The 72,089-nt window shown below is 38.3% G+C and overlaps 1 protein-coding gene and 1 long non-coding RNA gene across 2 annotated transcripts; one reads left to right on the top strand and one right to left on the bottom strand.

Moving 5' to 3' along the window:
• Positions 1–17,344: 17,344 nt before the first annotated feature.
• On the bottom strand, positions 17,345–64,526 carry LOC122026929. Its single transcript, XR_006124203.1, has 3 exons — positions 64,040–64,526; positions 28,868–28,951; positions 17,345–17,527 (listed from the first exon to the last, which is right to left on the bottom strand). It is a non-coding gene; the product is annotated as an uncharacterized LOC122026929 (long non-coding RNA).
• LOC122026928 (trihelix transcription factor ASIL2-like) lies at positions 26,390–27,869 on the top strand. The gene has a single exon (XM_042585681.1). It carries the CDS (start codon positions 26,592–26,594, stop codon positions 27,711–27,713), a length of 1,122 nt encoding a protein of 373 aa, XP_042441615.1. The 5' UTR covers positions 26,390–26,591; the 3' UTR covers positions 27,714–27,869.
• Positions 64,527–72,089: the final 7,563 nt, after the last annotated feature.

Genomic DNA, 72,089 nt, shown 5'->3' with positions numbered 1-72,089 from the left:
GGCTAGTGAATGGGTTATAATGAGTGGATCCTTTACAATAATATAAATATCCTTAACTAGCAAAAGTCGATCAAGCACATAGATTTATATACACTCGATAGACAAAGTTCGGTCGAACACAAAAAGTCGACCGAGCGCAAGCTCTTATATAAAATCCAGCCGAGCCTAAAAAGTCCGGTCGAACATAAGGGATATAGCCTTGTAGAGCTTATAATACTCGCTCGGACATATAAAGGCCGACCGAGTGTGAGTGTTTATAAATAAATCCTAAACGAGTCTAAAAAGACCGGTCGGGCATAAGGGATATAGCCTTATAGAATTTATAACACTCGCTAGGCCATAGAAAGGTCGACCGAGTGCGACTGTTCACACCTATTAGATTGAATATAAAGGGTCGCTTTAGCGCAATGATACTTAGCCTTGTGTAACATATGGTTGACCGAGAGAAGTCCGACCGAACAAGAATGTTCGTATATGCCTGATAAGTTAAGATCGGACGAGAGTAAGTGATCGGCCAAATATAAAAGCATTTAGTCTTATGCGTCCTTAAGCCTATTATCGACCGAGCAATGGTAGGTCGAATGAAAATATTTGTATATGCTTGGCAGGCAAAACTCGGCCGAGCATGAAGGACCAACCAAGCATAAAGGCATTCAGCCTTATATGATTTCTAACATATTACCAGTCGAATAGAGGTTGACCGAGTATAAGTGTTCATATACTCTCAGTAGATAAAGCCCGATCGAGCTTAAGGGATCGGCCGAGCACAAAGATATATAGCCTTATGGAATTCCATACTCACTTGGCTGTGTGAAGGTTGACTGAGCGTAAGTACTCATAAATGCTTAATGATAAAAGCCCGATCGAGTATGAAAAGCTGACCGAGTATAAAGACATTTAAACTTACTAGATCTCTTGAATATAGTCAGTCCAGATTAGTGCAATATAAAGTATTCCCGATACATATAGGATGGACTTAAGTGATTAACCAAATATATACTTGATATATGAATAATATAATATGATAGCTTGTCTAGTTTGGCAGGAAATAGTTTCTGGAAACTTCTACAGGTATGATAAACGACACAGAAGGTACATCTAGGGTACAAAGAAGATTCCTTAAACTATTATTGTAGGTTGTGCTCACGTCATCTCCTAACAAACTCTAACAAACTGGGGTCCACCTCATGACTGCGGAGGTTATATGAGGCGGTATAAAAAGGGGAATCCTCTCCGCTGGCCAGATACGAGGAACATCATCACTCAAACCCTAATTTCACTTCAGTTAGATAGTCCGTTTTCCTTTTCCTTCTTCCAACAAGATAACTGACTTGAGCGTCGGAGGGCCTAGCCAAGGATTCTCACTTCGGTCTTAGGTCACTAACGCTTTGTTGATTGATCTCATAGTGTCCAAAAAGATAGATCATCCAGTATTAGTATTGATCCCTAAGAGTGCACTTATGAGATGTTTTTCTTCTTTGGTTCTTCTTGGATCCATCATTAATCCAATCTTCTCAATCCACCTCATTAAGCGCCTTATCTAGCTTAATGGAGATTAATTGATATCATTATTAGAAGAATACCAAAAGGCAAAGACTCTTAGTATTCCTTGAAGAATATGAAAGGTCTTTTGAGCTCATTTTTCATGAGTGACTCTTGATCTTCTAGTCTTCTTCCTTCTCTTCCCATGGATAAATCTTCTTCTTGATCGAAACTTCCTTGAAGGGTTTCTAGCACAACCAAGGTTGTTTCTTCTCTAAGTCATGAGTTCGTGAGATGAACGGGAGAATGTGTTTGTGTGGATACTATAGAGGCACAAATACTTGATCGTGTTGAGATCTACATCCAAAGAAAAATTACTGTTGGGAGTTCATGTTTACGCAACAAAGGTAAAACTTTCAATTCAACTAGTATATGATTTCATTCACATGGATCTTTTGGAAAGAATCTTGTTATTTATTCCGCTACACTTGTATTATTTTGTGCTCAAGATCCTAACACTTTTCATTTTATTTTTTCTTTGGAATCATGGCCTATCAATCAAAAGAAGAAGGAGCAGTTCTCCGAACTAAAAGTATAGAAAGCATTAACAAGAAGATGTATGAATGCAACATGCTCATGATATATCACAAAACATATGCAAAATGGTACTAAAAAGTATGCATGAGTAACACTCATCACAGGGGTAGTCCCTCGAAGCGGACACTAGCTATGTCTCTTTGCAAAGAGGCATTGAGTTTAGGTAGACAAGCCGATATGATTCCTAAAGTCTATATTGGTATATCGAGTGAAGTCCACCTACATATGAATAAACATAGAGATAGGAAAGTAAGAAATACTTAAAATGTCAACAATTATCGTAGCGAAACCAAAATCCTAGAATCATTTCTCACAATCTAGATTTCTCACTCAACCATTCACTTGCTCTCGACCTCTCAATTACTCCAGACCCTCTCTCAACTCCCTCTCTCTCTCGCTCTCTCTCTCTCTCACTTTCTCTCTTGAACTAGAACAATCTAAATTCTCTAGATAACTAGCTTCACGAACTTAATTAGTACTTAATCAATAGTACTCATTGGATTGATATTTTATTACTTGATGACAACTGTACACTTGTGATTTGTACATAATAATGGCATTCTAGAGGGGGTGAATAGCGATTCACATTGTTCTTGTTCATCAATCGTGTGCCTATCTACAAAGTGTTAATGCAATGGAAAATAAATGAAATAAATACAAAAAATAAAACACAAGCACAACACCTCAATTTTACATGGTTCAGAACCCTTGATTTTTACTCCACGACCTAACATCCTAGTAGTAGCATCATTATATTTCCTCCTTCTTGGATATCTTTCAGAAGCTGAGAAATCTCTTACAATTTTTATTCTTGCAAGTAATAAAAGGAAAATACAAAGATAAGGATGAAAAACAAATGTTATGAAAATAAACTATTTACACAAATGCTCTTTGTTTTACTTGTTGTTTGTTGCTTTTGCATTGCTTCTTGAATGTCTGAAATGCAACAGCATTTCCTCTCAAAACCTCCAAAAATTGATGTCTTAAATCCCTCACAAAATCCTCCTTTATAGGCTTCATATTAGGATTGAAAATTGCCTAATCATGAATTGCTCTGGTTAAGACCCTAATGGTACTCTGCTCTGTAAGCCCAAGCACTCATTCTAGCTCAGTAACAATTGATTGATGATATCAATATGTTGGAGCAGCGGGGCCAGCAAGAGGTGATGAATTACCTATAAGAAAAAAAGATAACCCCTTCTCGTTCTTTTGATTTTATTAATAGCACAATTAAAATAACAATAATAATAGAAATAACAACTTAAAAAGAGTAGATAAAAGACCAGAGTTTTACTTAGTTACAACTTAGGTGGCTGTTAATCTAAGGAGTTGAAAAGTGCTAGAAGTTCTCCTTCGTTGAATGCGGAGAAGCCTTTTACACAAGTTGACAGCTCAAGAATGACTAGGAAAGTTAATACTAAAGTTCTTAATTATTTCCTAGGTCCAAGGATCTTTTTAAAACCCCTGAAAAACTCTATCCGTAACTTGAAGGCACCTCCAATGAGGTCTAAGGCACCTTCCATTAGATAAGTTTTATCCGCTAAGGATAAAACTCTATCCATGGTTAATGGATATCAGAAGGTGCTTTCAAAGGCTGGAAGGGGCCTTTGTATTGTTCATTGAAGCCGCCTTCCAGCCATGGAAGGCGCCTTCCATACGGCAGATCAACTCCTTCGCTAATCTCTTCACGTGGGTGATGCTCCAACTAACCGGAGTTGAGCTCACCCAAATCCAACTACAACCTTCTCCTCGAGCAACTTTCTTCCCCGGCTTCTTGTCCCTCGGACCGTCGCGCGTGTCCTTTTCACCTGTTGGTGTACTCTTCTACAGCATCTCGTCCTTCGGATGCACCAAGCTCGTCGACTCCCTTCCAATGCCATCCTTCTTGCTAGCTACGTCTTTCGCTCAAGTTCTTGTATTCCTAAGCTCCTGCACACTTAGACAAGGATCAAACACAACAGGATCTAATTGAACTTAATTGACCACATCAAAACTACCCCAAGGTACTGATAATCTCTCTCTTTTTGATGTGCATCAACCCAAGTTCAAGTTAGGGTTAAAAGTACAATAATATAGTAAAGCAATGAATTAAACAAGTTAATTACAAAAATAAATACAAGGATAGAAGTTATGGAAATTAAGCGAGTTAATAAAAATTATAAATATCCTTACTCCAAAAGAATGTCCTTACTCCCCCTTAACTTGTACCTATTTCTCCCCCTTTGATCACATAAAAAAAATGGCAATTTACCAAAAGGCGTACTAGGTTTAATATATTTACCAAAAGGCGTATCACCGTTTGGTATTTACCAAAAGGCGCAGGTAAGTGATGTGTATTACCGAATATAACCCTCCCGCCAACTCCTCTGATCAGTCATCATTTCCCAGGCATCCGAACCACATTTTTAAATAACTTTGATTTTAAAAAAATAAAATCGATCATTAGTGTACCTCCCTCCTTCGTGACATGCGAGTGCAGCTCCGTCTTGTGAAACCCTAGTTTAGTGACCTCGAGTTTTTCTCAAGCGGCATCAAGCATTTCAGTTCAATTAAAAACCAAGAGTGCTCGTGAGCCAACAGTGAAGGATTCTAGGGTTTACATTAATCAGCTAGTATCATAATGGCGCAAAGACGTCGATCGGGTGTATCATCATCCTCTCCACATCAATTAGCTGTAAAGGTTATCATTTTACAAACTCTGTGATATTGAGAAGCTGAACTAGTATGATTTAAATTTTTTTATTTTTATAAAGTATAGGGTTCAGTTGATGTTGGACAGAAACTGCATTGGAACAGTGTCCTCAGTCACTTTAAAAGTTTTTTTCATGCATCCACGAAGAAAGGAACGCATGAAGGGTCTGTTATTTTTCATGACCGACACATAGTGCTGATCAAACAGTCACCCTTTCGTATTTTTTTGGACATAGAAGATATGCAGCACATCCGTGAGATTTTGGTAAATATATTTCAAAATTGGGATTCAAGTAGTCAAACCTTTAGATTCTCAGGTACAATTTATAATTTTGTATTTTAATTACAAAGTAGTTGTATGGTAAAATTTAATATTTTACTAAACGTGGGCCTGATACGATGCCGTATCAGGCCCAACGTGGGCCTAATACGATGTCATATCAGTGCTTGATATAACATCGTATCATGTCCACGGTGTTCCTAATACTTTTGTATGTGTTGGTAGAAGTCTAATAATAATTTAACTTGGTCAGGTGTTCCGGTTTGCTTCACAAGAGGAGACGTTTCATTGCTGCTTAGTATTGCAGACCGAGGAGCTTCAATTCCGATGAATTCAGCTAAAGCATCCAGTGACCGCTTTCTAACTTACTTCTCAAACAAAAAAGAAGCTACTAGATCAAGAATTGAGGAGTTTCTTAAATTTTATGGCAATCGCGTTGAAGTCAAAGATGATGTTTTATTATTTTACAAATTCTATATTTTGTATATATTTGTTTGTATCTTATTTTCTTCTAGTACATATAAGGTCCCGTTAAGTCTTATAGATATAGTAGATGATTTTGAGAATCTTGATAGATTCAACTGGGTTGAAGCAATCCATGAATTTATGGCTCTACAATTACCTAAGATTGGGGACATATTTTCATCAATTGAGACAAAACATTCTAACACCAACCTCCCTTACCTAAAGGGATTTGCTGGTCTTTTGGCAGTAAGTGTATAATTTATGTGAAATTTTTTAATATTTTGCGGACAATTTTAAAATAGTTAACCCTTGTGATGGTGAATCAGGCATGATTTTTGGAGCATGTTCCAATCCAAAAACCATACAAAATAAAAGGTGCCAGAATAAATAAGTGGAGGAATATTTCTTCACATATTAGTAAGGTGAGAGAATTGATTGACCAAGTCTCATCTGAAGAGGTAAATTTTGAATACTTTGACTATAGTTTGGTTAAAAAGTCTTGTTTTAACATGTGATTTAATATTCTTACAGGTTGTGATTGACCTAATCCCTAACCAAGATGAAAGATCATTGGTTGAGAACCTTGCTAGCGTTGATGACAGTCCACATGCAATGGAGGCATCACAAATTGAAGTCACTGTAGGAGGAAGGCAGATTAATAAGGATTGTTGTAATTACATTATTCAAGCAAACAGAATTAAAGAGCTAACAATAGAGAACATGCAATTGAAGGAGAGGGTGAAAGAGTTACTTAAAATAGTTGAAAAAAAAGACATGGAATCTCAATATAGCGAGCCTATAGACGATCCTCAAATTGAACCTGTAGGTGTTACAACAAGAAGTAGGAGAGGGCGTGACAGAAGTCACTATGATTACAGGGATACTCCAATTGATAGTCCATTGTGGCTCAAAACTTTACCTAAGAGGCAGTGTAGAAATATACAAATAAGTGAGCCTGCGGAGAAAGTTACAAGTATAGGAGAAGGAAAAAAAGTTGTCAAAGAATATGTTGTTGTGGGCAAGGGGAAAGGGAAAATTGATTTGGATGAAATGGAAGAAGAAATTAATATTGTACAATTGATGGAAGACAAATCTGATGAAGAGGCAGACAAGGATGTAGATATGTTTGCCAAATATGACAAAATGAGCAAACAAGCCATTGCTGTAAGACGATATCTGCAAATTTCATTGTAATTTGTTAGATTTAATGGATTATCTAATTGCCTTTTTTGTTTGTATGAATAGTATGTGAAGAAGCAATTTAAGTCTTCCAAGAAAAAAAACAAGACGAAGAGGTGGCGTACTTGTTAAAAGCCTTGGAGGAAATAAAGTATGTAAATTACATAGTTGAATAGTCAAGAATATTATATGCTTCTCTAATTACATAGTTGAGCTAAGGTTATCAAAATTAAATTTGTAAAAATAATCTCTGATTTGTTTACTTTGTAGGTTTACAAATGGTATAGTTTGGGAGGAACCACCCTTTTGTTTAAATTTGTATTCCCTTTTATCTGGTGTGAATAGAGAAATGTTGACAAGAGGGGATGTAATCGACACGTATTGTAAAATTCTATTTAGGGGGGCATTCCCGTCTGGAAGCACATACAATAAGTCAATATATTGTTCAACATTCTTCACAGTAAGGAATTGATTTGATTATAGTAAAAAATAGAATTCTTTTTATTATGTGGTTATGTATGTATGACTTTGCATATTTGTAGTCATTAATGAAATCGTCAAGTAAGTTTGCCTTCCAACACATGATAAAGACGGATAGACGAGATGAAGAGGTAAGGTATATATTTATACCTTTGTGCAGTGATAATGCACACTTCCACTTGCTGGTGGTGGACACCAAATCAATGACGTTCAATCAGTACAATTCTCTAGCAAGTGGAAGTAAATACAAATATGAATTTGAAGCAGCGGTGAGCATCTAATAATAATGTGTATGGTTGTATTTTAATATAAATGCTAGTTGATGGAAAATGGAAATTTCCTCTTTAATCTTCAGGTATCAGATTTTAAATTATATAGTCGTGAGCGCGTTGCTGCTATTCATCCAAACTTGGAAAGACATTATCCGTTTGATAGATGGGTCTCTCGCACAATAGAATGTCCACAACAACAAGCAAGGTAAATCGAGCACAAAGTGTGAATATAAATTATTGATAAAAAAATATTGACCATAAAAATGTTGTTGTTCTTTACAGCGTTGACTGTGGCTTCTTTGTGATGCAATACATTCGATATCTCCTATATGATATGAAGATGGACTTCAAACAAGGAGACATGAAAAAGATTAGAATTGATGTAATGGTATCAATTTTGAGGGATAAGTATTTTAAAACATTGGATTAAATATCCAGTCTTGTAAGGCAAAAACTTGTATAGAATGTAAATGAACTTATTACGTAGTGTAGGTAGTTTAATATCTTTGTATGTAATCTTTGTTGTATAATATAGTGGTATGTAGTATATGAGAAGATTATAAACTGTCACTGGAATATTAATAATATTTCATAGTGATTAGTCAAATATAAGTCACAATATGCAAAATGCGATACTGGTGCTTATCAGTGGAAAGAGACAATGTATATAAGTTATAATGCACACCATTTCTATCTTCTCAAAACTAAAAACATGGTAACGGTTGGGATTGTTTAAAAAATCAAATAGGCTCAGACCAACAGTCGATTTCAAGAGCACAACATCACTAGGTTCCGTGCCAACTGCCACGGAGTAATACCTTATTAGAAATGGGGTATAAATACGTTTTGACATCAGATATACCATCTTCCCAGTTAGAACTTCACAGGGAACGTGATTTCAGGTAAATCCAAGTAGGGGAGGGCCATCAGTGGGTTTTGGTCAAAACCAACTGATGGACCTAGACACCTCTGATTGAACTCATTTCAGTTCTTGTGGTATTCTGGAGTTGCAAGGACTCCAAATCTGCTGGCAAATCATTATTTAAAACTCTATAGGTGCTGGGAAAAAAATAAAATATAATCAGGCCTAACGTGGGCCTGATATGAGTGCATATCAGGCCCAACATGGGCCTGATATTAGTATCATTTAATAAAGCATTATTCTATCTCCCCCTAATATAAACTCCAAACATTCTAACAGGGGCCTGATAAAAAAAATAAAATAAGATCAATTTTAAAAGTCACCTTCCATAGGGTAGAAAAGAAAAGCTGTGCATTGTTCCGTGCCAACTGACACGGAGCCATACCTTCTAATCCATAGTGTATAAATTATGTTTGACACCATATATACCATCTCCCCACCAATACCTTCACAGGGGACTTGATTCCATGTAAATCCAAGTAGGGGAGGGCCATCAGTGGGTTTTGGTCAAAACCCACTGATGGAGATAGACACCTCTGATTGGACCCATTTCAGCTCTAGTGGTATTCTGGAGTTGCAAGGACTCCAAATCTGTTGGCAAATCATTATTTAAATATCTATAGGTGCTGGGAAAAAACAAAATAAAATCAGCCTCCGTTGGGCCTGATATGCTTGGATATCAGGCCCAACGTGGGCCTGATATGAGTATCATTTAATAAAGCATTATTATATCTCCCCCTAATATAAACTCCAAACATTCTAACAGGGGCCTGATAAAAAAAATAAAATAAGATCAATTTTAAAAGTCACCTTCCATAGGGTAGAAAAGAAAAGTTGTGCACTAAATAAGATCAATTTTAAAAGTCACCTTCCATAGGGTAGAAAAGAAAAGTTGTGCACTGTTCCGTGCCAACTGGCATGGAGCCATACCTTCTAATCCATGGTGTATAAATTATGTTTGATACCATATATACCATCTCCCCACCAAGACCTTCATAGGGGACTTGATTTCATGTAAATCCAAGTAGGGGAGGGCCATCAGTGGGTTTTGGTCAAAACCCACTGATGGACCTAAACACCTCTGATTAGACTCATTTCAGCTCTAGTGATATTATAGAGTTGAAAGGACTCCAAATCTGCTGACAAATCATTATTTAAATATCTATAGGTACTGGGAAAAAATAATATAAAATTAGCCTCCGTTGGGCCTGATATGCTTGGATATCAGGCCCAACGTCGGCCTGATATAAGTGCATATCATACCCAACGTGGGCCTGATATGAGACCATATCAGGCCCAAAGTGGCCTTGGTATGGTATCCTTTCTTATAAATTTATATTATCTCTCCCTTTCTATAAACTCAAAATGTGCTACCATGCTCCTTATGAAAAAATAAAATAAAATAAAATTAGCAGGTGCTACCATAAGGTTTAAGTCTATAGCATGGCCATAAGTGGAATAAGTGGCAATTGGCACGGAGTCATACCTTCTAATCCATGGTGTATAAATTATGTTTGACACCATATATACCATCTCCCCACCAAGACCTTCACAGGGGACTTGATTTCATGTAAATCCAAGTAGGGGAGGGCCATCAGTGGATTTTGGTCGAAACCCACTGATGGACCTAGACACCTCTGATTGGACCCATTTCAGTTCTAGTGGTATTCTAGAGTTGCAAGGACTCTAAATCTGCTGGCAAATCATTATTTAAATATCTATAGGTACTAGGAAAAACAAAATAAAATCAATCAGCCTCCGTTGGGCCTGATATGCTTGGATATCAGGCCCAACGTGGGCCTGATATGAGTGCATATCAGGCCCAACGTGGGATGCCACCTCATGGGAGTTACCAAGAGTTGTGACTCTTGGCATTCCATGGAGGTTACAACTCCTCTTAATGTGGTCGGCCACATCAATTGCAAGATAAGTTTCATTTTGTGAGTAACTCTCATTTCATTCCATCATCTTCTTCCTCAAGCTCTCCCTCTCCTTTCTTGGCCGAACACCATAGGTGCTAGCACACCTTTGTTTGGTCCCCTCCACCTAATTTTGTTCGTGTGGATACTTCTAGAGGGTTGTCTACTTTGCCAATCTTGAGATCCAACAAACCGTTGGTAGCGGGTATGAGGCATCGAGGTCGAGATAACGCCTTATCTTTATCTAGTAGATATAGAGTTTATACTCTGTAATGTTTTCAAAGTTTTATTCTTCGGATCCTTCGCAGATCGTTCCATGAGCGGTGGCGGGTTCCGGATTTCAAAAAGCCCAAAACCCAACAATTATTCTTGTCTATATTTTCTATTCTGTGTTAACACAACTTATCCTGAGATGATGGAATATTTGTTCTGGATACTTCTCCTACATTATCTGCATGTCCAATGCTAGAATTTGCATCAAGAGTATTCCATATCTCAGATAGAATTTCATCAGTTATATGATCATCCTTGATAAATAAATTACAAACTATTTTAGTAAATTTGCAACTACATAATCTATTGCTGTAGTTAAATTATAATTTTGCTTAAACTAGGAAAGGTCTGATGTAAAATCAAAGTTTAAACCACATAACACGTTATCGATATCAGGCCCCTTTTGAAGCAGATACTTCTTGTAAACTAGGACCACCACTGACTAAACCCTAAACCATAAATAAATAATTTTTAGCTAAACTTAACTATCAACATCAAAAACTAACATGACTTAAATCGATTAAGTCTTCTATTACATCATAATTTAGGTGTTGTTGAATATTATTCCTCACACAACCAAAATTAACCATAAAAATACTTTTTGCTGCCACCCTTCCCACCAATAGTGTCATTTTTATTTACCATCACTACCCTAATTTACAGTAAAAAAATCAGTACATACATGTCTAAATCTTTAAATGTGTGCTTCTACTAATTTCCCTCTTGCAAGAAGTTTGTCCTTCTCGGCTGACGTTCTTAACTTAATTTGTCCTTGGTCTCCTCTAGCAACTCTTACGCAATTATGCCATAAACCTAACTGGTCTATTGCAATCCCGCCAACCACCACGAGCAGTAATGGCAAGTGCAGGGTTCATATTTATTTTTTCTTTCAAGTTTATAACACCACACAGAAGGATGGAGGGAGAGAGATGGTGAGAAGACGTGCATCCGAACCACAAATTATTTTTCAATTCTAATTTCGGCTTGGATGCTTGGAAAAATGTGTTTGAAAAAGGCGGTTGCCAGGTTAGCCAGAGGGGTAATCTGGGAATTGATTTTGGTAAACTGCGCCTTTTGGTAAATACAAAACCGTGATGCGCCTTTTGGTAAATACATTAAACCTAGTACGCCTTTTGGTAAATTACCGAAAAAAAGAAGGAAACATAAACAGATAGAAAATTTTGATATAAATTTCTAAGTGTACATAACAAGAAATCTTATTTTAATGGCAAAAAAGTAAAAAAATTTAAATTTCTACTTACTTTGAATTTTTAATTTCAAATTTCTAATTTCTTTTAACAGATAATATTATATTTTATAATAAAAAAAAGATTTTTTAATTTTAAGTCTGTAAAATAATTTTAAATTTCAAAGTATACTTTTCGTTAAAACAAATTACTCAACAAAAAAATTTTGACAAAAAAAATTTGTTTATAGATTAAATCATCGGATAGTATAAAAAAAATTTAGCTCGAAATACGACCAAAAAAAATATTTTTCTAATTGAGATAATTTCAAAAAAGATGAATTTTAATCTAAAAAAGATTTACCCAATATAGATTCCTACCTACTGGATTTATTAAAAAATTTAGAGGTATATAAATTCTAGGAATTCTCCTGATCTGTCTCTGGTGATTTCTAATGTACTAGTTAATTCTACCATAATCTCTAAATTTTGATTTTCGATAACTATTTGAATTCAAACATGCATAGTCATTTTCTAATTTTTCTATTTATGTTTTCAATTTATCATTTTCTATTCTTAGATTATCATACATTATTATGGGGCATGAATTAGCTAAGGTTAGTTTTATTTTAACATTTTATCTTTCTAGTTTTACTAAATCCTTGGAGAGTACCTTAATAAATTGAAATGACTTTTCAGGAGATAAGGCACATACCTTACTTACCTCATGTTCTGATGCTCCCCCTTCATCGTAGTTTTCTTTTAAAGATCCTCCCCATTCATCAATGCTCATCTCTGAACTACTTTCATCTTCTTCTTAGTGGTCGGCCAGTAAGGCTAGTCTGGTATAGGCCTCGACCTCAAACTGGGAGGACGAAGATTTATCCCATGTTGCCTTTAAATTCTTAAGCTTTGATCTTGTTGGTCTTTTGCCCTTGTCTTTCTCCTTTTTTAGTTTGGGGCGGTCGTCCTTGATGTGTCTTTCTTCTTTGTAATTGTAGCATCGAATCTTTCTTTTGCTCCAAAAGTCCTTTTTTGTCTGCTACTTGAATTTATTAGATTTAATAAATCTATTAAATTTCCTTACGAATAATGTTGCTTCCTCTGTGTCGATAGATGCTTTAGAATCTGAATCTGATCCGCCCTTTTGGGCTTGCAGTGCTAGGTTCTGACTTGGTTCTTTTCTTTGTCCTACACACCGAGACTCATGTAATTTGAAAGTTGAAAAAAGATTTTCTAATTTACTTATCTCGGGAGTATACTATAGATGTCCATTCTGGTGTTCTTGGGAATGCATTTAAGGCATACCTTTGTGCATCCCGATTAGTTGTCATTTCTCCGAGGTTCGTTAATCCAATGATTAACTCCTTGATTCTTCCATGCAGATAAGCAACCAATTCGCCTTCTACCATATGGAGGTTGCTTATTTGGTTCCAGAGCAGGTCCCGTCTCGCTAGCTTTGCTTCAGACGTTCCTTCATGTAGCTCCAGGAACTTCTCCTAAAGATCCTTTGCTGATTTGTAGGCACTGATTCTACTAACTTCCTGCGAAGGTAGCACGCTCAGCAGATGAAATTTGACTCATCCGTTAGCTACGAAGTTCGCTTGTTCTTTCTTTGTCCATGAATGCTCCTCTTTCTCAACTCCTTGTTGGTTTGTGGGGGCTACAAAATCATATTTCATAATTAAGAGAATTTCAAAATCTGTTTTAAAAAATACCTCCATCCGACATTTCCATTGCAGGAAGTCTCCTTTGAACTTCGATAGATAAATTGTCGGTCCGGTCATCGTCTTTGTACTTCAGTTGCCAGTTAGTCCTTCTGAAGTGGTTAGGCTCTGATACCACTTGTTGGAGCAATGGGGCCGGCAAGAAGGGGGTGAATTGCCTATAAGAGAAAAAATAACCCCTTCTCATTCTTTTGATTTTATTAATATTACAATAAAAATAACAATAATAACAGAAACACCAACTTAAAAAGAGTAGGTAAAAAGCCACAGTTTTACTTGGTTACAACCTAGATGGTTGTTAATCCAAGGCATTGAAAAAGCACTAGAAGATCTCCTTCGTTGAAGGCAGAGAAACCTTTTACACACGTTAACAGCTCAAGAATAACTAGGAAAGTTAATACTAAAGTTCTTAATTATTTCTTAGATTCAGGGCACTTTAGCCCCTGGAAAACTCTATCCACAACTTGAAGGCGCCTCCAATGAGTTCCAAGGCGTCTTCCATCGGATAAGTTTTATCTGCTGCAAATAAAACTCTATCTGCGACTAACGGCTATCGGAAGGCGTCTTCAAAGGCTGGAAGGCACCTTTGTACTGTTCATCAAAGGCGCCTTCCAGCCATCAAAGGCGCCTTCCAGCCATCAAAGGCGCCTTCCAGCCATCAAAGGCGCCTTTCATACGGCAGATCAACTCCTTTTCTGATCTCTTCTCGTGGGTGATGCTCCAACTAACCGGAGTTGAGCTCACTCAAACTCAACTCCGACCTTCTCCTCGAACAACCTTCCTCCCGGGCTTCTCATCCCTTGACCACCACGCGCGTCCTTCTCATCTACTGGTAAACTCTTCCGCAGCATCTCATCTTTCGGATGCACCAAACCCGTCAACTCCCTTCCCATATCATCCTTTTGGCTAACTACGTCTTCCACTAGATTTCTTGTATTCCTATGCTTTGCACACTTAAACACAAAAATCAAATATAACAAGGCCTAACTGAACTTAGTTGACTACATTAAAACTACCCCGGGGGTACTAACACAATAGAGTTTTAAAATCGGCTCAAAAAAAAAATTATTTGCTCCAACAATGGAGTGTCATTAGTCGAGTGCACCACTCTACCGATACAATCGGTGATTGCTCATACCCAATAGTCCATTGATCACACCTCAAACCTCTTGAAACCCGTTAAACCCCAAATTCGTTATTTAGGAGTTTATTAATCGACTGCTATTATGTATGAGTCAATTGATACCTCTATTCACTGATACATCTATGTCAGCCTTATTAAGGCTAAATTCTCACTTTGCCTAGTATCTGATTAAGCTCAACCTACTCAGACTTTCTTTGCCTAATATTCGATCAACTTTAACCTAATAAGACTTCACTATTGCCAAACATCTGTGACCTTTTTGAACTTCCCTTCTTATGTCTAACATCCAATCCTCCACGACTTGTCAAGACTTCACTTCTCATGTCTAATATCTGATCCTCCTTAACCTATTTGAATTTCTCATCTCACATCTAACATTTGATCCTCCACGACCTATTAGGACTTGACTTCTCATATCTAACATCTAATCCTCCCTGACATATTGGACTTCCATCCACATGTCTAATATATGGTCATCCATGATATGTTAAGCCTTCCATTATTTCCAAATGTATGATCAACCGTGATCCACTTAAACTTCAGCATATATGTCAACTCCCTGCTGGAGTTCTAATGGCTAAGTGTCCGATCAATCGTGACCCACTTAGACTTTACGCTTGCTAACTCTTCATTAAACTTTCAATCACCAAGTGTCTGCTTGGACTTGACCCTTATCAATTTTATATTAGACTTTCAACCGCCAAGTATCCAATTAATTGTGATTCATTTGGTCTTTTTCACTATTAAATATCTGGTCAATATTGATCTATTTGATCAACCATCGAAACCCAATCAATCTTAGTCGACCTTAACCTGAGGTCGATTGTATCAATAATCTCTCTCTCTAACAATCTCCCTTTTTACTTGATATCTCACTCAACCTTCAAATATATTGATCAAATATTAAAACCCAACTCGGACTTAGTCAATCTAACTAGAGATCGATTATACCAATAATTTCTCTAAGTCTTGCAGGACTCGATCAAAAATACATATCAAATATAATAATAAATACTAACTTAAACTTTTTATCTAAACATTAAATGAATCACTAAGAGTCGATTGTACCAGTAGATAGTAGGTAGAGATAACATTGAACTCTCTTTGCATTTCATCATTAAGAAATTTCTCTTAAAAAATCAAATGAAATTCAATAAATATGTAATAAATATGTAATAATATGTACTAACATGAGTTTTACTCGACCAAGTGTCTAGTAAATGAAACATGACAACATAGAAACTGTCATGCTAGTTGGATATAGAAAAGCTAACGTATAATTCTATTCATCTCCTTATTGTTACCAACGTTTACAATAAGTATCTCATGACTCAAGAAGAAGTCTGACTAGAATAAGAGACTGACACACATAAACATGAGGCAAATTTCAAAGATGGATAAAAAAGATTTGATGTAAACTCTGACAAGGTTATGATACAAAATAGATAGAATCTGTGATGTGTGTCAAGAAGGCAAGCAAGTTAGGACTACACATAAAGATAAAAGGAAACTTAGCACTTCATCTTCTTTAGAACTTTTACATCTAAAAAAATATTATTTTTACAAGATAGTAGATATTATTTAGTAATAATTGATAATTATATTAGATTTACATGGGTATTGTTTATGAAACATAAGGATGAAAAGATTCCATGAAGGATAGATGGAGATGAATAACTTTTAAAAAAATGTACAAAATTAAAATGAAGAGAACAATGCTAACTCAATTTTTTTATGTGGTTAAATAGCTCTAAGCTCCTACTACACATTCTATGACCTTTTGACAAATCACTCCATGGAATCCATTAATTTTCTCTACCTTTCAAAAATGAAAAGGAAAATTACAAGTATAAGAGAAAGAGAGCTCCATTTGAGATTTCACCAAAGTTTAGATTTTGTAAAATGTGTCTGATAGCCAATAGGTCTTATATTTATAGCCTTGCCTCGAACTCCCGACCGGTGCTGCTGAGTAATCATTCTAATTGTTAGTATTTTTCTCCATCAGTCAATTATCTTCTTAAAACAACTGCCATAACATACAAATTATTTTGTTATATCCAAAATCAATCAACTTACACCTTCTATCAGTCGACTACATTTTACTATAACTTCTAAAAATTACGATTACAATAAATTAACTATCCAATCTCAATAAATTAATTATTATTTCAATCACCTCAATTGATCATCAATTGATTACTTTTCAAAGGATAACTAAGATGTGAAGATGTCATTTTAATACAATTAAATAATTTTTAATTTATTTACACGAAAATATAGATTAGCGATCAAAATCTCAATCCCTAATCGATCGCTAACTATACTTAGCGATCAATTAATGATAAATTTATTATCACAATTATTTCAGTCACCAACAGCATTTAATAACGACATTAAAGATCTGTTACTAAATATAACGAACAGAATTTAATTTTTATCACTAATTTTTCATCTCTAAATTTGCATTTAGGGTTTACGAAAATAAATATTCTATCACTAAATTAGTGATGGAAAATATATTTCCTCACTAAATTACGATAATTTAACGATGAAATTAAATTTCGTCACTAATTTCTAATAAATTTGAATGAAACCTCCCTTATTTGAAGAGATTCATCATGTTTACATTCAATGATACATTCACAACAACAATACAACTAATGCATTCAACAACTATTATATTCACATTCACATTCAACAACTAATATTTCAATAGCAACATTCATATTCAACAATGATACATTCAATATCAACAACATTCACATTCATGTTTTACAAAAAAGCAAACTACATTCAACAAAGCACAATTACCCATCTTAACATCATACATGATTCAAAAATAATATAATTCAAATTCATTACATCCCCATCTCAAATCTCAAAAACTAATACATTCATCATCATCCCATCCTACAGTAAATATAATATAATGGGTTATTTAAAAAAAGTAAACACATGATTCAAACTACACTATATTTTCTATTTTAGAACAATCCAACTCATATATGAAGAAAAAGTTTAAACTACTTATCAGAAAATGCAAAAACTAATCAACACTAGTTTAACATGCTTTAAAAGAATTCATATCTTAATAATATAATATATCATCTATTTCTAGTTTTCATGTGCTAACCTTTTATTTACTTGTTCCTAAAAATATGTAATACAATTATAGTTGCATATATAATCATTTTCAATGTTTTATGAGTGATATATACAAAAATTAATTTGAAGGTCAACATACCTCAGAAGCTAATGAGCATTGGGTCTTGAGTCTCCTGTGAGTCAAAACAATACGACATTTGAAAAGTTAGAGTCCATCTATCTATGAATTCTTGCATGTGCTACTCTACTAATGTCTTGACTCGATCTTCTATCGACCACTCTATTGCTACCCGATCCTTTAATTCTTTATTTTCTTATTCCAACGTTTCCACTTGAGTAGATGAAGAACTGGGACGACCCCTGAACCAAGGAGTCATCGCACGATTATATACAACTTTTGCTTAGGAGTCAAGGCCATAGAGGTAGTTCTTTTTCCTTCCACCGACAATGTCATAATACATATCATCTAGTACATCATCTCATAGAATTTGTAACTCCTCTCCTCTATAGCAGTCGAGACGCCTGAGCAACTTGATCAGTGATTTCATTCTATGTAAAAATAATATTATTAATATCTAATATACAATTAATAAAACTAATAATTGTTAAATGTGAGCGGTAATAAAATTTAAATTCTTACATCCATGGCCTTTGATCGGGCATCGACAAAGATGTCATCTTTCTTTTTTATGTGTATTGCAAAATACCTCCCAACAAGTGAGGCGTCTCTATAAAGTATCAGTTTATATACACAGTTTTTTTTATAAAATAAAATTCATTAATAATAAAAAAAAATAATATAACTTTATAGTAGACTTACCAAGTTTATTGCACGCTTTACAATAAATCGTGATCTCATCATATGTTTTGTGGATTCGATGCTTAGGCCAGCGAACTCAGCATTTTTATTATTTCAATTAATCGATAAATTTTGTTGCCATTTTTCTACAATCCAAGCATTCTTCCATGCATCCCAAATCTCATCTAATACATGGGATGACTTTGTTTCCTTGCTTTTCCACTTGTATAAAGTCCTTGTATAGTTTTGCACAATAATTATTCCATATTTTATTAAATTGTGTCTCCTGTCCTTGCTCCCAAATATAATTTTTTCTACAACAATATCAAGAAAATTAGTTTAAAAGGATATTATATTATACAATATCAATAATATTCAAATTACTTACCAATAATTTCAAATAATTAAAGTCTTTAAAATCTTCATCTACATGCTTCCATATAATACTAGAAGCGCACTGACGCTCTCTATATTGTGTTCTTATTTAAGCAGCTACACTATGACATTGGAAGTAAAACTGTATGAAAAAAACTTTCATTTATGAAAATAATAAATAAAAGATTAGATATATTCGAATTACTAATAACATCAATATTTACTAATCTCCCACAATCCTCAGAATAATCTAGTCATTGTGTACTGCTGCAATATCTAACATGATTATATCTGCAAAATAACATTATAACGGATATGCATGACAAATAATAATCAAATCCAAACAATAATATCTTATATGGTAGAACTAGTGAGATTTATATACAAAAGGCAAGCATATCCATAACTGAATCATTAACATTAGTCCTAAAATTTAATCAACATTACAATATGAATCATTGATATTAATAGTTTGTAAGTTTTCATCGCTAGACTCGAATGCATCAAGCTCCTCACTGCTGGGCATATCTCCATCATCTATTTTCTCGTAATTAAAATTCACATCTACAAGTAATTGGGATGTGAATTGAATTTATGAATCAACTAAATGCATCTCCATTTTTTTCATTTTGAAATGCATCATAGTTTTGAGTTGTGATGGAGTTTGACATTTCTATGATCGAGTGAGGCTTCATTCGACAAACTACTAACTATTCACTAAATCTTTTCTCTTCATTAGATAATCAAGATAGAAAACTTAACTAGCTTGTACCGCGAAAATAAAGGATCCAAACTTATTGAATCTTTTGTTTGCATAAACTTCAACTAAATTATAATTTGAATGTATTATGTACATGTTCTTAGAGTTGGATCATATCATAAATATTTGAATAACAAACATCTTTTTATGGATAAAATAGGATATTCAAGCTCAAAGATTTTGTTAAATCTATCATAGTAATCAATTCAGTAATAGTATTGTTGATAAATCTTTTATGCAAATACCTGAGTTATAAGTCAGTATGTATGAATTGCATTGTGCCACGTGAAATTTGAAGTCATTAACATAGTAATCAGAATAGACTCTTATATTATGGAGAGGTCATGATGCAAGATCCATTATCCTTTCATCTTACATATTTGATATTCTGCAATCCTTCACTTACAAAAATAGTTATGATATAAATTATCAATTGCTAATAAAACACTTAGAAGAAAATAATTTAGTCTCTAACTTACATAGATTTCAAACTATAATGTAAATTCTGTCTCTAACTTTTTCTCTATCTCAGTTACACATATTGATGAATTTTGTAGTTGTTGTTTGTATAAGCAGTCAAAAAAGATAATTTTAAGAAGTAAGGTTTAACAAACAAACATAAGGAGATAAATGTTTGAATATAGAAGTTAACTCACTTTATGTAGGGTTTAACCTCATCATAATTCAGGAGTATGTATGTTCTGCTGCATGATATTCTTTTAGATTTAACCATCTATCAACAAATGCATACATTGGCTTACCAGAAAACTTAAAAATAAAAAACATCTCTAGATCTATCGGTTGAGTATCATCAGAATTTTGAGACACTTATGATGTCTGATTTTCACATTAACAGCAAAATAATATGAATAGAAATAAGATGCTTCTTCAACTAAATAAGTATTATATATTGACCCCTCAACTCTTGCTTTGTTACGAATATTATTATTTAATCTCCTTAAAAATCATTCAAATAAATACATCCATCTATATTGCACATGACCATCTAGTTATACCACATAAGGTAAATGCACTGGTATATGTTATAATGAATCAAAAAAACTAATTGAAAATATATTCTCAAGTTTACATACTATCAAAGGAATGTCTGTTTCTAGCCAAAACATATCGACCATCAAAATAACCTTAGATGTCAAATCTCAGAAAAAAAAAAAAACTCAATGATATATGTGCTTGCCAAATATTATTAGGAAATATGTCATGGGAAGTTATAAGAATAAGTCTTTGCATGAACACGTAACAGTCATAACTCTTCATTTCTAGACATTTTTAATTTGTTTATGTCCACACATCAAGTCATATTCAAGGTATGCCCATTAATAAATTTGATTTCTTTCAACCAACTACATAAAACTTGCTTAACTTTTTGTCCAATGTATATCAAATTTTTAGAAATTTATTGGTGGTTTCATTTTAATACAACTTAGGTCTGCTAACTAATTTTTTCAATTTGTCGCGTGATTTTGATGTGTCTTTAGCTTTTCAAGGAATATTCATCATAATATTTGATGTGCGTAGATTATATACATTTTTATGCATGTTTTAATGCGCATCTACTTATAATGTCATATTTCTACTCCTTTTGTTCGAGATCTGCTCTTTTTTTGCTTGATTGATAGGACGTGATTTGGAGCGAAAACGGAGCAAGGGTCAAGTCATGGTCATGTGGACCACACGACCGTGTCACATTTCCAGAGAATAAGAAGACTTTGGTCGTGTGACCCACACGGTCGTGTCACCCCCATCAGCAGCATCGAGAGCATGGTCGTGTAAATCCACACGGTCGTGCAGCATTTCCAGAAAGTAAGAAGACCTCAGTCGTGTGACCAAAGAAGAAGAAAAGAAGAACATGGTCATGTGAATCCACACGGCTATGTAGCCCATCCAGAGCTAACGCAGAACACGGTCGTGTAACCCACACGGATGTGTCACCCTGGCAGATAATAGAAAGAAGGAGGTCGTGTGGATTCACACGGCCATGTCACGACCCATGTAAGGGTTGTGCTAAGTTCTACAAAAGAGGTTTTTCTCCCCTTTTCATGGATATTTGGCTTAGGGCTCATCCCCACTCCTTTTTCAATCATCTTAGATCTTGGGAAAGGGTTCTCCCCTTTGGGGGAGCCCTATGCTTCATCCTCGCCGATCTCCGCCGATCCATCCACCTCCGGAGCAACGGAACGCCTCCAAGTGCGCCACACTTCAAGGATAAGCTTTCTCTTCTCTCTCTCGATATATTGAGTTGTAGATTGCTTTATATATCGTCTTTGGTTGTAAATCCCTTTGCTATGGAGTAGATCTCTAGATCTAAGATGTAGGAAGTAGTTATGATGTGATTGTAGATGTATGAACTATGTATTTAGACATTTTCCTATGCAAAATGTTTATGCCATGATCTATGTGTTTTGTGCCTTGTGCATGTTTGACGAAATGTGTATATGGTAAATGCATGTAGATTGTGGTGGATTCATCTCTATATTAAGGTTGCTACTAGATGGACAACCAGGGGGTCCTTAATGACAGGGGATACTCATTCAACCGTGCATATTATACCCCTAGTGACAGAGGACATCGATACTTACCCACTTTCTAGAGTCAAAAGATCTTAACATAATGACTAATCCTTGTTAGGTCATTCCAATTGGAGTGGATACTCCGGTGCTACCGTTAGGATGTACATTAGATAACTCTAAAAATGTATGATCGGGGGACTTGTGATAGAGGATAACCCTTTAACCGAACTTTCTAGAGTTGGTTCTTTACTTAATAGCATTAGGACTCGGGTAGACTCTCCGGTGTACCCTGTGCGGGATTGTGCCGGACTTTGATTAGAATCCCTACACGAATGTAAACATGAAGTTAAGGATATGAATAATGCATATGGGCATTAATTAACATTATGGTGAAACCAAAATCCTAGCATCTATCCATCCCCAAATCTAACTTCACTCTCTTATTTCTTCTTTTCTTATTTCTTCTTTCTCTTTCTCCTTAACCTTTCTCTTACTTGCTCTCTTTCTCAATCAACCTTTCATTTATTTAGATACTTCGTCATCGAAGTTAACTAGTGCTTAATCAATAGTCCCTGTGGGTTCGATATCTTTTTATTACTAACGACGTAACTATGCACTTACGGTTTGTAATAAGTTTTTGGCGTCGTTGCCGGAAACTATTTTCGATTAACATTACTTGATTAGAATATGAGTTACTCTAGGTATTTTTCTTTTATTTTTTACATTTTCTTTCCTATTTTAATTATGCATTTTCCTTCTTATTTTTAAATTCTACATTTGAAAAAAAAAATCAATACAAAAATTGGTTGAGTGCCTTGTTTATTTTAGATCTCTTATATCTATGTGTTATGTGATGATTACTCACTGTATCTTGTGAGTTTATTGCTTTTGTTTCAAGTGAGACCAAAAATTTTATTTAGCCATGGATTGGTATTCTTGGCAACCTAGAGGGCTCAATACAAGAGATAGTTCAAATGACGAGCAAAATGTAAACAACTACACAGCATGTGGTAGTCTAACCACCTCTTCCAAAATGAAGTTGGCCCTTCCATAGAACCAACTGATATTATCTGCGCAGTTTGTGGCAGTTCATCCTATCGAATTGCTATATGTCATTTCTTCCAAAATGGTGTTACCTCCTCCACGGAACATCAGAATCTATTACAACCTATGCATTAAGACATATACGATTCAATTCCTAGCACTTCTACTTATGATTGGGGAGATCATCAAATTCAAAACTTCAATCCAACACACTTTGAGGAGGATGAGCAGTTAACTCCATAGCAGCATGTCCCTGACTTACCTTAACACTACAATCAAGATTTGGCGGACCATCAAAATTTAAACTTTGACTGCATTCAAGGTATTGAGCAATCTTCTCAAGCAAATCAAAGTCCATTAGATTTTCAAGATAACTCAATATCAGATAAACCACAACAATTGCAATTTGAAGAGCTGATTGACCGAGAGAACTCCAAGACTTAGATATTCTTGCTCTTAGTCAGATGAAAATCAAATTTTAAGAATTAGAAGAGCTCTTGATACAAGAGGGGATCTTGTTCCTCCGATCCCTACAGGAAGATGATGTGTCAAGTCCAAATTCAGACCGTCAGTTGAAGAATGATTTGGAGGGGATGGAATGTAAAGCTGAAGGCAACTATGATCATGATTCTGTAGCTCTACAGGACCCCTCTACATGCAAACTACTGCTTTGCATGGTGATGATGCATTTGTTGATACTCTGGACATTGATAGGACCATTGATGCGTCTTCAACCAATCTTGTTGTTGATCTTACTGCAACTTCTAATAGTACATGTTTGAGTGATGATGACATTATAGAGGAAGAAAATGTTAATATTTCTATGCAGCCCTCCGGGTGGGAAGTGGTGGAAAGCTGGAGACCCCAAGGCTGGACACTCTCACCTCTGCCTATACTTCACTTTCATCAGAACAAGGTCTCAACATCAACTGTGATCACCGCGCTCTTGGTCGGGGCACTTCAAGTGAATCTTCTCCTACCGTCAAAAAGATTCTTTAAGGAGAAGAACTTTCATCAGAACAAGGTCTCAACATCAACTGTGATCACCGCGCTCTTGGTCGGGGCACTTCAAGTGAATCTTCTCCTACCGTCAAAAAGATTCTTTAAGGAGAAGAAGAAGGAGAGAGCAATTTCTGAAGATGTGATTCCTACGATGAAAGCTCCCTCGGCATTTTGGGTCATTAGCCAAAAGGTCTTGAGATACCTCACTCCGGCAAGATCACAATTTAAGTGTAGCAAATAAAGGATCCAGCTAATGACCTTAAACAAACGCTTCTTGGAAGGCAACCCAAGTTCAATCTTGTTTTTATTTTAGTTTTAGTTTTTTTCTAGTTTCTTTACTTCGTTCATAATAACTCTAGTCCCTCTACTTAATTTTTCTAGTCTATTTCTTTTTGTAGAATTCAAAGTTGTGGAGAAATGTGAGCACTAGATAGAGGAGTATCTTCAAGCACATGAATGTCAACCATTTGGAGCTCATCACTTGATAACTTCTCTAACTTCAAATACTTCCTCCATATTTTATTTCTAGTTTTCATTGGGACAATGAAAAGTTTAAGTCTAGGGGAATGTCTGGGTTTAGCTTAGTGTTTATCATATTTCTTAATTTTTGCACATTTTTTTTTGTATAATAAAATTTTTGCTAGTTGCATCATTCATCACATCATGATTGTTTGTTACTTAATGCAAAATATTAGCACGTTTAGTGATCTAATATTGTTACTTATGGTGCTAATATGTTTAGTGATCTATCTTTTCCTATCTATGATAGCATGAAGTGAGCAATATATTTACTGTAAGAGTTTAAGTATTGGCCTTATTTTAATATCTCTAACACCATGCTTATTTTTTATGGTTGATAACTCTGAAAATAGTCATGATTCATAGAATTGGACTAATACTTGTGTTTCTAAGGTGATCTCTTAATTACATGTTGGTTACTAGATGACCTCGAATAATAGCAACTCACTTGGAAAAATTAAAATCCCAACATTTGCATATGTGATTAGTGCTTCACCTTATAAAGCACCAAAAAAAAAAAAATCATATGAATAAGGGATAAAAAAATAGTTGTCGTGAGTGAAAATTAACAATTTAACCCTTTGAGACCGAGTTAGGTTACTGTTCTCTTGATTCTGAATAGTCTTTTGAGATCTTGTGTAGTTTTAAAGATGTAAACCAAATGTATGACAGGTAAGTGTCTATCGCCGGAAGAATAAGGAACATAATTTTATGACGACTTAACTAGGCTTAGGGATTAATACTTGATAAATTTAGGTCACTATTACACTGGACATGAAGAACTATTACTTAGGTCATACTCAAACAAGTTTTGTATCTTGTTTACCAATAAAATCATTTGATAGGATTAGATGAACTTGTTTGACATTATGATGCATTATTTAACCACATGAGTTTAGATGCGGGTTTTACGGACAAGGAAAGGTTTAAGTCTGGAGTGTGATGTGCATAAATTATATACATTTTTTATACATATTTTTTATTGATAGGACGCGATTTGGAGCGAAAATGAAATAAGGATTAAGTCATGATCGTGTGGACCATACGGTCATATGACCAATTACGTCATTAAATTATCGACCGAGTATTATTTCAATCATTAATTAATGATAGACTTAATATTCCACCACTAATTTAGTGACGGAATTAAATATCTATCTCTAATTTCATCGCTAAATTAATCTTTTTAGTGTTATTCATTGTATTTTTTATATCAATATTTTCTAGCTCGAGTCCTAATCATAAAAGCTAATTTATTTAGCAACTTCAATTTAATTTCCGTTTTGGTTCATAAAAGGTAATTTAGTTCAAAGCGACACGATCTTAAAAAAATTTTATTTTCAGAGTTTTAATAGTATTTTATTTTTTAAAAAAAATAAGGGAAAAAAAAACTAAACCGAGCCGAATAAATCTGGATTTTCTAATCAACCAAACCAATTCTCTCGTTTCGTAGCCCAAAGCCACTTCTCCGTTCGCACGTGCGCGTTACCACTTTCGGATCCACGCAATGCCGTCAAGGTCACAGCTACGTTACACTGCCTCCCTCAACACCCCGCTAAACCGGTATCGATATAATCTCTCAATTCTCTCCCCTCTTCATAACGAAAAATTTTACACGGTAACGATATATAAATATATCATATCGGAACGCCGGTCGGCGGACGAATCCATCCAGAAAACAATTCCTTTTTTTTTCGCCTCATCGCCTTCTCAGCTGCAGCTAACTGCCGCCGCCGCCGCCGCCGCCGCCGCCGCTCTCTTTGACCGATCCCCTCCGCAGACCTCGCTGCTGGATTTTTCTCCTTCTCCGCCGGCTGAGCTTGGATACCCTCGTCCCACATGGAAGACGACGAGGACGCGCAGTCTCCGTCTCGCTCGCCGACCCAATCCGCCTCCCGATCTGCGTCGCCTGAGTCGTCACCACCCCCCGTTTCCACCTCCATCGTGGCCCCTTCCTCCTCACCTCTCCAGGACAACGGCGGAACTGCCGAGCCGGTTACCGTCGCTGCCCCCGCCCCAGAGCATCGCGCACTCGCCCTAGCTCTGGCCGTCCCCATCCAGCAGCCTCGCTCCTCCCCTGCTGGTGGAGGCGGAGTCGGCCGGGACGACTGCTGGAGCGAGGGCGCTACCTCCATCTTGATAGACGCGTGGGGGGAACGCTACCTGGAGCTCAGCCGCGGCAACCTCAAGCAGAAGCACTGGCAGGAAGTAGCCGACGCCGTCACCAGCCGTGACGGCTACACGAAGGCCCCAAAGACCGACGTCCAGTGCAAGAACCGGATCGACACTCTCAAGAAGAAGTACAAGGCCGAGAAGTCCAAGATCTCCGGCTCCGGCGGCAGCTCCTCCTCCTGGCCCTTCTTCCACCGCCTCGACCTCTTGCTTGGCCCCAGTCACAAGTCCACGGCTACCAGCGGAAACATCCCCGCGGCCATCCCCATCCGCCCCCCGTCCCGCCGCCCCCAGCCGGGACCGCAGCGGCAGAGAACCAACCAGTTGACCGTTAAAAAAGCAGGGAAGTCTTCGCCGCCGTCCGTGTCGGCCTCATCCGCCGATTCCTCCGATGGGTTCCCGCCGCCAAGGGCGGCCAATGGAAAGAGACAGCACGAGCACCACCAGGAAGCAGACGAGGAGGGGGAGGAAGATGGGGGGAGGACAGCGGAGCTGAAGGAGCTGACGCGGGCCATCCTGCGGTTCGCAGAGGTGTACGAGAAAGTGGAGAGCTCGAAGCTGCGGCAGGCGATGGAGATGGAGAAGCAGCGGATGGAGTTGACCAGGGAGCTGGAGCTGCAGAGGATGGAATTCTTAATGAAGACGCAGATGGAGCTTTCACAGCTCAAGAGCCACCACCACGGAAGCAATAGGAAAAAAAAGATGAATGATGGTGGTGGTGGCAGCAGCAACCACCAACACCGCAACAACACTAGCAGCAACAGCAATAACAGTGGCAATAATTGCTAGGGTTGCCCGTGGGCTGCAGAGAGAGGATTTCGCTCTTCCTCTTTCAAATTGTTCCTTTGTCATTCTACTAGTGGTTAGATTTGTATCAAACTGCCCAGCAAATTGTAGTATTAAATCTCTATCCCTATCCTGCCACCTCCGTTGCAGTTCAAATGAGTTTCTTTCAAGTCGGTTGGAGGATTGTCATTTTATTTATTTTATTTTAATTTAATTTAATGTCCTCAACTTAGGTCACTCTATGGCTGCGTGATCGCACTACTATACTAATGCTTCTATAAGTTATTTTTATCAGCATCCTAATGATTCTTATGAACTCTAATGATGAATCTATATTAATTTACAGCATTGTCAATCTGTAACATACGCCGGAAATCAGTTTCAATGGGGTGTTTCCAGACAATCTGTCGGACGGCCTCATCTGGCTAATCTCCGCTCAGTTACCCAAAAACCAAATTGCGTCAATAAATATGGTGTCACAAATATGGTGTTCTTGAGATACAATGGCTGGTGATAAGAAGCCATATCAGGATTTGATTAAGCCAGAAATGAAAGTTAAACAAGCATAAAATCCAAGCTTCTAATTTTAATATCTCCTAATAGGTCAAGACTTTGCCATTCACATCATAAAATCCCACAATACCAGGCTACTTAGTTTCAAAGATACATTCCAAGCTTCTAATTGTAATTTCTCCTAATATACCTGCTGCAGTGTGCAAATAATCAGTTTTTGCAAAGATAACTATTCTCAACTAGAAACAGAACGGTCAACTAGCTTCTGTTTTTCAAATTCACCAGAAGTCATAAGTTCATCTATGTTCTCAAATAAGAAGAAAGTATCTACTAACATCTTTCAGTCCAGAATGCCAAAACATATAAATGAGGAAAACCCAACTAGCATTGTCTGAGTTACTACTTTGAATTGTCTTCGAATTCAAGAAGCTGAAATGATGAGATGCAAAATGCATAAACTGACACTAATATAAGGAACTTGTTATTCTTATGATAGAATGAACTTCTGATCACTTTCATTAGGATTTATAAATAAGCATATTCTTTTGTTTGTTCCTTTGTTTTTTTTCCTTTGATGGTAGGAAAAAAAATAAATGTCAATAACAAAAGATAAAATCTGCAAAGTTCAGAGTATGCTGGCTTACCTCTGCTAAAAGCAACAAAAGAGCCAACTGAGCAACAACAAAAATAACATCCTTTGCAGCAATAATCTCCATAACTTAAGACCCCTGCAGAAATTGTAACTTCAAAATCAAAGAACACAATTTTTAAAAGATGCAGTATCACACTATTCCTACTCAAAAAAAAAATGTTCAGGAATAAGAAAAAATTGTCAACTGACTAACACCAGAAAGAAAACTGTTAGCCCAACATGGATGATAAATTATAAGTAAAGCTAACAAGAGATTACATACAACTCAATATTGTATAATCCAAATGTAGGCAGCATGGCACCAGAATCAGATAATCCCATAATTCTTACACTCTATAAATGCAATCATCGTTAAAAGATTACTTAAGATTGATTGATTGATCATGAAAATATATTTAAGTAATTGTTCATGACTTGAACAAAATATAAAAGTTTATAAACCAACCGCATATTGATTAGTAACCATAGTAAATAAGAGAGAAATTTGCAAGACTTGCCAAGAATGTCAAATATAATGCTTTATGTAAAAAAGTTGAAGATGGTTTTCAAAGTTGGCAATGTTCTTTATTTAAGGAAGCATAACTACTGTTCAATTTCTAAAACTATCAATTTGGGTTGGACCATCAGGTTAGTCCACCTGCCAAACAATTTAAACTGATTGGATTGAAATTTTATCAACATACCAATCCACACAGGTTGCAGGGTCTAAGTGAGCTGGCCCATGGCGGGCTCATGTTGGCCCCCGGGTGGGTTGAGAAGGAAAAAAAAATCCAAAATTGAATTATGAATTTATAGTGATATACGTCTTTTTGTAGTGAAAGTTGCGAATTTTTTGTACCAATTGCTTTGGCTAATATGTATAAGTGTGGAATCAAGAATTAAAAATTTTATTGTAATTTTTCGAGAAATGTTTATTTATGAAATGATCAATTTCAATGCATTATAAGATATTTCTATGTATTTTTTTATTTTTTGGTGGGTAGCCCACCTAATCCACAACCCACCTTTGGATTAGGTTGGACTGGGTTAGGGATTTCTCAATCGGCTTGATGGCAAACCAACCCACCCCATCCCCACCAAATGACGGGTTTTTGGCGGATTGGCTCACCCCTCCACGGGCCAACCCATTTGACAGCTCTATCAATTTCACGCTGATCATAAGCCAACTTTTTCTCAAAGTAACTATTCATTAGTTTCACAAATGTAACAAGTCTAGAGCATCTAAGTAGTGATGGCTCATTAGCTCTACATGTTTTCACAAATTGAAATTGAATTTTACATGAAGCCTAATCCAATCAGATAGTAGTCATTTATAATTTTTTTTTTATGAAAGAGTAGTAATATAAATTGAATCTTAAGCTGTTTTCTTGCAACAGTAGTTCTTTATGTTGATTGAATCTTCTAAGTAATAGGATCAGTTCTTGATTATGTTGATTCTTTTTAAAGATAGATTATCTTCTTGTATAGTTTAATCCTAAAGAAAGTTGGATTGAAGATCTGAATAAAAATTACACAAGGAAGCAGATAGTAAGCACGACTGAGATTTTTCAATTGGATTCATCTGAAGCCACCTAGTATCTACATTGAGTAGAATTGAAGGTTACAAATCAAACCTTGGACACCAAAATGTCTGTTGCCTAAGAAGAGATTATTGTGGATCATGTCATTCTCAAGTTTCTAGAAATTTAAAATTAATGGGAATCAACTACTTAAAAGTGTAATGTTAAATGGAAATATAGCATTTCATGAACCAAGCCTACCCTGTGATGAACCTCTATCCCTAATTATCCTTAGGCTACAGGGTAGCATATGGGCATGTCATCACGTGGACTGCCTACTCCCGCCTACTATTAAAATTGCATATGAGAGGACCACATATGCTTGATCAGGTTACTCATTGCAAGCTCATAATATGATGAAAATATGAGCATAGACTTCCTATTCTCACCTAGTGAAATATATCGCACAGGACCAAATATGCTGTGTGATGAAGTCCTCAACTACAAGCGTAAAAGCAGCAATCACCATTCAAAACATAGTTCAAACATTCTAGGCTATGAAACTTAACTTTCATGTATCTAAGTGCCTTCATGTCCGAATATTTGATTAACTCAGACAGTGGTGATGGTAATTCCTCTTATCATTGTGTAGATTTTTTTTCTTTTTTGGAAGACAGAATATGATGGTTCTTGTTTAAAAAAAAGCACGAAGTACTTATCTGAACTAGGGTATGATGGGTTATTTTACTACTAAAGTAGGCTGGAGTTTTTGCGAGCTATTGGATTTTGGATTTTTTTTATAATTAAAAGCGGCAATTATAACAAGTCAATTCAAACTAACTTTTCAAGTTGTTTTGATGGCAACATAACAAGAAATCTATCTGGCAATTATAGACAGCAAGCTCCCTGAACCATAATGATTCTATGCCTCCCTCTCTCATTCGATTGTTGATTTGTATGCACATTGTTTGCATTTTTTTCTCCATGTTCTATGTGATTCTCATTTTTACAAAGTGCAAATAAGGGGTTATAAGTTCTTACAAACGGTGTCCAAGCATGATCCTAACAAAGATTCATATTTGAGTAGCATTCTTAAACTTTCAAAACAAGTTTATATTGTCCTGACAAAGATGTCATATTTGGGGAAAATATTTGGTGGTAAATCAATCAATGAAAAACTTTTTTTTAATTAACAAAATAATTGAAGTATCCTGGGAAGAACATCTTAAGCTTGAAAGAGACTAAGATTCTTTGAGGAAGTTTGCCCTAAATTCTTGAAAACAACTAGAACTGTTGGGGATCTTGTGACCGACTAGAAGGGGGGTTGGATAGACGGTGCCTCAAATCGATTGCTCCCTATGTATTCATTAGCACAGCGGAATACAAAGAATACAAATACGAATACGAAAGCTAATCTAAAGACAATAAGAAAGAACAAGCAAACCGCTAACATATTTCCTTTAACATGGCTCGGAGATTAGGGCTCCTACTCCACGGCTGTCCGTAAGGTGGACAATCCTTCAATCCTTGGTGGATTAGCTTCTGGCAAATTCCGGCTATCTCAAGTCTCCTTGTGGGTAGAGAAACCTCACCACAACACCAACTAAGACCTCTTGGATTACAATGAGCACTTGAGAACTTGTTGACTACTAATTAGGCTTTAACCAAATCTAATTTCATCACCTTAGTCAGTCATCAAGCTCTATCTTATAGACCTTGGAAAGAAACAGCAAAGTTGTTTACCGTTACCAGTTGACTGGTCCTTGCATCAGTCGACTAGTGTCTGGCTAATGGCTTTTTACCAGTCGACTGGTCCTTGCACCAATAGACTGGTCTCTGCCGTTCGGACACAGAAACTCTCTGTATTCACCCCTAGTCAACTGTCCCAGTACCAGTCGACTGATACAACCCTAAACTTAGGGTTTCCCTTCCCGAGTATATTTCTCTCGCACTCGGACCCTCACGACTCACTTGACTCTTCTTCGCAGCTTTAACCTCTTGCCTTCAAACCTATTTTCTTTGGCTCTTGTCCCTCGGATGCATTCAAGCCCGCGGCTCGTCCCTAATGTCATCCTTCGTGTATGCCTCGAAGTCGCTTCCCTCGGCTATTGTCCACGGTCCCTCGGATGCTCCATCCTTCACCGGTCTCTAAGCCATCAAACTAAGTCATATGTGTATCTTGCAAATCGGCACACTCATATACACATATCAAATATAAGGGTGAACCTAACTTAAACCCTTTTCCCAAACACCAAAACACATGGTCGCACAGACCATTGGGATTGCTCCAACAATCTACTCCTTTTTTATGTTTGGCAATACGTTTAAGTTAGGGAAAACATAATAGCAAAAAAACATGCTAAAAACAAATGGACTTATGTTGCCAAGGCTACAGTTGGACTTACACAGCCGAATGGACTTATGTTGTCAAGGCTACACAACTTGGACTTACACCGCCGAATGGATTTACATTGCCAAGGTAACACAACTTGGACTTACACCACCGAAACAATATGCACCATGCATTGAAAACTATCACAAGGCTCTCCCTACACCAAAGTTCCCCATTGAGCTAGGAATTTTACCACAGGGATATTTAAGAATTTATAACAAGACTCCCCCCTACACAAAGGTACTTAAGGTTTTCCCAATTAAACCTTACTTCTCCCCCTTTGCGTAACATTAAAAAGCTTCCAATAATATCCCAATTGTCGAAAACTTGATCATCAAACTGACCCTAAACTCATATATTTATCCTCCATGGATCTCATACACCTAAACGAGCTGACCTCGTCGAAACAAATGCTAAAAAACAGTATCAGCCTGGTATCAGTCGACTGCCTCCAACATCAATCGACTGCCCCCTTCAATACAACCTCACAAAAGTATTCTGTGGTTGAAAAGTATACCAGTCGACTGGTGCAGTCTGCATCAGTCGACTGGTATCCTTTTCCAGCCCAATTCAGCATTCTGAACCCTATTTCAGAAATACACCAATAATTCCATATACATCAAAAAATCCCTAAATTTTATGGAGAGGTCCACTTACGAAAAATGTATTTAAAAATATATATATCTCGGATCCCAAAATTGACATAAAATAAAAACTAGCTAAATGGTTCAATTGAAGTTTAACCTAAAATCTTAGTTTTGGCTTCCTCTTGATGTATTTGCCCATACTAAACCACAATGCATCACTAGCATTGGTTTATATGGCATCTATACATCCAAAATCAATTATCATGCAATATGACTTCAATGTCATATTTCTTGCATGAAACACATATCATATGTGTCAATTCCCTAGGTTTGAGACTCAAGTCCGTCTTCAAAACCCCTTGGCACATTCCATGGCCCATTTAGAAACCCAAGCAATACTCACCTGAGATCCATTGACCATGGGTCCCAAATTGACTATTTGAGCTCCTCCTAGAACTCTTAACCTTAATCACCTCTCTAGGTGACTCATCTATTGTGGCTAAACCACAATGATGCTCCTTAGAAGATTTTCTTATCTTCTTGACCTTGGACACAACATCCTTACCATAGTTATATACAACCCTTGCATATTTCATTTCCTTGACCTTAGATGACCCTCCTTTGTCATTATCATTTGTCATCCTAGCATATGATCTCTCCTTGGCCTTGGAGGAACTAGATCGGTATCCCTAGCCCGATCTATCATTGTTAGATCTTTGGCTACCCAATACCATACCTAATTCCTTAGATCCAACATTGAATCTCTTAAGGAATTTCTCTAAATTTTCAAGCTTTGCCTTCAAAACATGATTTTCCCTTTCTAGGTTCCTAAAGTTAGAGTCAACATGTCCACTATGGACATTCCTAGACCTACCCTTTCTAGGCATGTGTCTCATCTTCTTGGGATTAATGTCTTGGTTCTCCATTACCTTCTTCCCTTAGGTAATGGGAATTTAACATGTCTAGGGTTATCATGAATTGGTCTCCTAGGATTATGATCTACATTTACCTTATTCCTATCATGATATCTAAAGTCAAAATTTTGCATGAGTAAATAATGGAAATTATTTCTAGCATGTATGGAGAAGTTTAAATTTGAATTAACCTTCAAGTTAGGATATACCTCCCTTACCCTTGAAGCTCCCCCTTGACTTTTGCTTCTCTTCTTCTTCTCCCATTTCTTTAAATGCGCTAGCTTCTTAATCTCCCTCTTCTTAGGGCATTTGGTGTGGTAGTGGCCTTTCTCCCCACACGTGAGCATATGATACGCAATCTCCTTCCTTGGATTTCTTCATTCCTACAACCCATGTTAGTGTTTAAAATAACTTGATTGGGTTTAGGAGTTACCTTCTTCTTACCCAATGGACATCTACTCTTATAGTGTCCCTTCTCATTACACCCAAAGCAAGTGATGTGGTTCTTTGATTTCACTTCGATGGAGATGCTTACTAGGTTGACCACTTCCAAGACCTCTTCTTCATCCGTCTTGGTTTCTTCTTCAACCTTTGAGGATGTTTCCTCATCCACACTTATAGATGACATTTCTTCATCCTTCTCCTCTTCCTCGGATGTTAAACAATGCTCAACTTCCGGTTGCTCCTCCTCAACTTGAGCAATTAAACCCATCTCCTTGGGTTCTTCTCCTTCTTATGTAGGCATAAGTTCTTTGCCTAGAACTTTCTTCACTTTGCTCCACAAATCATGGGCATTCTCGTATTCACCTACATCACTTATCACGTTAGACGACAATATATCTATTAAGATTGATATTACCTTTGAGTTTGCCTCCGATCGTGAGGTTTGCTCTTCCGTCCAATGTCGTAGTCGGAGTTTCTTCCCTTTCTTGTCGTTTGGGACTTCGAACGACTCCTTGATCACCATCATGGTGTCCCAATCCGTGTCGAAGAAGACCTCCATCTTTATCATCCAAAACGTGATGTCCCATAAGCCTCCTCCTTCAAACATCGAAGGTGATATCAAGTCGGCCATCTTCTTGTAGTTCCTCTTCTCGGAGGTTAGTCCGGTGAAGTGCAACCTTGACTCTGATACCAATTGTTGGGGATCTTGTGGCCGGCTAGAAGGGGAGTTGGATAGACGGTGCCCCCAAATCTATTGCTCCCTACGTATTCGTTAGCATAGCAGAATACAAAGAATACAAATACGAATACGAAAGTTAATCTAAAGACAATAAGAAAGAACAAGTAAACCGCTAACACGTTTCCTTTAACATGATTCGGAGATTAGGGCTTCTACTCCACGGCTATCCGTAAGGTCAACGATCCCTCAATCCTTCGATGGATTAGCCCCCGGCAAACTCTGGCTATCGCAAGTCTCCTTTGGGTGGAGAAACTTCACCACAACACTAACCAAGACCTCTTGGATTATAATGAGCAACTGAGAACTTGTTAACTACTAATTAGGCTTTAACCAAGTCTAATTTCATCACCTTGGCCAGTCATCCCAAGCTCCATCTTATAGAGCTTGGGAAAAAATAACAAGGTTGTTTACCGTTACCTGTCAACTGGTCCTTGCACCAGTCGACTGGTCCTTGCACCAGTCGACTGGTCCTTACACCAGTCGACTGGTGCCTGGCCAACAGCTCTCTCAACAGCTCTTTACCAGTCGACTAGTCTTTGCACCAGTCGACTGATCCCTGCCGTTCGGGCACAGAAACTCTCTGTGCTCACCCCCAGTCGACTAGTCCAGTACCAGTTGGCTCTCATCCCTAGGATTTGGCTATTGTCCCTCGGAAGCATTTAAGCCCGCGGCTCGTCCCCAATGTCATCCTTCGCGTATGCCTAGAAGTCGCTTCCCTTGGCTTTTATCTTTGTTGCCTTGTCCACGGTCCCTCGGATGCTCCATCCTTCATCGGACCCAAAACCATCAAGCTGAATCATATGTGTATCCTTCAAGCCTGCGTACTCATATACACATGTCAAATACAAGGGTGAACCTAACTTAAACTCTTTGCCCAAACACAAAAACACATGGTTGCACGGACTATTGGGATTGCTCCAACAGAAACCACATGTGATTTGGATTTTAGAGCGTCGAGGAGTTTAATCCTAAATATGAAAAATAAGCAGCATAAATCATATATAAATACCATCCAATATTAGTCATTTTACATGTTATATGCATAATAGTTAACTAGCACAACCATTACTAAAATATGTTGTCAACTTCTAAAAAAGAAATTTGGGCTAATACATAAATTTATCCAAATTTTCACACATTTTCTCAAAGTTATCCAAACTTTTAAAACATTCATATCTATCATTTATAAAGTACAATAAATGAATCATTCGTTTGAATGCTATCTAACCCTTAAAATGGCATTTTAGTAAACCATGCACTTTACTTTCACTAATACCCAAATCATGCACCGCACTTTCATATTTACTAAATCAAGCACCTTGTTCCTAAAATACCCCTCTTCCATTACACGCACTTGTCTGACCCACCTGAGCCATCGAAGCATATTTAAAATCTTGAAAAATAGGTCACAATTTTAAAACTAGTGAGAATTTTTTAAAATAACTCACAGCGGGTTAAATAGGGGCGGAATTAAGATTGAATGGCATGCTTACTCCAAGGAGAGTTTTAATAATATATTGGGCCTACTTTGGATTGAATCTAGCAAGCAATAATCCATAATTTTGGCCAAAATTGATGGTTATATAGGGTCCAAAATGGGAAAATTTTAAACACTATCAACTCACAAAAGTCCCGAGAATACATAGGTATTGTTGTTGAGAGAATATAACAAGTCTAAGTCCATGAGCAACTTTGTGATAAAATTACGTAAGATTGATTTTTTTTCCAAAAACTCACAACAACCTCTGTATTGTGTAAAACTAAGGTGGGAGGAAATTATTACACTGAGGAGATTCCTAGAAATTCATTGGTCATGGTTCGAATTGATTTGGATGAGCCAAAGCCTATCAATGACTTTTAGTCTTGGCCAAAAGTCCAATGCAAACTAAGACCAATGCATTCTTTCAAATTTCTTGAGTGTAATCATGCGTGCCAACCTTGGTTTCACACCTTAGATAGGTTGTTGTAAGTTTCTAAATTTATACAACTTTGAGCAAATTTGACCGTTGAACTTAAGCCTACCATATTCACTGAATAACAATACCAATATATTCCAAGGATTCCCCTGACTCTGATTATATTAAAAAATCTCATATCCTGGCCATGGGCATTGTATGACCATCAATGTTTTTTTTTCCCAAAACTCACTAATGAACTTAGGCTTATAATATCCAATCCAATCCAATTTATGACCAATGCATTTTTTTTAAAAGTCTCTTGAGTGTAACTATACCCTCAAACCTTGGATTCATACCCTAGATAGGTTGTTGAGTTTTTAAAATTTATACAAATTTGAGTTAATTTGGCATAAATTCAATGTTGGATTTAGGCCTATCATATTCACTCAACAACAATACTAATGTATTCCTAAAACTCCCCTGACTCTTACGATGTTGAAAATTTCAGATTCTGGATATTATAAGACCATTAATAACTTTTGACCAAAATACACTAATAAACATAGGTTATTGGATTCAATTCAAGCATTAACCAATACATTTCTAAGAGTCTCTGAATGTAACCATACTCTCCAACCTTAGTTTCACACCCTAGATAGGTTGTTGCGAATTTTTGAATTTTATACAAAGTAAATTTAGCATAAGTTTACTATTGGACTTAGGCCTATCATATTCATTAAACAACACCAATATATTTCTGGTTCTCCACTGACTCTACACGATTATTAGTAACTTTTAGCCAAAACTCACAAATAGACTTAGGTATATCATATTCACTCAACAACAACAACAATGTGCTCCTAGGACTCCCCTAACTCTGACCATGTTGAAAATTTATATTTTCGACATTGTATGATAATTTGACCAAAACTGACTATGATCTTAGGCACATCCAAATTAATTCAAAATAGGATCCATGCATTCCTATAAAGTCTCTGGAGTATAACCATAGCCTCCAATCTTAGTTTCACATCCTAAATAAGCTTCTATGAGTTTTTGAAATTTATAAAACTTTGAGTAAATTTAGTACAAACTTATTGTTGGACTTAAATCTATTATATTCACTCAACAACAACACCAATAAGTTCTTGGCACTCCTCTAAATCTGACTTTGATGAAAATTTCAAATTTTGAATATTGTACCACCATGAGTGACTTCTGGTCAAGACTAATGGATTGATTTAGGCTTATTGGATTCACTTCAAACTAGGAACAATGCATTTATAGGAGTTTCTTGAGTGCAACTATGCCCTCCAACTTTGGTTTCACACCCTAGATAGATTGTCGTGAATTTCTAAAATTTATATAATTTTGAGTAAAGTCAGAGCAAATTCACTGTTGGACTTAAGTCTATCATATTCACTTAACAGCATCACTAATATGTTCCTAGTACTCCCCTAACTCTAACCATATTATAAAAAATTAAATTGAACATTATACGACTATAGTAAATTTTGGCCAATACTCATTAATGAAGTTAGGCATACCATATTCACCAATGTGTTTCTAGAACTCCCCCAACTCTAACCATGTTAAAAAATTTAGATTTTCGATATTGTACGATCATCAATGAATTTTATCTTCAAGTCACTAATAGCCTTAGGCACATCCAAATTTATTTAAACCAGACCAATGTATTCCTAGAAGACTTCCAAGTATAACCACTCTCTAATCTTGGTTCCGCACTTTATTTAGCTTCCTATGATTTTTTAAAAAAAAAATCAATCTTATGTAATTTTATTACAAATTCACTGATGGGCTTAAACTTATCATATTCACTTAACAACAATATCTATATATTCCTAAAACTCTTTGCACGACCATTAGTGAATTTTGATCAAAATTCATTGATGGACTTAGGCTTGTCAAATTCAATCCAAACTAGGATCAATGTATTCGTAGGACTCTCCTTAACCATACCCTCTAATCTTAATTCCACACTTTATTTAGCCCATTGTGTGGTTTTTAAAAAAAATCATTTTTTCAAGAAGACAAATAGTAGTTTTAAAAACTTATAAAATGTAGCTCATTTTTTGAGATTTTAAATATGCTTTGATGGCTCTAGTAGGTCGAATAAGTGCATATACAGGCAAAGGGATATTTTAGGAAGAGGTGCGTGATTGGTAAGTCGACCCCACCTAGTGCAATAAGGCTAAGTTGTTGTTGTAGATGCGTGATTGGTAAATTTAAAAGTGTGGTATGTGATTTGAGTATTAGTGAAAGTGAAGTGCATGGCTCAATAAAATGCTATTAAAAGCATGACAGTGATACAACAATAACCATGCTTTATCCCACTACAGCTATATCAATCCTCCTTCTATTAGACTCAATTCCCTACTATATCATTATATATATTTAAATGAATTTTATCATATTTTATTGTTGATAACCAAGTTTTTATTTTTATATATGGAAATTTAAGTACTTACCCTATCCCCTCATTGATCAGACATTTTCTTCAATTTAAATATTTGATTGAATAACTTCATAAGTTATTCAATACCCCACTTCCCTAAACACTTCTATACCTCTATTGAAATATCTTCTAATCCAACCATATTTCCTTTTTTTCATCCCATTTAATGCCTCTTCTATTTCTAAAATTTGAATTCTTCGATAAAAATGTAAATTTTTATCGCTCCTAAACTAAATAGGTCATCCAATCGTTCATTAAAAAGTTAATGAAAATACCGCTTTCATCACACATTTATTTCCTCATTCTTCATTAGTACCTTATTAGATTCATCTTCAATGCATCTTATTTGAATATAATCTCTTCTTTTCCTCTCACTTTAACTATTTTATAGATGTCTCTTTCCCCTTCTTTTGTATTAAGCTATTGATATAAGCATTTAAAAACTTTATTCTTGACTTCACGCATTGCTTTCTTGGTTCCTTTCTTAACTACTGCATACTTTTTAAAATTGTATTCGTTCTTATGAGTGTGCAATAAAAGTAACATATAGGTAACATATAAGTTGGGATTTTTCTTCAATTTCTAATGTACTTCCTCATTCCACTATCAAGATTCTTTATTTGGTGGTGTCTATCGTCTTAACTCACCGAATATGCTCTTAGCCACAGTTTTTAAATTTAATGTCATCTTATCATATATTGTATTTGACTCGTCATGTATTTTTTCTAATACTTGTGCTCTTACCCTCTCCATAAAGATACTTTGTTTCTCATCCTTTAACTTTCACCACTTGATCATTGGAGCCATAAAAGAATAACATGGAAATAATGTGATAAAATACTATTTCAATAGCGAACATGTGAGGATGCTAACACAAAGCCAACACTTCTCATCTTTTCCTCGCCTATATCTCTCCTCCAAAAAGCTACCAACATCACACTCGGTTGGTGGATCATCTCTTTGTTTGACTACAGGCAATTATCAAGCATCCCAAACTACATCAATTGGTGGCGTGGTATTGAAGCTTTTGTTCATCTACAAGCAGCCCTTGGACTCATGTCGAGGCCTTTATTGAACCAAAGGTCGCAAAGGATGTCATTGACCAAAAATGTGTGGCCAAATTAAGGTTGAATGACATTCACAAGAGGCAACAACAACAGTCTTGATAGATCTTAATAAAGAGGGATATGAGATTAGAATTGTTGAAGCGAAGGTAGCCAAAGACAAGCATAAAATGGTTTATGTCATAGGACTAGATGCCTATCTTTCCCCATCTTATTTGTTATCTTGCTTCCCCCATCAAGATCGCTAGTGAGAGACATACATTAAAGTTTCATATTAAGTGTGAAGGAGGCGATTGTCATTGGAGGAGTATCAAAGGACAACGAATCCAAAATCAAAGGCCTTGATATCATCGGTAGGAAATTCTTCGACTTATGGTCTCAGTAAAAGATGCCACAAGCGTGGGAATATACAACAATAAGGATTAGCTAGTGGAAGTGTTGGCAGGCAAGATCCTTAAGAAGGTGGGCGTGGTCTTTTATTTAAGAGAAGAGGCCTCCCTTGGTAAGACTAAACATGAGGTGAGATGGACCTTGGAGTGAAGGGCAAGGATGTAAAAGTGACTGAGGTGGATAAAGCGACTCTAGGAGTAGCAGAGGGTAGATATCTCACAATGGAGTTGGCTATCAAGGCAAAATGTCTGCCTCCTCCAACCTCCTTAAGCCTAATACCATGGCATCACGCCTCCATAGTCAACCCTTCTCATGGCTACCCACCTCCAAGTTCGCTTACTTTGACCTCTACCACTAACATCGTCGTCTTCAACCAACTATGCAGTGAGTGTCCACATCATAAGCTAGCACAACATACTTGATGATGTCAAAGGAGCTGAGCCATTTGCGGGTGCACTTCTTTTACTCAACATTGCGATTGTTGCTCACTTTCAATAAGGAGAAAGGGAGGGGAAAATGAGGAAAAGCAATGGCTCCATATTGACAATCCATATGTGCTTATTGCTAACATGATATTTGGTCATGTTATTGTCATATTATGTTTTTACTAGGGGTCCTATGGAATCCAAATGGATGATAAGTTTTGGTACACTTTAGAAATGATAAAATATATATGAAGCTTCTTAAAAGATTAAATAAATTAAAGAAAACATCTAAATGTTTAAATACATTTATATATTAATCTAAGTAACTTTTTAGATTGTACTCGAGTACCTAACACACCAATAAAATGTAAAGCAAAAGGATTCGAATAAGAAATAGAAGTTAGGAACCAATCAAAAGAAAGTTAAGCAACCAAACCAAGACCTATATTTTCACAAACCTCTCGGGCATCCAAAGGAACCTGCCAATCTATTGCAATGGATTTTAGCACCAAGTTGATGCACCCTTGACATCAGCTCTTCTAGCAAAAAAAACCACCCCTCCTTGAGTACAACTTCCTCTTCTCTTCCCTACCTTCACCTATAGCCCAAGGCAAAATATTGGCTTTTTCAGTTGTCCACATTTGCTATCTCTTCCTTAATAACCAAGTACCTAACATGCTAATAATATGTAACCCAAAAGGATTCGAACCCCTAAGAACTAGAAGTTAGGAACCAATCAAAAGGAAAGTAATACAAACCTAAACCTAAATTTTTTTAAACTTCTTAAGAACACTAACCGGATTGCCCCAAGGCATCCAAAGGAACCTACCAATCTATTGGTGCTAGATTTTATCACCAAGTTAATGCACCCTCAACATTGGCTTCTCTCTTCTAGCAGAACCCCTTCCTAAGGATCAACTCCCACCCTCTCTTCCCTACCAGCACCTAGAGTCGCAAGCACAACATCAACTTCTTCATAAGTTCGCATTTGCTCTTTCTCAATATCTTATTTCAAAACACCTAAACTAGGATGCAAAAAAGGAAGAAAGGATAGAAGCTACAATTGAAGATGAGGTTAGGGTTTATTAGAGTTCCTTGGTTGGATTGGATAGGGTGGAGAAGAGTAGAAACAAAGTAAGCTTTTTGTGTTCTTCTAGTTGGGTGTCTCCGTCTCTCCAATTAAAAATTTATTAATTTTTTAGAATTTTTAGAAGATTTAAAATAAAAATAGTAAATTTTTAAACTTTGTGAAACTCTGATAGTTAAATACCTCACTTCTACATTTTATATATTATAATATATAATTAATCAATGCAAAATTATTATTTCTGAAATTATTTTATTAGAGTAAAGTTGTTGGACCAAAAGGTCACGGGTTCGAATCCTGAAAACAGTCTTTTACAAAAAGCAGGGTAAAGCTGCATACAATGGATCCTTCCTAGGACCCGTATGGTGGGAATTTCGTGCACCAGGCTGCCCCTCTTTTTTTTTTTAGTAAATTCTAGTTTTGTGCAAAAGATAAAATTAAAACAACAAAAATGATATAAATTTCATGTTGAATAAATAATTTTAATAAGTTATGTTGAACTAAGAATTAATTTAATTGGGAAGCTATATCTAATTTAATTAGACATGGAAAAGCAATTTCAGTAAAGAAGGGAAAAAAACAAAGAATAAGTTTAAATAGATTTTCAAAAACTCTTTTATGCCATGGCAAGAGGGAATGACTTCAAGAGCAAGACCTTTCTAATGATGTTAGAGCTCAAACAAAAAGACTTCCTTATGTGGAGTTGAAAAGGAAGCAAAAAAGATGCCTAATATTATAGCAGACCATGGCAAAAAAGGGAAGTAAATGCTAAAGGTGCAAGTGGGCACTGCCAAAGCCATCTACAATAACATTAACCACTTGCTCAAAGTCTAGTTGTCACCCAAATATCCACGATTCGATTCCCAGTTGTTAAACCCCGTGATTGTTTTGATGTGATCAACTAAGTTAGGTTAGGTCCTGATTTGTTTTAATCCCTGTGTCTAAGTGTGCAGGAACTTAGGAGCGCAAGAAGTCGAGCGGAAGACGCACCTAGCGAGAAGGACAACGCGGGAAGAGAGTCGACGGGTTCGGTGTGTCCGAAGGACGAAAGAGCTGCAGAAGAGTACTCCGGTGGATGAGAAGAACGTGCGCGACGTTGGAGGGACGAGAAGCCGGGACAGAAGCCTGCTCGAGGAGAAGGCCGGAAATTGGGTTCGGGTGAGTCCTATTTCGATTAGTCGAAATCACCCAAGCGATCGGAGCTTCGGAAGAAGAAGAAAAAGAGAAGCTGGAAGTTATTTATACCATGCAGGTTGAAGGCGCCCTCAACATTGAAGGCGCCCTCAACAGCATTGAGGGTGCCCTCAACATTGAAGGCGCCTTCAATGCCATTGAAGGCGCCTTCGACTCAGTCTACTTGACCGTTTCGACTTTGGATAAAGTTTTATTCGATACCTCGGCTGGAGGCGCACTCAACCCCCTTGGAGGCGCCCTCAAGACTCGAGATAGAGTTTCTAGGAGCTATATAAAGGCCCCTGGAGCTAGGAATTATGTAATCAACTCTGTAATCAATTCCTAGTAACTTGTGAGCTTTCTTAGTGTGTAAAAAGGCTTCTCCGCCTACAGTAAAGGAGATTCGTAGTGCGTTTTTTCAATTGTCTCGGATTAACAACCATTTAGGTTCTAACCAAGTAAAATCCTAAGTCTTCTCTTCTCTGCTTTACTTTTATTTCTGTTTTATTTTATTATTGTTGCTATTCTTGAGTTGAAAGAACAAGGAGGGGTATGTTTTATTTGCAGGCAATTCACCCCTCCCATCTTGCCGGTCCCGCTGCATCAACAAGTGATGTCAGAGCCAGACCGCCTCAGAAGGACTAACCGTCGTCTGAAGCAACAAAGATCAAGACGATGGCCAGAACAAGTATTCATCCCCCGAAATTCGACGGAGACTTCGCAACATGGAAGCACCGAATGGAGATATTTTTCAAAACGGATTTCGATATTTTATTAACTATGAAATATGATTTTTCAGTCCCCAAAGATAAAGAAGAATTCCAATGGACAAAGAAGGAGCAAGCCGATTTCGTGGCTAACGGAAAAGCAGAATTTTATCTGCTCAGCGTCCTGCCGCCCAAGAGGTAAGTCGGATCGGAAGCTACGACTCCACCAAAGACCTCTGGGAAAAATTCCTGGAGCTCCACGAAGGCACCTCAGAAGCGAAATTAGCAAGGCGCGACATCCTCCGGACTCAGCTGACAAATCTCCGGATAAACAATGGCGAAAAGGTGGCGCAACTCCAAGCGAGAATTAAGGAGCTGATAACTCAACTGACCAATCTCGGAGAATCAGTAACGAATCGAGATTCTATCCGGTATGCGCTCTAATGTCTTTCCAAGAACTCCAGAATGGGAGTCTTTAGTAGATGGTTACTACATCTCTAAGGAATTTGAGGTAAGTACGCTAGAAAACTTGTTTTCCACTTTCGAACTTCACGAGTCTCGAATTGCAGAACCTAAAGAGAGATCAAATCATAATGTCGCCCTACAAGCCGAGATGGACGATCCCGACTCCGAAGCATCGATCGATGAAAATGAAGCAACAGGTAAGGAAATTAAATAATTTATTAAAACTAATAAATCTAGATCGCAGTTGAGAAAGATCAACGCAAAAGAAGGACAGTCCGATGCTACAACTGCAATGAGGAAGGGCACATCATGGATGACTGCCCAAAGTTGAAGAAAATGGACAAGGAGAAGTCTCAAAGGCCGACGACCACTAAACGCAAGAGTCTAAAGGCTACATGGGACGAATCATCATCTTCCGAATCTAAAGTCGAAGCCTTCTCGGGAATAGCACTGATGGCCAACCATCAAGTAGAAGAAGATGAGACCAGCTCAGAAATGAACATAGATGAAGGGGGAGGATCATCAGAAGAAAAAAGCTACGATGAAGGGGGAGCATCAGAAATAGAGGTAAGTCAGGTACGTGCGCTAACCCCTAAATAATTTTTTCGCTTTATCAAAGTACTTACTAAAGTCTTAGTCAAATCAGAAAAAGAAATTACTGATTTAAAAATATTGTTAGATAATATGAACTCAGAAAATAAAAAATTAAAAATTAAAATTGAAAAATTGAAAAATAGTTATGCATGCTTAAATAAATTTCAAAAATCAAAAGCTAAATTTATGGTAAATTAAATTGGTATATCAAACATCACCAAGGTCAACTTAGAAAAATACCTAAAGTATATATACCCCCTAAGTTTTTAACTAACCCAGTAGGAAGGAAGCTCCATTGGGTTCCAAAATCATATCTAGAGTAAAACTTCTGTTAATCAAGGCTTTCAGAAGAAATTAAATATTGAAATTCCTTAAAAGGTTTTGTCTAGAAGTGGTTGATGATCCAATAACTAAGAAGACCTAGTGCCTCGCCACAGCCTGGAAGTCAATTATCGAATTAAATATTTAATTGACAATCTGATAAAGTATAAAATATCGGTTAATGCTTTTAAAATTCTTGTCAATTATTTGAATTTTTTTTAAAACTTAAAAAATAGTGTTAAAAGTTTGCTTTAACTTAAACAGTTTCTTTACTTCATTTTTTAGCCCACAATTTTTTGATGTGATCAAAAGGGGAGAGTTAGTACAAGTTCAGGGGGAGTTAAAGTCATTTTTTCTGAATTTTGATAGATAAATTCATTCTATACTTAATATTACAATTTATTTTTAATTGCAAACTTTATGCTTGAAATGTTAGTTTTGTAATTTCTTTAAATTACTTGTTAATTTTGTAACTTAAACTTGGGTTGATGCACATCAAAAAGGGGGAGATTGTTGAATTCCGTGATTGTTTTGATGTGATCAACTAAGTTAGGTTAGGTTCTGGTTTGTTTTAATCTCTGTGTCTAAGTGAGCAGGAACTTAGGAGCGCAGGAAATCGAACAAAAGACGCAGCTAGCGAAAAGGACTGCATGGGAAGGGAGCCGACGGGCTCGGTGCGTCTGAAGGATGAAAGAGTTGCGGAAGAGTACTCCGGTGGGCGAGAAGAACGTGCGCGACGTTCGAGGGACGAGAAGCCGGGACGGAAGCCTGCTCGAGGAGAAGGTCAGAAATTGGGTTCGGATGAGCCCTATTTCGGTTGGCCGAAATCACCCAAGCGATCAGAGCTTCAGAAGAAGAAAAAAAAAAAAGCTGGAAGGTATTTATACCATACAAGTTGAAGGCGCCCTCAACAACATTGAGGGCGCCTTCAACATTGAAGGCGCCCTCAACATTGAAGGCGCCCTCAATGCCATTGAAGGCGCCTTCGACCCAGTCTACTTGACCGTTTCGACTTTGGATAAAGTTTTATCCGATGTCTCGGTTGGAGGTACCCTCAACCCCTTTGGAAGCGCCCTCAAGACTCGAGATAGAGTTTACAGGAGCTAGGAATTATGTAATCAACTCTGTAATCAATTCCTAGCAACTTGTGAGTTTTCTTAGTGTGTAAAAAGGCTTCTCCGCCTATAGTAAAGGAGATTCATAGTGCGCTTTTTCAACTGTCTTGCATTAACAACCATCTAGGTTGTAACCAAGTAAAACCTTGAGTCTTCTCTTCTCTGCTTTACTTTTATTTCTGTTTTATTTTATTATTGTTGCTATTCTTGAGTTGAAAGAACGATGAGGGGTTTGTTTTATTTGCAGGCAATTCACCCCTCCTCTTTTGCCGATCCCGCTGCACCAACACCAGTTACAGCGCATTTATAAGGATTTTTTCTCTAAATGGAAAGGGCAACTAAGGGATGTTGGGCTTCTAGGTCATCCGTTGCGAGTACTTCCCGATTTACCCTAACGTCGGTAGGAGACTTCCATGGGACTGGGCCTATTGCCTAGGTTCAACGTTACCTGACCTAATTAATCACTTTTTTTTGCATTTACAAGGATTTTTCTTACAAATGGGATGTGCAACCACGGGATGCTGAGCTTCTAGGCTGCCCGCCACGAGCGCTTCCCGATTTACCCTAACGATAGGAAACTTCCAAAGGGTTGGGTCGATCACCTTAGGTTCGACTTTACCTGACCTGGTTAATCATTTTTTTCTTTTACTTGTTTATGAGATCAATAATGACAAAATGGTTTAAAATTTTGTGTCGTATCGGAGTTTCGGTTCCAAATCGGAATAATGCGATTTCGATAGCATATCGTGTTATGCCGATATAATTTCAATAATTTTTAAATATAAAATATATTAATTAAAAATATAAAAAATAATTAAAAAAGATCATGACGCCCTAGCACCGCATCCATCTGTGCGAGCTTGCAAGGGCGTCGTGACCCATTACGGCTCCTCCGTAGGGTCGTAGAGGCTGTCGTGACCCATCGTAGAGCCTCCATGAGGTCATGGAGCCCCATGTTTGCAAAATCACTATCTTGGATCATAGGATCGCACGATCCTAAGATCCAGAACATCGAATCGATCCTGAATCGTGCAGGATCATTTTTTGCAATGGAATTGGAGCAGGGTCGGAGCATGATTAGAGTAGGATCGGTAGAAGTTTTAAGAGATCATAACTTTTGACTCGGATTGAACCAGGGGACCTATAATATATCAAATTGAAGCTTGTACAATTTCCAAGTGAATCCATAACCGTCTAGTTTCTAACTAAAAAATATCATTTAAACCATTTTCGAAGGATCAAAAGATTTTTAGTCTTGTTTTTATTATCTTTTCGACTATTTTATAATTTAGGTTATTTTTGTCTTTTGCAGAATTAAGGTTATGAGACTATTTAAACATCTATTTAATTGTTTTGAATTAATTTTTTTATCAATAATACTCAACCATTTCTTTTCCCCAAAACGAAGAGTTTTTAAATGTTTATTATCTGACCTTTAGAAGATTGTTTTTAGCGTTCTTATTCAAATCAAAGATTTCAATAACTTTTGCTACGTCAGCTAATTTGTTGGCCTTAAACTGAGTCATCTTTTGAACCAAGGGAATATTCTTGAGGTTAAATGCAATTATTGTTATTGTGTTAATAGAAATTTTATACTCTTTCATTTTGTGATATGAAAATATAAATACTATTGAATGTTATTATGCTAAAAGATAGCTAAATTATTAGTTAATTTAAATTTTACATGTAATAATATCATCTATGGTATCGAGTGTCGACGATTACATATATATGCAAAATTACTAATCTATTTATATGTAAATGGTCTTTTTAGACATTGGTTTCTAATTATTAATCATTTACCATAAAATTTCAAGGGTTCTGGTAGAATCGTATGGTATCCCAACCGATATAATCTTAACCCCAAATCGATCCTATGTATGATCATAATTTTGTAAACTATGATGGAGCCTCCATGATCGCGAGCCCGCAGCAGCATGAGGTGTTGAGCGAGGGGTAGGACGACAAATTTTGTCCATTTTGCCTAGAACATCATGGTATGAGATTTTAAACCTGGGACAAAAGTGATGTTGTTTGCACTTTACCATAACAAGACTAATTTTGCAGTAACAATGATGGCTCATAGTTTGGGCTGGGAGGTGGCTAGACGAGTTTTTTCAAGTGCCAATTCATGCATAGTTCATGTGGTTCATGTTAATGATGGCTCATATCTAGCCTACACAAGGCACGATCGTGCTGCCGTGTCAACCGTTGTGGGTTTGACGAGCGTATCAAAGAGGTCCGTCACACGGCCATGCTACAAGGCACGACCAAGTCATGCCCCCGAGCACGATCGTGCCACCGAATACGGCCGAGTTGGGCTCGAGTCCAAGGGAACAGGCATGCTCGTGGCACGAGCACGTCCACAAGCACGGGCAAGTCATGCTTCTCGCGGAGGCGTCGAGTTAATGCGTAATTTTTTGGTATTACTTGGTATTTTTGGTCCAAGATACCATGTATGGCTTGGGTTGTATTTATTGGATCATTGTAACTCTTTTACATATAGAGAATTCTAATTGAAGCCTTCTTTGGTGTTTCATGGAGTAGACACATCATCAAATCATGGTAAAACTCTCTGTCTTCTCTCCTCTCTCCTCTTCAATTTCTCTTTTGCGATTTCTTCATGATTGTTGCAGCGCAATCTCAACAACTTATCAGAGCTCAAGACATCATGTCTGGAATTTTTTCTGCGAAGTTTGACTGCAAAGTTTAATGAAACTGGAAACTTTGGATTATGGCAGAGGAGAGTTAAAGATATGCTGGTGCAACAAGCGTGATGAAGGCACTAGGCGAAAATAAACCAGACGGCATGGAGAAGGCAAATTGGGAGGAACTACAAGATTAGGTGGTGACAACGATCAGGCTTTGTCTAACGGATGACGTAATATATCAAGTTATGGAAGAGGAATCACAGGTGACAGTTTGGTAGAAATTGGAAAGTCGGTATATGTCCAAATTGCTGACAAAACAAGTTTATCCTAAGCAAAAGTTATTTGGGCTTAAGATGTCAAAAGGTACAGATCTGAGTCAACATATTAACATTTTCAATCAAATCATAAGTGATCTGAAATGGGTTCATGTGAAAATTGAAGATGAAGGCAAAGCGCCGATATTATTGAATTCTCTACCGTCATCTCCTATATACGAAATTTAGTTACGACTCAAGGTCCAACTCCGTTACCTTTTCTATGGAGGGCACGTTTTCAATAATCTAACAAGACAAAATCAAATCACTTGTTGATGATTAATAAAAAGAGCGCCTATAAATGACCAAGATGTGATCAAATCAGCATAAGAGATTTTATAAAAGTTGCTTCATAAGATTAGCATTCAAAAGACCAATATAAATTTTTGTTGGACTTACATAGGAGGTTGATCCTGTCCGAGAGTCGAGGCGATGAAGGTTAGGGACGTGACACTCCTGTTGACCGTTGGTGGACTTCTCGTCAACGAAACTTGCAACCACAGCAACGTCAGTACCGAGCCGGGGAGGGGTTCCCGGCGATGGCCCTCCGAGCCGAGGAGGGGTTCCCTTGAGGGGTTCACCAACGGTCGAGCGGCGACCTTAAACCCTGGTCTTCATCAAATCGTCGAGTAGCGACGTTAAACCCAAGTCTTCACCAACGGTCGAGCGGCGACCTTAAACCCTGGTCTTCATCAAATCGTCGAGCGGCGACGTTAAACCCTGGTCTCCATCGACGGTCGAGCGGCGAGCTTAAACCCCAGTCCTCATAAATGGTCGAGCGGCGACCTTAAACCCGAGAGGTACAACCCTATTGATTTTATCAGTAGTCGAACTATGACCCGAGCTCGAATATACTGTCCGCTCGAGATGATACAATCAAAAACTTCGCTAATAGCGAAGAGAGCAAGTCAGACCGGTGGTTATGCTGATCGGGGAGATTAAAAGCGGGCGTACGAGCAAGGAAAATTTGCAGAAAATAAGATCTTTCATTAAGAAGAAGTGGAACAGCCGAGCGGCTGGCGTACAGGCATACTTCAAAAAAAAAATTCTTACAAACTCTCCGCCTCACTCAAGATAATCGAAGATGTCATCAGGCATCGAATCGTTGAGCTGGCTGCGATTGATGACGCTGTCAATCAGGGCCTCGGGGAGGTGACCGTTCGCCTTAAGCTGACCGATCGTCCCGTCAACAGCCAATTCAAAGGCCCAGACGATCGGATGGACAACCTTGTTAGCAAATTGGTCCGAGCGAAGATATTCCTATTTCATGATTGCGAATCGGCTCGGCTCGTCCTGTTGATAGACTGTCAGGGCAGAACGGGAGGCCTCCAGGGCAGCTTCGGCATCCTGGAGCTTCTTATTCCAGGACTCCTCTCCAGCTACTCGACAGGCCCGCTCGACGATCAGATAGTCCTCAGCTTCTTTAAGCTTTTGGGCGAGCCGCCGAGCCTCCTGGTTCTTTAGCTACAGGTCGACAATAGCTCGCTATTTCCTTGTGGAGGCTAGCTCGAGCTTTTTGTCCTAGGTCTTCAACTGTGTCTCGATCTGGCCCAGCCTGATCGGCCGACTTCTGCTGCTCTACCGCAAGGAGTTGTTGGGCCTTCTCCAGATCGGCCTGTAGTTGCGCAACCGATGGCCCCTGGGAGGAAGACGCGTCATCAGAAATCTTGAGCTTCTTCAGCTCTTCCTCCACAAGGGTGAGTCGTTGGCACATGGCCACGCTCTCCACCCAGTACTACAGGAGAATAGAAAAATATTAACGCCGATCGGAGAAAAACTATGAAGCGACGAAATACTTACCCCAGTGGATATCTACAGATGATTGTTCCCGAGCGCTCTTGGCGACATCGTCGTCGCTCGGGCCCGCGCTTCCTCCCAAATACCGACGAGTGGCCCGCGAATCAGGATCTTGTGTTCAGGGATGGTCGGTCGAGCGCACTGCTTAAGATAGTCCTCGGTGGGAAGATTGAGGGTTACGGTCACCGATCGTCGGCCGCTCGGGTCTGAATAAGAGGAGATCGCAGGACCAGAAGGACCAGCGGTCGACACTGGGCTGATCCGAGACACCAGTGGTCTTCATAGGGTTCGGGGCGGCGACACAAATGAGACCGGGAGAACAGCGATGGCCTCTGAAGGCGGCTCGACCTGAGATGGTGTCCAGTCGGACGAAGTGGCTTCCACTGTGGGGACCACAGGGGAAAAGGTGCCAACCCGCTCGACGGTACCCACGGCCGAGGTAGCGGATAGGGAGGTGTTTTCCGTGCAGCGCCTCTTGCGCTTGACGAGTGGTAACCCATCATCTGAAGACTCGGTATCCTCAGTCCGAGCGGTGGGCTGTGCTTCGAGAGTGGGGAGAGGCTCAGCAACTTCTTCGATGCTGGCTATCTGAACGGCGTTGGGAGTCTCCCCGCTCTCGGCTTGCGTGCCTTCATGGGAACCGATCGACGTCAGGCCAAGGCTCGCTATTTCCTTGGCAGCGGCCGCTTCGATCTCAGCATCCTTTAGCTTCGTCAGGCCGGTCGTGCGCGCTCGCATCATGATTTTGGCTGCAAAAAAAAAATGCAAATCAGTTAGACTTAAAAGAAAGGAACCAATTAATTTCATACCTAAGCCGCTCGGGAGTCTCGTGCGAATCGGACTCAGCCCGAAGATATACTTAATGTAACGACCCGGCCCTCTTGGCCCATTTGGCGGCCCATTTGGCGACCCTCTGGTCGTCGACCGTCGGCCCTTATGTCGTCGGCTCATTTGGCGACCTCTCATGTCGTCGACCGACGACCCTTGGCCGTGCCGTTACTCACTAGGACTTTCCACCCCTGGCAGTGGATTTTTGCCTCCCCCAGGATTCGAACTCTAAACCTCCAGGCTTAAGTATTAGAGTTTATTAATCCTGGTAACCAAGTGAGATGCGCCTTTTTATTGTAACGACCCGGCCCTCTTGGCCCGTTGATTTGATGTCTTTGGCGATTCGATCGTTGGCGCCATGTCGTCCGATTAGGCGACCGTCTGATCACGGCCATTGGCCCATGGTTATGTTACGACTTTCCTCACAGGGTGTGGTTTTCCCCAGATTGACTCTCACCTCCAGGGCTTGGTATAGTTTACGAATCACTGCAACCGAGACCACTTGCTGCAGTGATTCATAAACCATAATACTTAAGCCCGAGGTTAGAGTTCAATCTCGGGGAGGCAAAATCCACCCACTGGTGGAAAGTCCAACAGTAACGTCGACCGTTCGCCGACGACATGAGAGGTCGCCAAATGGGCCGACGACATAAGGGCCGACGGTCGACGACATGAGAGGTCGCCAAATGGGCCGACAACATAAGGGCCAACGGTTGACGACATGAGAGGTCGCCAAATGGGCCGCCAAATGGGCCAAGAGAGTCGGGTCGTTACACATAACACCCTCTAGCAACAGCTTATGGACATCGTAATTCATGTCAGGCTGAGGTGGTAGTCCAACCTGCCATTGGGTTCGGAAGCTTGGTCATTTAGGAAGTCGCATGAAGAAAAAGTATTCCTTCCAATGTTTATTTGAAGTGGGCATCTTATCAAAAAATACAAGACCGATCCGAGACTGAAAGAGATAGGTCCCCAGCTCGGATTGCTTGGGGTAGTAGAAATAATGAAAGATTTGAGGGGTCAAAGGGATGTCGTGCAGCCGGAACAGGTTAACAACGCCGCACAGCAGACAAAAAGAGTTCGGGACGAGTTGCGGAAGAGGAACACGAAAATAATTACAAACTTTGATGACAAAGGGGTGGATAGGAAATCACAGGCCGACCACAAACTGGCCTTGGAACAAGCAGATGGTGTCAGTCGGCAGGTAATTTGGCCGATCGGACGAAGAAGCCAAAATGGCCTTATGATCATAAGGGATGCCAAAGGTGTTTCTGAGACTTTCAGCGTCACCCGCATCGAACCTGGTCTACATGGTAGAATACTAGAGCCCAGGTGAGGGGTCCGATGGCTGTGAAGAATTGGCTATCACCGGAAAACGAAAAACAAGATGTTCGATAGAAGTTTAACGGAACAGTAAGCAGGAAACGCAAAATGAACGCTGCGGGGAACAAAAAAGGTTGCGAGCGATTGGAAAGGGGAACGAATGGGAACTTACAGGAGAAGGAAATGTCGCCGCAAACAGGAGCAGAGCGTCGTCGAAGCACCAATTGCACAGGAACTCGTCGACGGCCTTCGCAGAAAACACAGGTAAAAAGAAGAAGCCGGAGCTATGGCTTTTATAAAGTTCAGGCTCGGCCGACCGGGGTCGTTCGATCTAGGTCACAGAAGCCGGAGCGCAGATCCAGCCGTCGAATTCAAACTGTCAAACGTCACATCAACATCTGTCGTTTTAGGCAGGCGATGACGGCGGCAATGACACATGGCACACGCCTACAGGGCATCATTTAATGAACGTCATTAATAGGCGTGGGTGCGTGCTTGGCTTTAATAGGGATGATTTGCACGATTTTCGAAGGGATTCGGATGACGACAATGTTGACCGCTCTCAGCCGAGGACAGAAACTACAAATTTTTCAAGTGCGAATGTGCGAAGTACCAATCGACCTCAATGAACAATCTCAGGGCGGCCCGACACCGTCGAGCAGGCCGATCAAGGTCCAACCAGCACCACGGCCGATCGGCCAACCGGTCCCCAAACTAGCTCGTCCAGTCAGTCGGACTTGCAGCCTCCTTCGACTAGACTTGAGGGGGAGGCATGTGATCCGATGATGAGGAGGGGTCCAGTCAGCAGGGTGGTCAATGACAGGGTGGAGGTCAAAGTCAAGTTGGTCAACGCCCGGGCATTATCGTCAGATCGGGCGACCCCCTTTCCCGGTCGGGAGGAAGAATCTCCGAGCCTACATGAGGCAGATGTTAGCACAGCTCGGTCATGAACTAAGCTTCCGGCGCTCAAACAGACAAGGTATGTGCCGAGCGGCCAGCCCGTTCAGACTCACATCGTTAAACAGTGACGACCGAGCAGACTACATTCAGACGCAGCTTCTCCGTTCTGCATAGCAACGGAGCCCGGACAGTGGGATGCTGGCCGAGCAGCCATTCTGCTCGGCCCGAGGACAAGATCGCCCGGACGACCGATAGATGGCCGAGCAGCTCTGACTTAACAGACAAAAAGAGGATCAGAGGATATCCTTCTGGAACCTATGCCGCCGACAGATGGCTGCTTGGCGGCATGATCAGGCAGAAGATCGTACGACGAAAGCTTCCGCTGTCTTGTAAGAGATATGCTCGGGTCGTTAAAGTATGGTATCAAGGACACTTTTCTGACATGTCTCTTCAGGGTATGCTTTGAGGAGCGTGCACGCCTCGAGAAACATACACGCGCTCCCCGAGAGTCCTATATAAAGACCCCCAAGCTTCGACGGAGGTATGCGCAATCACTACTGTAGCTACAGTTACTCTGCCATTTTGTTTCCTCGTTTCTTCTGCATCACCGGTGTTTGACTTGAGCATCGGAGGGTCATCGCCAAGGAACCCCTCCCCGGCTCGGCACTGACGTTGTTGTGGTTACAGGTGTTGGTGCAATATTCCCAAGGTCAAGGTTGCCCTATTTGACTGAGCTTGAATTGGGTCAAGCTCGAGTCTTGATGTTTCGGTTTCGATATTTGACAATACATGTAGACAACACATGTAGATTGCAGGTGCGATTGTTCATGTGGGGAGATTGTGAAGGAGAGTCAAGTAAGTCAAGGTTGACTGGATACTTGAATGGAAAATCCTGGTGAGTGAAGCTAGGTGGAAGTCCTAGTGAGTGAAGCCCGGCAGTTGTGGAAAGTCCTAGTGAATGAAGCTAGGCAGAAGAAGGGAAGTCCTGGTGAGTGAAGTCAGGCACAGGAAATTCAGATAGATCAAGATTGATCGGACATCTGGTGGTGGAAGTTCAAGTAGGTCAAAGGGTGACCGGATACTTGGCACAAGGAAATCCAGATGGGTCATGGTCGACCAGACATCTGGTGGAAGTCTAAGTGGGTCAAAGTGATGAACCGGACACTTGGTAAGGGAGTCTTAGCAGGTCAAGGGTGACCGAATGCTAGGCATGATGAACCAACAGGTCATGGTTGAACGGTTGTTGGTGCAGGGGACTTTGGACTTGTTTTTAGGCAAAAACAGGAGCTGAATCGATCAGCCGATCGATTGGCTCATGCCAAATCGATCGGCTGATCGATTGGGTGAGTCTCGCGACAAGCATCCTCCCAATCAATCAGTGGATCGATTGGGGAGAAGTGTCGCGCGAACAGAAAGTCTCCCAATCGATCGAGTGATCGATTGGGAGCCTCCAATCGATCGGACGAATCGATTAGGAGCTACGATTTTTCGCGATAAGCCCTGGATCGATCAGCCGATCGATCCAGGCAATTCCCAGGAGCACAGAGGCGCTCTGGATCGATCTGTCGATTGATCCAAAGCCTCCCCAATTGATTGGGAGCAATCCAATCGATTGAGATTTGACCGTTGGCGCAGTATACAACTGTTGGCGAGCGTTTCTCTCGGCAGAACTTCCACGGCTTCGATCCTTAACTTCAGCGATCTTCACAGCGACTCCACAAAGTTCTCACCGCAGTTCTTGAAGGTTCTTGGAAGCTTGTCTTGGTGCACGTCCAAGTCAAGAGGCGAGGAAGAAGTTAGGGTTAGGGTTTTCTTGTGCAAACTTGTAAGATTTTATTGTATTTTGTTTCCCTTTCCTTTCTTCGTGTAGTGAGAGCATGTAAGGCTTCTCCGCTTTCGGTAGTTACCGTAAAGGAGTGTTTTTCATAGTGGAGGGTGCGTGAGTGTGTGGATCCTTGGACTAGTCACCTCTTCTTAAGGTGGATACCAAGTAAATCTACGAGTTAGCGTTGTGGTGTATTGTTTCTTGTATTTTCCGCTGCACATCTTCACGAGAAGCAAGCAACGCTGAGCACGAGATCGCGCCGAGCTATTCACCCCCCACACCCTCTAGCTACATTTTGGTTCTAACAAGTGGTATCAGAGCAAGGTTGTTCTTCACCGGAATCATCGCCGGAAGGGGCAAAAAGCTAGAGGGTGAAGAAGTTGGAGCAATTCTACAAGTCGAAGACTTCATTCAAGAAGCTCAACTTCAAGATGGAATTCCAATATGGACTTGGATTCGATACAAGGGTGCCTCCACCGTTCACCATGACAAGGTTCGATTCTTGGAAATCAAGAATCGAGAATTTTCTTATGATGGAGATAGAGCAATGGTTTGCTCTCATGGAAGGCCTCAAGGCTCCAAGAAATTCAAAGGGCAAAATCCTCAAAAAGAGCAAATGGAGCCAAGAACAAATTCAAATGTGCGAGGCGAATAACAAGGTAACCAAATTATTGGTTAATTTATTGCCAAGCACCATTCTTTGCAAAATTGGAGAATTTGAAGATGCAAAGGAATTGTGGAGCAAGTTGGCCAAACTTCAAGAAGAACCCTCCACTGTACCAAATCAAGATAAATCTAAAGAGGGCAACTCATTGGAGCAAGACCAAGAGCAAGAGAACTCTGAAGTTGAGAGATGCTCAACTTCCGAAGAAGAAGAAGTCCAAGAAGCCTCATCTTCAAAGGAATGCAATGAAAAGGGTAAAGAGGGAGCATACTCTTTGTTCCATGTACAAGATGAAGATGATGAAGCCACCACGTCTAGGATTGAGGGGGAGCGATCTTCGTTGACACCGGATCAAGAAGAAGGAGAAGCTTCTACATCCGGGTCTAATGGAGAAGAAGACAATGCATCCTCCACAAGTCAAGTCAAATCTATTGGAGGAGCATCATTGTCAGATCAAGAGGAAGTTTCTACCTCCGGATCAAAAAGAAAAGATGTCATCCCTACACATGAAGGTATAAATGTTTCAATTAAAAATAAAAATCATATTATATGTTTTGAGTGTAGGGAACATGGCCACTATAAGAGCAAATGCCCCAAATTGGCCAAGAAGAAGGACCAAGTGGCACTAAAGGGCAAAGAGAAGCCTAAGGAGACCGTTCCCGGAACAAAGAAGAGCAAGGAGCACATTGTGTGCTTCTTTTGCAATCAAAAATGACATTATAGAAGTCAATGTCCTAAGGGGAAGAAAGCGGTCAAGCCTAAGGGAGGAAGCATGAGTAAAGGGGAAGCCTCCAAGGTAAAACGAAAGGTATCATTTATTGAGCCTACCCCTTTAAATAATGGTAAAAAGCATGCTAATTCTAATTTTTATCATTTTAATGCTATTTACCATAAAAATAGGGAGCATGATAGTATTAAAGAAAAACATATGGCTCTCCATGCTAAGACTACCACACCTAGGGTTAGGAAGGTAGGTAAAATATTAGGCAATAATACTAAGGACCATAGTTATAAGCCTAAAAATAAAAATGCTCAAAGATTTAAAGAAAAATCAAAATCTAGGGATTTATTGGAAGAAAATCAAGTCTTGAGGTCAAGGCTTGATAAAATGGAAAAGACTCTAAAAAGGATGGAAAGTATCCTAAAAGGGCAAAAAGAGCAAAACCTAGGTTTAGCACAACAAGAGTCATTAAGGGTCATAGGGATTTGGGATACAAACCTAAAACTAAAAAGGATGTGCCCTCTTACCATATAGTTCCATATAATTATGGAATCAACCCTAGGTCAAATGATCAAGTCAAAAACACTAGGGAGGTTATCCCTAAAAGTATTTTTGCAACACCAAACGTGACGAAGACTTCTAAGAAGTCTAAGAAAGTCACTAAAAAGGTCACAAGGGAAGCAATCCCTAGGGTTGACCTAGAAAATGTGACCAAGGCTCCTAAAAAGCCTAACAAGGTTACTAGGAAGATATCTAGGGAAGTTATCCCTAGTGAGTACCTAGAGCATCCAAGGAGCACCAATAGGTTTTGAGTTCCTAGGAGCATTTTCTCTACCCCTTAGATGGGTTAGAAAGTGTCAACTCCGATTAGAAGGGTAGTTAACCCAACCTTGGTGAAGTTGACACTCGGGGAGCATTTTCAAGGTTATTATTAACCTTTGAAAATGATGAGAATTAAAGGATTGCTCTTGGAAAGAGTAAGATGTGCCTTAATGTGAGTTGATTTTAAAATTAAATTGACACATTTGGAAGAATCATAAGAACTACCAAGTTGGGATTGTAGTATGTTCTTTGGAAAAATTAAAGGCAATTTAAGCCTTAACTTAATTTGTTACCCTTTAAAAGAGTAATTTGTGCAAAAAAATTTGAGAAATTTTCTTAATTTAAATTGGCACAAATTAGGAAAATCAAAAGAAATGTCAAAATTGAATTTTGGCATTTTCTTGGGAAATAGTGGGCAATCTAGGTTTTAAATTTTAATTTAGCTAAGGATTAAGGATACTTAGATAGATAATCTAGGTATTTCATTTATGATAATTTACCATGCGATGTTTGCTCATCATATGTCATGACATCATATTTTGCATTCATGTTTTATTATGAAAAACACAAAAATACCATGTCATGTCATACATACATCATGTAGTTATAAGAAATTTTCTTTTGAAAATTATTTATCTTTGATGTATGCCATAACACATCATGCATTGTTCTTAATTCCTTGCAAACTAAGGACAAATGGCATTCATTAACAAGTAACATCCTTGGTGGATGTTTCTAATCTCAAAATGCCTAGATAGATATGCATGATCCCTAGACTAGGGCAAAACCAAAGTTTACATCTCACTAAGAACCTTAAGGTGACTTGTATGTGGTTTTTGTACACATTAAATACAAGTGAAATGTTAAGATGATGAACAAAACTCAAAATGTTGATTTTGTGCATTCTTTTGAGTTTTAAATTCATCAAAACACCTAGTTATGTGTTTTCCAATCATTGGAAAAGCTAATGTACAAGTCATGTGCATTGAGCCCAAAGAACATGGTTGGATATTAGTTTTGAAAATGATTTTAAATATATTTTGGAAAACCTTGATGAACGCTATCTTTTGATAGTAATCATCATTGAATAGTTGAGCACAAACTTGAAAGAAAACACTAAAGTTTTTACAAATTTCGAAGTTTGTGTCAATCTTTAAAAATAGGAAGTATTTTCATAGAAAACTATTTTTCCTTGACAATATATGCCCTAAGGAATGTCTACATGAATTTTCATGATTTTTCGATTTTTGTAGAATTTTAGGGGAGTTTCTGAAATTCACTGAAATAAATTTTCAGTTTTTCAAAGCTCCAATCGATCACCCGATCGATTGGAGTGCCTCAATCGATCGAGCGATCGATTGAGAGGAGTTTTCCCGCGAGCAGAAGCTCGCTGGATCGATCAGTCGATCGATCCACGCAGTCTGAATCGATCAGTGGATCGATTCAGCAGGGTTCAATCGATTGGGACCCAACTCCAATCGATTGAGGATACTGATTTTAGCTGGGAAAGCTTATTTTCAGCATTTTGAACCATTTTTAGTCTATAAAATCATTCCTAACTCCTTGGAACACATTTTCACTCATTTAGGGGGAGTTTTTATGATAAAAACTAGGATGGATTGGTTAAGGAAGACTAAGTAGAGGTTTAGGTTGAGGTTGATTTCAATATTGACTTTTTGAACCTCAAAACTTCTAAATTTGGGTTTCCTAAAGATTTAGGAGTTCCAAGTCATTGTTGGTGCAATGACAGAAGTTACATGCATGTCTTTAGGGGGAGTTACTCTTTAAGGACATGAAAATCTATTTTTCATACACCTTGGAAGGTGGTTAACCTTCTTTAGCGAAAATGCTCAAGATTGGGCATTTGAATATAATGGAGAGTGGATATCTTCATTATTCAAGTGGTGTATACTCACGGATGAGCATTTGATGACAATGAAGGGTATGGGACCTTCATTTGAATCATGTGTGAATATACCAAGTGGTATATACTCAAAGATGAGCGTTAAGAATAATGAAGGGTATGGGACCTTCGTTATTGTGTTGTGAACAACGAGTGAAGTTGTAAACAACGTTGGGTAACTCTTCAGGGGGAGAGTTTTTGATGTGTGCCAATAGGGGGAGAATGTGTGGTTAAGTTAGGTCTTCATTACCTAAAGAGGGAGTTTGCCCTCTAGGAAAGGGGGAGAATGAAGGAAACCCTCATTCATACATTGGCATGAAGGAAGTTGAGGTTATGGGATTAGCCTAACTTAAAAGTGGTATTGTCAAACATCAAAAGGGGGGGGAGATTGTTGGTGCAATATTCCCAAGGTCAAGGTTGCCCTATTTGACTGAGCTTGAATTGGGTCAAGCTCGAGTCTTGATGTTTCGGTTTCGATATTTGACAATACATGTAGACAACACATGTAGATTGCAGGTGCGATTGTTCATGTGGGGAGATTGTGAAGGAGAGTCAAGTAGGTCAAGGTTGAAATCCTGGTGAGTGAATCCAGGTGGAAGTCCTAGTGAGTGAAGCCAGGCAGTTATGGAAAGTCCTAGTGAGTGAAGCTAGGCAGAAGGAAAATCCTGGTGAGTGAAGTCAGGTGAAAGACCTAGTGAGTGAAGCTAGGCAGTATGGAAAATCCTGGTGAGTGAAGCCAGGTGAAAGAAGAAGGTGGCGGTATGTGAAAAATCCTGGTGAGTGAAGCGGGTGCAAGACTGAAGGTGACGTTGTGAAAATCCCGTGAGTGGCGGTGAAAGACTGAGTGAGCGGTTTAAAAGATGAAAAATCCTGGTGAGTGAAGCCAGGTGAAAGACCTAGTGAGTGAAGCAAGCAGAAGGGAAGTCCTGGTGAGTGAAGACAAGCACAAGAAATTCAGATGGATCAAGATTGATCGGACATTTGATGGCGGAAGTCCAAGTAGGTCAAAGGGTGACCGGATACTTGGCACAAGAAAATCCAGATGGGTCAAGGTCAACCAGACATCTGTTGGAAGTCCAAGTGGGTCAAAGGGATGGACCGGACACTTGGTAAGGGAGTCCTAGCAGGTCAAGGGTGACCGGATGCTAGGCATGATGAATCAACAGGTCATGGTTGAACGGTTGTTGGTGTAAGGGACTTTGGACTTATTTTTGGGCAAAAACAGGAGCTGAATCGATCAGCCGATCGATTGGCTCATGCCAAATCGATCGGCTGATCGATTGGGTGAGTCCCCGCGACAAGCCTCGTCCCAATCGATCAGTGGATCGATTGGGGATAGAGCCGTCAATTTAGGTTAGGCCCATCGGATTGGCCCGCCCCGCCAAACAATTTAAGCGGATTGGGTTGGAATTTTATCAACCCAAGTCTGCCGCGGGCCGACCCGCCTAGGCCCGCGACCAGCGCGGGTCGGCCCGCGATGGGCTTGGGTTGGCCCGCGGGTTGAGAAACATATGTAAGCAGTTTAGATCAGTAGTCAATGTAGCAACTGCGAGAGTATCAGGGGTTAAATTGTAGCATTTCATTATCTTCTTCGTTGAGAGGAATACTAATTAGGAAAAGTCCATACTTGTGAAGTTGAGTGTGATAGACAAAAGTTACAGAAATATATATGCACACAAAGCCGATTAATCTTAAAAGTAGATGACCTTCTTATTTGATTCATTTATGGGATAAATCTGAAACATACATTATGCACAATGAAGAGCTTGGTGTGTGTATTCAAACTAGATGACCTTCTTAATAGTAGATGACCTTCTTAATAGTAGATGGCCTTCTTATTTGATTCGTTTACGCAAGCACAGCCAGGGTACCAATGATCTAAACTGCTCGACGCACAGCCAGGAGTCATAATTATTATTCCTCTTCGTTACACAATTTTATGTCAATTTATTATCTTTCTTTGTTATAATTTTAAAATAAAAATAGTACTTTTGACCCAACATAAGTACTTGTTTATGTCTATTTATATTTAAAATACTTGTTTATGAATATATTTGATTGATAAAATATTTCCGAAGTAAAACATTGAAGATATGAACTATTTTTTTTAATTTTTTAAAAAATTTGATAGGCCCGCGGGTTGGCCCGCCAAACCCGCGACCCACCCTGGATTGGGTTGGGTTGAAATTTCCCAACACGCCAAGTTGACGGCTCGCCCCGCCCCGCCAAATGCTTGGCCCGCCACGGGTCGACCCGCCCCGCCATGGGTTGGTCCGTGTGACAGCTCTAATTGGGAAGAAGTGTCGCGCAAACAGAAAGCCTCCCAATCGATCGAGTGATCGATTGGGAGCCTCCAATCGATCGGACGAATCGATTAGGAGCTGCGATTTTTCGCGATAAGTCCTGGATCGATCAGCCGATCAATCCAGGCAATTCCCAGAGCACAGAGGCGCTCTGGATCGATCGGTCGATCGATCGGTCGATCGATCCAAAGCCTCCCCAATCGATTGGGAGCAATCCAATCGATTGGGATTTGACCGTTGGCGCAGGATATAGCTGTTGGCGAGCGTTTCTCTCGGCAGAACTTCCACGGCTTCGATCCTTCTCTTCAGCGATCTTCACAGCGACTCCACAAAGTTCTCACCGCTAGTTCTTGAAGGTTCTTGGAGACTTATGCTGGTGCACGTCCAAGTCAAGAGGCGAGGAAGAAGTTAGGGTTAGGGTTTTCTTGTGCAAACTTGTAAGATCTTATTGTATTTTGTTTCCCTTTCCTTTCTTCTTGTACTGAGAGCTTGTAAGGTTCTCCCTAGCCTCAATCGTCTCGACTCTCGGACAGGATCAGAGATGTTAGAAAGATCGCTTCACAAGTTTAGCACTTAAAATACCCACATAAATTATTGTTGGTAATTTACGAGATCTTGCATAAATCTCCTCCTCGTTCTTAGAAAAGTCATAGACTGATTCTTCATAAAAGAAAAAACGAAAAGAAAAAGCAAGCATCCAATTTTTCTCCTAATATTTTTATTTTGGTGATTTTCTTTCTAAATATCGAACTATTTGTGTGTGTGTTTTTTTTTTTGTCAAAATGGTTGAATTAATAATTAACGACAAAATCAATCACTTTACCTTTCTGCTTTGATTTGTAAAGATTTTGATGCTAGATTACAGCCGATATCCTCTTGAATGGCTTCTCATCTACTTCCTCCCCACCGCCCTCGTCGTCGCCAATCACACTGCTGCTGCGTGCTGGTCCTCCATCATCGCCAATCACACTGACACGGAAAGCTACCTCTTATCTGGAAGTGTCAGGCCGGACAACATCGGCCACTCTCCTTGTGACGAGATTTTCTTCCATCGCAGAGTGGGATGGGAACGCCATCGCGGCAGAGAACAGCGTAGGGCTAAGATCGCGACCGCAGTAGTAGACTCCACACGGTCAGGAGAAGCCCAAAGTTGTTGAAGATAGCGCGGCAGCCAGCAGACCGGACTACCACCGTCGCTCATGGTCTGTGTGGCGGTAGGAAAGTGGAAGTAGCGCATCAAACGCCTCAAGTGGAAGCCGAAGCGATTCGTCAAATCTGATTTTTGTTTTCTTTCATCGATCGCCCCAACGAAAACCGGCTTGTGCAGTAAGTTTTCCTGTATTTAAAATTTAAAATAAATAATTTATTTTATTAAATTTAAAGAATTTTATATCAATTATAAAATTTTTATTATTTTAATTTTTTTATTATTTTTTATTTTTTATTATTATATTTATAAAATAAATAAAAAGAGATTATAAAATAGGAATAAAAGGAGAGATTAGAAAGAAATATTATTTTATTTTTAAATTTTGAAATAAAAATTTTAAATTTTTAAATTTAAAAAATTATTATTATTTAAATTTAAATTAAGAAAATAGATAAGATAATTGATATAAAAAAATTTCATTATTCTATTTTACGGTGAAATAAAAAAGTATCCTATTAGTAAAAGTTAGGTGAATGACTGACGATGGTACAGTCATAAAGTAATAAGGTGTCTTTTGAATTTTTAAAACATTCATACAGCTTTCATAGAGAGAAGAAAGAATAGAATGTTCAACTGTGTAATTTTTAACTACTTTTTTATATTGAATAATGATTAGATCTAACTAATGGTAACTAATGGAACATGAAATAAATACGAACAATTAATTAAAAATTCAAAATATTTCCAATCTTCTAAATTTTATAATTTCCCTTGAATAATTTTTAAAATTATCTCTTTTACATTAATTTTAAAGATTTAATAAAATTAATTTGGACTTCAAATTAAAATTTAGCTATCATAACTAATTTTAAATTGATCCCTTAAATTTTAATTTAATCCCCTAATTTTAATTAAATAAGTTAATCAGTAATTTATTTTAATTAATTCCTTTATTAATAAAAACAATTAACCCTTATTTAAGTGATTAATGAAATAAGATAGTTAAATTATAATTATCCATTTTATCATCCTTTAACCTATATGGATACTATGTCGAGAACTACCTCTTATGTATATTATTTTATACGCTATAGACATAATGGATGTCCATAATAAACTTTTTGATCTCACATGGAAGTCATTCTTTATCTATTTAGGTACTCGAGTCTTAGCTGAATTTAAAATCTTTTTCGTTGCATTATATTTAAATGTAGCCCTCTAATTATCTTGTATCAAGGCATTCCCCTTGGACTAATTAATCTTAGTTCTAGTAAAACATCCAAAGGCCGTTGTATTAGAAAAAATACCTCCTATTATTATCTCTTTTTAGAGAGTATGAGACCATTCTAAAATGACGAGTTCACCTTCTACTCTAATAGTAAAAAATTTAAGAACAATTTGATATAAGCATAACCATTAAATAACTTGAAAATTCCTCTGGGCTTGGTGAAGCGGTTAAAATTATAATGGAGATCTCCAAAGTATCACGATTCGATCCTCTGATGGGGCATGCATCGGCATTAAATTTAGAAGAAAACTTGGGTTGGACAGTCATGAGCCGAAGTAGCCATGGGTAGAAAAAAATCTATGAGTTTGCCTTATACTAATTTGGCATTAGAACAGTCTTACAAGGATAGTGAAAATTGTGAGGGTCAGCTACCAAGACTTTGATGTTGTGTTTCCAAGATTTACTCTTAGGGATCGATAAAAAAAACTTTCATGACACAAGGCTAGTTAACTCCATGATTAGTTGAGTCATAAGATTTGAAAACCCAAGTTATAAAAAAATAAAAATCCTTCTTATGAGTACTGATCAAATTGGTTGTGTAATATATGCTCATTATTTACAGTGAGTGATAAGTCTTATGTCAGATACTCACTTTTATAAAGCTAGTAATATCAAAAGGATATATAAAGAAGAGATTTATATTAAGCAATCATCTTTATTTAATAATATTAATTATTTGAACTATATTTTAAGATGAAGAAAATATTATATCGTTCGAAATAAACACCCTTACTTTGATACTAAAGACTCACTACATTCCTAGTATCAAAGGCTTTAGGAGGTCTGATAGATCTCACACTATTCTTAAATAGGAAAAATATCTCTGTAACCTAAATGTATAGTATTTGTTGGTCAATAAATAAATAGTTTTTAAAAGAGTCTTAAACATAGAGAATAAGTTTGAGATGAGCCTTATAAGAGAATAATATATGTTCGCAAAACTAAATATACAAAAGAAATCATAACAAAGTTTCGAATGAATAGTGCTAAAGAGCTATCAACCCCTATGGCAACAAAGCATAAGAATGTTATATAGGATGTTGGTGTAAACGATCTTGGATAAGGTTAACCAAGCTCAAGTTAGGTTTGGATTTCGATATTTGATCAATACATTTGATGCTTAGGTGAGAGATCAAGCAAGTTAAGATTGATCGGATATTTTTCAATAAAAAAAGTCCAAGTGGAGTGGGTCACGGTTGACCGAACACTTGGTAATTGAAAGTCTGATAGAGAGTTAAAAATGGTGAAGTCCAAATGGGTCAAGTTAATCAAACATTTGATAGTTAAAAGTTCAACAAAGAGTTGATAAGAGGGTTGATATACAACATGGCAGTTGAAAGTCTAATAGGGGAGCAAAGTCTAAGTGGATTATGGTTGACCTAACACTGGCAATAAATGAAGTTATAATAGGTCATGGAGGATCAGATGTTAAACATAAGAAGGGAAGTCTTGATAGGTCATGAAGGACCGAATGTCAAGAATGCAATGGAAGGATTGAATGTTTGACGTATGTAAATTCCTAACATATCACAATTGACCGAATGTTACGTATGAGAAGGGAATTCCAAAAAAGTCAAGGAGGATCAGATATTTAGCAATAGTAAAGTCACAACATATCAAGGTTGACAAGATGCTAGTTAGGAGAAGTCCTAGTAGATTGAGATCAACCAGATGCTAGGTGTTGAGGATCTTTGGATCGGCTAGAAGGGAGGTTGAATAGATGTTGACTACAAATCGTTGGATTTCCTACGTATTTGTTAATGTAACAGAAATACAAGTAAATACAAATATGAAATCTAAAGACAAGAAGGAACAAGCAAACCGCTAATATGTTTGTTTACGTGGTTCAGATATTAGGGTTTCTACTCCATAGTTGTCCATAAGATGGACGATCCATGTGATCCTTCAATAGATCAAGCCCCGATAACCTCCGACTAGTACGAACGCATTCTCGGTGGAGTAAACCTCACACAACCTTGATTAATTCACCGCACTCCGATCACAGCTCAAGGTAGACTGCTAATAGAGGTTTCCACTCTTGTTTCGTCAACCAAGGCCAGTCACCCTAAGCTCCATTATATAGAGTTTGGAAAATCATTACCAGTCGACTGATGCTTGCACCAGTCGACTGGTGCTGACTAACGGTACTCCACAGAACTCACGATTCTACCAACGACTTTTTACCAGACAACTAGTGCCTTCACCAGCTGACTGGTGCCTTCGCCAACTGACTAGTGCCTTCACCAGTCGATTAATCCCTTCAATCGTTAGGGACATAAGCATTTTGTGCCCCTGCCCAATCGACTACTCCCATAACCCTAAACCTAGGGTTTCCCTTCTTGAGTACATTTCTCTTGCACTCTAACCCTTATGACTCACTTGACTCTTTTTTGCAGTCTTGACATCTTAACTTCAACCCTCTTTCCTTTGGCTCTCATCCCTTGGATGCATTCAAGCCCGCGACTTATCCCAATGTCATCCTTCACGTATGCCTCGAAGTGCGCTTCACTCGGCTTGTTCTTACTGCTTTATCTATGGTTCCTCGGATGTTCCATCCTTCACTGGACCTAAAGTCATCAAGCTAAGTCATATGTGTATCCTATAAATCTACACAAGTCAAATACACATATCAAATATAAGGGTAAACCTAACTTAAACCCTTTGTTCAAATATCAAAACTCATGGTCAAACCAGACCCTCAAGATTACTTTCAATAATCTCTCCTTTTTTGATGTTTAACAATATGTTTAAGTTAGAGAAAAAATAATAGCAATCAATCATGCTAATGAAACATGTAACATGCATTGAAACATATCACAAGACTCCCTCTACATCTATGCTCCCCATTAAGTTAGGAATTTTACCACAAGGATATTTAAGAACCTATCACAAGACTCCCCCTACACCTATACTTCTCATTGAGCTATGAATTTCTTAATGCTAAGGTATTAAAGGTATATGTTGGTCCAGGTAGGCTGGAGGGAGGGGAGGTGAACTGCTATTAAGAAAAACCTTCCTCGACTTTTAACTCAGATTAGAAAAAAAATAGAATAAATGAACAACAACAAAAATGAGACCAAAAGAGTTACTTGGTTACAACCGGGGAGGCTGTTAATCTAAGGCAAGTAAACTCACTAAAGATCTCTTTCTTTGAAGGCGGAGAAGCCTCTTACACTCGTTGGAGGCTCAAAAAGTAGCTAGGAAATGAATACAGCAGTTGTTACCTATTTCCTAGGTCCAAGGGTCTTTTTATAGCCTCTGAAAAATCTTATCCTTGGCTGGAAGGCGCCTCCAGTGAGACGCAGGCGGCTGAAGGCGCCTTCTGCCTGAAGGTCATGGAGGCACCTTCAACTCATGTTGAAGGTGCCTCTAACTCCTGTTGAAGGCGCCTCTAGCAGCTCCATATCTCCATTTTAACTCTTCCGCTGCTCCGATCGCCTGGGTAATTTCGGCCAACCAAAATAGGGCTCACCCAAATCCAATTTTCGACCTTCTCCTCGAGCAGGCTTTCACTCCATCTTCTCATCCCTCGAACATCGCACACATCCTTCTCATCCACCGGTGTACTCTTTCGCAGCACCTCGTCCCTCGGATGCACCGAGCCTGTCGGCTCCCTTCCCGTGTCATCTTTCTCGCTAGCCGCGTCTTCCACTCGACTTCTTGTGTTCCTAAGTTCATGTACACATAGACACAAGGGTTAAACACTAACAGGACGTAACCTGACTTGGTTGATCACATCAAAACTACCACGGGATACCACAGTATATAAGGTTTTCCATACTTAAACCTTACTTCTCCCCCTTTGCCTAATATCAAAAAGCTTCCAACAATATCTCAATTGTCGAAATTTGATTATCCAAACTAATCATAAACTCATGTATTTATCTCCAAAGGATCTCATACATCTCTACGAGTTGTCTCGGTCAAATCTAATGTTGAAAAATAGTTTCAAACTTGTATTAGTTGATTGCCCTATATCCCAATTGACTACCCTTATCAAATTCAACTCACAGAATCATTTTGTGTTCGATAAATACTGTTACAGTCAACTAGTATCTGCATTAGTCGACTGACATCTTATTTTCAGTCTAAACAGTATTTTTGGCCAAATTTCAGAAATATACCAAATATTCTATAGATATCCAAAAATCTCTATATTTTATAGAGAAGTATGTTTTACCCATGTCTATTTAGAAAAAATACAGTTAAAAATGTACATATCTCGGATCCCAAAATTGACCCAAAACTCACAACCCAAAACTATCTAAATAGTTCAATTGAACATTTACCTAAAGTTTTAGTTTTGGCTTCCTCTTGATGTGTCTGTTCATATTAAACCACAATGCATTCCTAGCATTAGTTTATATGATGTCTATATATTTAAAATCAATTTTCATGGAATATGAACCCAATGTCATATTTTCATGCATAAAACATATCTCATATGTGTCAATTTCCTAGGTTTGAGACTCAAGTTCATCTCCAAACCACTTTGACACATTTCATGAACTATCTAGAATTACAAGCAATGTCCACTTGAGATCCATTGACCATGGGTCTCAAATTGACTCTTTGAGTTTCCTCTAGAGCTTTTAACCTTAGTCACCTCCCTAGGTGACTCATCCACTATGGCTAAGCCACTTCGGTGTACCTCGGGTGACACTTGACATACAAACTTGACCTTCTTAACCTTAAAACCTTATCTTTGATTAGTTTCTTCTTGCCCTTAACCTTGGACACTTCATCCTTACTATAATTATATTCAACCCTTGCATATTTATTCTCATTGGCCTTGGATGACTCTCCATTGCCATGATCATTTGTCACCCTAGCATATGATCTCTTTTTAGCCTTGGAGAAACTAGATTGATATCCTAAACCTGATCTATCATTGTTGGATCTTTGACTACCCAACACCATACTTAACCCCTTAGATATAACATTGAATCTCTCTAGGGGTTCTCTAAATTTTCAACTTTACCTTCAAAGCTTGATTTTCCTTTTCTAGACTCCTAATTCTAGAATTGACTTATCCACCATGGACATTCCTCGACCTACCCGTCTTTCTAGATATGTGTCTCCCCTTCTTGAGATTAATGCATAGGTTCTCCATTACTTTCTTCTCTTTAGGTAATCAAAATCTAACTTATTTAGGTCTATCATGCATAGATACCTTAAGGTTAATTCCAAAATTTACCCTATTTCTATCATGATATCTAAAGCCAAAATTATGCATGGGCATACTATGATTAACAAAATCATTTCTCCTAGCATGCATGGAAGAATGAAAATTTGAATACAATTCAAATTAGGGTATACCTTCCTTATCCTTGAAGCTCCCCCTCGACTTGAAGTTCTCTTCTTCTCTCATTTCTTAAAATGTGCTAGCTTCTTGATCTCTCTTTTCTTGAGGCATTTGGTGTGGTAGTGGTCTTTCTCCCCACACGTGAAGCATACTATAAATGCATTCTCCTCTTTTAGGCTTCTTCATTCCTACAACCCATGTTAGTATTTAAAGTAACTTAATTGGGTTTAAGAGTTACCTTCTTCTTACCCATTGTATACCTACTCTTGTAGTGTCCCTTTTCATTGCACCTGAAACAAATGATATGGTCCTTTAACTTCACTTTGATGGAGGTGCTAGCTAGGTTAAACACTTCCAAAACCTCTTCTTCATCCGTCTTGGCTTCTTCTTCAACTTTTGATGATGTTTTCTCATCCACACTTATGGATGACATTTCCTCATCCTTCTCCTCCTCGGATGTTGAATATGAGTCAACTTCCAGTTGTTTTATCTTCACACGAACCACTTCATCCCTTTATTCAGATTTTTCTTCTTCTCGTGTAGGCTTAGGTGGTTCTTCCCCTAGAACCATTTTTAGCTTACTTCATAACTCATGAGCATTCTCGTATTCACTTACACATTTCATCGCATCATTAAGCAAAATATCACTTAGTATTGATATTACCTTTCTATTTACCTTTGATCGTGAGACTTCCTCTTCCGTCCAATAATATGATCGGAGTCTCTTCCCTTTCTTATCTCTTGGGACTTAAAATGAAATCTCAACCATCATCATGGTGTCTCAGTCCATCTCAAGAAATGTCTTCATTTTCATCATCTAAAATGTGACACCCCATAGACTTCTTCCTTCATACTTTGGAGGTTCAATCAAGTCGGTCATCCTTGAAAGTTGCTCTTCTCGGTGGTTAGTTCGGTGAAATGCGACCTCGCTCTAATACCATTTATTGAGGATCTTTGGACCAGCTAGAATGGAGGTTGCATAGACATTAACCCCAAATCATTCGCTTTCCAATGTATTCATTACTATAGCAAAAATACAAGCAAATACAAATACAAAAGCTAAAGACAAGAAGGAACAAGCAAACTACTAATACGTTTGTTTACGTAGTTCGGAGATTAAAGCTCCTAGC

Source organism: Zingiber officinale, chromosome 10A (genome assembly GCF_018446385.1).
Source record: "Zingiber officinale cultivar Zhangliang chromosome 10A, Zo_v1.1, whole genome shotgun sequence".
Taxonomy (NCBI): domain Eukaryota; kingdom Viridiplantae; phylum Streptophyta; class Magnoliopsida; order Zingiberales; family Zingiberaceae; genus Zingiber; species Zingiber officinale.
Note: the sequence above shows the minus strand (reverse complement) of the source record. Positions and strands in the feature narration are given on the sequence as shown.

Coding starts and splice junctions, on each gene's coding strand:
- LOC122026928 (XM_042585681.1), top strand. CDS start 26,592: ATGGAAGACGACGAGGACGCGCAGTCTCCGTCTCGCTCGCCGACCCAA.